General features: G+C 48.1%; 2 pseudogenes; both read right to left on the bottom strand.

Annotated features, from left to right (window-relative positions):
- Positions 1 to 35,283: 35,283 nt before the first annotated feature.
- LOC148222525 (uncharacterized) lies at positions 35,284 to 36,639 on the bottom strand (annotated as a pseudogene).
- A 6,334-nt stretch (positions 36,640 to 42,973) lies between these two features.
- Positions 42,974 to 60,741, bottom strand: LOC148222524 (endogenous retrovirus group K member 5 Gag polyprotein-like; annotated as a pseudogene).
- Between the last annotated feature and the right edge of the window lie 11,083 nt (positions 60,742 to 71,824).

Here is a 71,824-nt window from a genome sequence, read left to right as displayed (position 1 = left end):
ATATTACAAAAACAACTAGACTGTGTCCTTTTCCACTGTAGAGAGATTTTTACTTACAATGAAGAGAAAAATTCAGACAGGATTCCCTCACTAAGATGCCAGCAGTTGTAGAGTTGGAAGAGCTCAGCTTTGCACCTGTAAAGAAATAGTCATGGAAGGCTAGGACATTATATATGCTTCTTAAATTTAGCTTTTGACCTCGTTGCCAGCTATGGTGATGCCAACACTTCCCTCAACCTTGTTCAAACATGATTTTAGAAATTTATTCATCCTTTATATGTCAGATTTTTTTTTTTTTAAATTTGCATTATGGTAAAAGTAAAAACTTTTGAACTTTAAAGACATACATGAAATGCCAAAGGTTTGGCCCACAGAAAACAGCATCCCCTGCCCAGGGAGACTCTGGCCAATAAATTGCTGGAGCCTAACCCAGTCATCTGGAAAAAGTATTTCTGCCCTATTAATGCCCAGTAGTGGAAGAACTTTGGGCTAGGTCAGGTGTTGGTCTAAAACATTGTACCTGATTTTATATTGTGTTTCATGGTCAATATCTCAAAGTCTGTTGCTTTCATTTTGCTTTCCAAATAACTCTAATGACATATATTCCAAATCTCATTGCAGAAGATGAAATCAGGAACGTAAATCTGCTAGGAATGCCTTTAAAACCAGCTCTCCATTATTTGAGAGAAATAAATGTTAGACCTGTTGCACATTGTATAAATAGTTAGTGTCCTGATAAATAGGGAAGAATGGTTGCCTCAGTGGGTGTGGTACTCAGTTGAGGTGTTTGGTTACACTTGAGAAAAGAGAGTTTATGTGTTGGTTTGAAAGTAAAACCAGTGCGAGACTCCAAGTCAGTAATACAATTTAATAGGAGAAAAGAGAAAAAAAATACATGCAATAATATAAAAGAAACAACCACCAACACAGTCAGAAATACAACCTGACACCCTGTCAGTCAGGGTGTTGGTAGCAGTCCGTATAAATGGTGGCTGCAGTCCTCCTGGATGACAGATGTGGTTCTGTTGAAGCAGTGCTCCTGTAGAAGGTGCAGTTTTCCTCCGAAGATCCAGCAATGATGTGGAAATGGTCCGACTTTCCTCTGGGATCCAGTAGAAAGGTTTTCCCTCGGGTCCCAAACCCCAGTTTTTTTATCTAGGTAGGAAAGGCTTGGCTCCTGCCCCTGGTTGGGGCATCTCCCAATGGGGTGATGTAATCTTATCAGTCACACAATAGGACTTAATGGCCCATTAACGGAATATATCTTCTGGAGGAAGGATGGGTTGTGAAAAGATAACGATGATCATCCCCCGATCTTATGAGATGGCACATCAGCAGAGGATATCTCCCACAGAGATAAGGATTACCACCCCTCCCACATTTTAACAGATGGTGATAGAATACACATTTTTGCATTGTACCCCAGGACAGTTTAGTACCATTTTAGTCCTTACCAGATGGTTCCCTCAATCAGTGTCCTTTTTTCTGGTTTTGACAGACAATTTCATTCTCTAGAATTTTTCTGTCTGGCATCAGATTGGATTTCCTGGTGTAGGTGACAGTTGTTTCCCAACATAGGCAAGGTGCAGTTTTCAAAGGCTTAGAGGAAGACTGAAAATCACTTTGGATTTATTCTTATTTATTCATAAAAGAATCTTGCAAAGGATTAAGATTAGAAGTGTTAATTCTGGGGAAACATGTATGGGAAGCAGGAAACTTCTTGAATCTTCTGAAAATGTTGTGGGGTGTCACTGCACGTATGTTGTGGGAGGCATGATAGTACCCTCATGCCAAAAGGAGAGGTGGCAAAGAATTTGCAGTAGTCATGTATGCCATTTAGCTTCATTTCTGTAAAGATCATAAATACGTAAAGCAAACAGTACAACATTCTTCTATGTACTTATATTTAATATGAGTGGAATCTTATCTAGACAGAGCCTTTTTTTAAAATTATGATTACATTGTTCCCCTTGAGATTTAAATTTTAAAATAAATTCTGTGTGCCCAAGGTCATGTTTTTAAGTGTGTCCTCCATGCCATTGCCCCTAATGACCGATGCTGATGGATTCTGTATTGACTCACATGATGACACTTTACCACACTGCTGTCTTTCCTTGACCCGCCTTGGAAATTACATTAGCTCACTATCGATTTTGCACACAAGTTCAAATAGATTTAAATTTATTCATACACCTTATGATTCAGGGGAGGTTTTCCTCTTTTGTTTTGCAAACAGGACATTTGCTTTCAAGTGCCCCAGCTTGAATAGGTTTTGCAGTTCAAGAAAAGCAGTGAGGAAAACATGACTGTGCTCCTTACCAGTTCTTTCTGATTGTCTTTCTTCTGTTCATTCTCTTTGTTCTATGTTATAGAATCAAATCCTTCATCACCAAGATTAGAAATAACTAAAACATCCTCATTTTGACTGGACAGATACTGCCATGCCAGAGTTATTTGCCTTTTTAAATAGTTAACTGCATACACTTAGTATTCCTTGCCATATTTGCCTGAATTCATAAAATTGAGTGAAAAATGTTACTAGATAAAGACTTATTTTCAGCATTTTAGAAAGCTGTTCGTATAGTGCATTGATAACATCTCAATAGGTGAAGGTCCCAAGTGATTCCACCATTCCAGAGAACTTCTTTCATATCTGATTAATTCCAAGATCCATTTAATCCACCACATTATGGTGGTCAATTTGGGGCATCTCTGCTGATGAAAATGACTTTTGATTGTACTTAAATGGCTTTTCCATGCAGTACTCCATGCCACTTTACTCTGCAGTTCAAAGTGAGATAAAATAGAGGCCATTTTCTGGAATGGACTTCTTTTTTTTTTTTCCTTTTTTCCCCCCTTCTAATCAGAATTTGTATCTTATATCAAATTAGCTGGTTTGCAATGTGTGGTTTAGAAATATTCCTAGATACTTCTGAGTATTTTTCCTTTAAAAATTAAAGTATTGGCTATTTATCATACATTTTTCTAGGGTACATTTTAACGTTAATCTCTGCACCATTAAACAAATGATCCATCATTTACATGTTGGCTCAAATGAGCACGTACATGTGCAGAAAAACAGATGCACTGGCCAGAGAATTTAGTAGGTTCTCTTTTAGAAATGGACTGCATGAAGAGTCTTTTCTTTAAAGCCATTGTGTGTTAGAGGTTTTGCCTTGTTCCTCACTTCCTCTACTCTAGAATTCCCCTTTCAACTGATTTTTCGTGTTCTGGCCATCTGGGTGTGAACTGAATTGCTGTCTCAGCCAAGAGACAGGTTGTAAAATGACTCTGTAAGGATGAAGGCCTGGGTGACCACCTGATGGAATGATGCAGTCAGTCTTAACTGACAGATTCATCTGCTATCACTAAAAAATAAAAAAAAAAGAAGAGGGGGGAGAAGAGGTAGATTTAAATTTAGCTTCCAGCATTAGTTATCTGGTAGTAATTCACACACCTTTCCCCCAGGGGACTCTTAGAGTCTCTCAGGCTTCTAAACAAATCATAATTCTGGTTGTCATTCTGTCTAAGGATTGGAAAAAAGGAGAAGAAAGAAAGGAGAGTTTTATGATATCTTTTTGAAATTAGTAGAGGAATTGACATTGTTATGTTATTTTCTATTTGATATTTTAGACATTAAAAACCCAAGTGTGGCAAATTAATAACAGGGTACTCCTATGTTTAATTGTTCAGAAAGTCTAAGATAAATTTAAAGACTGACATTTCATTTTATATGGTAATGACATCTGGAAAGTGTGAAAAAAAATATGGAAATGTGAACATTAAGTCTACTAGGATTTTTTTTTCAGCTGCTATTCATGAATTGACAGTTTATGATGAAAAGTTAGAATTCTGTCTCAAGAATAGTCCACAATAGTGCATTGAGAACCTTCTATTTCTGCACTTTCATTGTCCTACATTATTTTGAAACATACAAGGAGTCACCAGTATCTTGATTGCAAGTGTTGATGGTTAATTAATATCTCTACATTTTATAATTATTTCCGTTTATACAAAAATACTTACTCTGCAATCCCTTTGTACTTCTGATTTTGTTTCTCAGACTCTGAAATAATTCCTTAAGGTTACCAAGACAGAAACTAAAACAGCTTTTACTAAGTCCTATGATCATAGCCTATGCAGTATCATTTATGTTTGCCATATTCGCTGATAGAGGTTAATACTGGGAGGAAATAGGATATAACTCTCAATTACTATTCATATTTCCACTGCTTTGAAAAGCAATATTGCTTTTAAAAAGTCCATGCAAAAACTCTTGCTGTAGAGATCACCAATTACTGATTACAAAAGTGAATGAGTTAGTGAGTTCTTAAAAAAAAAAAAATTACAAAATGCGTAAGTATAAAAATTCTTTAAATTTTTTTATCTAAGACATCACAAAAGATTGCATGCAACCTCCCGTTTGTGCTGTGAAATGTTGAAGCAGATGACATTATTTGCAGCAAGATGAAAAGCACTGAAAAGTATTTTAAAGCACTTTTATTTTCTTTTTTAAAGTCTAGAATTCACCACCACCTGCAGATTTATTTTACTAATGACACACATTTGTTTAATCCTCATAATTCAGGAACAAAAATTGTTTAGTGATCCAGTTGTTATGGTCAGTATTGTGATGAAATCAGGGTACTCCTTTACTTCCAAATAATCCCAGTTAATTTACTAAGTGGCTTGAAGGAGAAAAATAAAACCATATCTTTTTGGCATCGGGTATTTGACAGAAAAGTTAAATTTATCATTCTATAAAAGAATTTCCAGGAGAAACTAGGGCCTCCCTTTGAATTTCTTTGAAACTTTAAACTCCCTCTTTCTAGCTCAGACCCATTATACTTCTAGGAGAGGTATCCTGTCTGAAAGTGTACACATGCCCCTACGTTTTTCTTTCCACAAGCTGAAAAACCCTATATACTTGGTTTAGCTTATTAGTTTTCTTTTAAACCATGTACAGATGTGTAGCACCTTTCCAGTGAAATCCAGTAACCTTCTTAAAAACTGATATTAGAAGTATACCATGGAGGTTTGTTGGGTTTGGGTTTGGTTTTTTTTAAGATTAGAACAAAGTATTTTTCTATGTGTCTGAAAGCCAAAAGTAACACCTTTCTTGATCTCTTGAATATCTGAAGCCATCGTCTAGTTAGGCTTGTACTTAACCCTAGCATTTTTGTGGTAAACAAGTTTTGAAGGTACAGCCAGTATTTTTGTTACTGACACCATAACACATTATCCTGCTGTTCATTTTACTGCCTGGTTTACTGATACATCTTCTAAACTATCAATGACCATTCCATCTCATTTACATTAGTAGACACTGTCTTAAGAACCATGAAATATTCTATCTTTTAAGCCCTCTTTTAGCCTCTATGATGGCACCTGGGAATCAAGAAAATTCCAGGAAGTAGGATGTCCCAGTAACTGATTTAAAAAAGATATTTTTTTTACTTTAAACGTACAATGTGAAGCATAAATGAAGATTGAGATGATCCAGATTGAATATGGAAGATTCATGTTTTAGTATGCATTTTTTGATTAAGGGCATAATAATGAAAGCAAAATACAGAAGGTGGAATAGATGTTCATGTTTAAAACCGAATATTTACTGCCAAGATTGCTAACAGGAAATGAAGCTGTAAGGAAATATCTTGTTTAACTACGTTCAGAAATTTTCAAAGAACGTTAGTGGACATGTGCAGATCAAAAGTTTTCTTACGAAAAAGGGTTAAGTGCCAGATGAACACAGTGTCAGTTCCAAAACCTTATCACGAATACAAAATTATCCAAGCCATTGTTAAATTAAATTATCTCAAGGTAGCAAATAAATCCAAAAGATAATATAAAGTTGTTCAACCCAGAAATCAAATTCCTCTTTTGGCTAGTCTGCAATAGCAGGCTTTTTGTATATTTTCTTTTCATGTACAAGCTCTTCTCTGATAGTCTTCTAATCTCTAATATTCCGTGGTCATCTTATTTCCCGTACTGCAATTAGGGTAAACTGCATGATTCAGCCAAATGTTTAACCCTTGTAATTGCTAAGGTAATAACATGTGTTATCTAATTCCATCTCTTAATACAGTCCTCTATTGATTCCTGTGTTATCTGAAGGTAAGCAATGGATGCAGGCTTCCTGAAAGACTGAAGATTGAGAGGTCCCCAGACCTGGATCTTTCTGTTCCTATGCTCTAATGATAAATTCTTCACCAAGACTGATAATTTGACACCTTGATGAATGCGAACACCCTCTGGCTATCTCCTCCCTGCAATATCTCCCCTCAAATCACCATTTTGATTTCTTAACCCCTGCACTCAAAGACTTCAGGATTTTAGCCATACCTTTGTCTCAGAGCATCCACTAAAACTCCACAGTTCCAGCTCCTGGACACTGACTTGGGACATTTGGCCATATAGTATGATCTGCAGTAGAGATTTGGTCACATGGCCTGAGCTGTCTTATTCATCCAGAAAACACATTAAGTGTTCAGATGCTGAATGTATCTCACAGACAGGCCAGGTTTAAACAGTAGACCAAATAATGTTATTGTAGACAGTGACATTGACTTCAGCTTTACTAAAGACATTGTAGATGACTCAATGCAGGTTAATAGGTGGGCTAATCCGCTTCTCTGAGGATTTTTTAAAAATAGAATATGTAATTTATTATAAACTTCATTACAAGTATTTGCTTCAAATATTAAAACTGAGTCATCCATTTCACAAATACCAGCATGGCAGATGTGGAAACACATTGTTCTTTAATCTCTAACCATAAATTTGAATAAAACCAAACTGTTTTTATTCTTACAGATCTCCATCATCTAACCAACTTTGGCTGTTTTCCTGAATCATTTTATTTTATACAGACAGATGAATATTGTACAAAAATTAATTTTGTATGATCTTAAAACAGTGTCAAGTTAAAGAAACATACGATTCTCAATCTTCTTTTGCATGCTCAGAATTAATTTTATTTTCTTAGTATGGGCATTTATCACAGGTACAATCTGGAGTCAGGGAAATTCACTTGATTTATTGCCAATTAACATAAGCTTTTAATCACTGATTCCAGTTGTGAGAAAGAGAGAAGATGAACAAAATGTTAGAGCAAACTCTTCACCTTCACCCACACACCTCTCCTTCCCCCTTCCTCATCCCCAGTGTCTGATGTCACAGGTTGCATTTGGTCCCTTCAGTGGTGGGGCAGGTGGTTCTGGAGACTGCTCTGCAGCAGCTCTTTCCTTTTGCTCCTCTTTGTTTCTTACTCCTTTCACCTGCTGTGCCATTAATTGTCACATGACCTGCAGACCTTTGGTGCCCATTTGCCTGCTCCAGCATGGTTTCATCCATGGGACAGAACTCTCCTTAGAGGTGCACCTTTATTCTGTTATGGTCACAGTTTATGGAAGAGCACAGCAAAACTTGTGGTAAGGATGCAATTAGAAATGTGTTACTAAGGTTTTTGTTAACACATGTCTCACTTTTAAGACGTACATGATTTGTGCTTTCAAATCCAAATCAAATACGACTTTTTGTTTACATTAATCTTCCCCACATTGACTAGAATGGTATATCAAGAATATTAAACATTTGTAGGTTATGTACTCCTGCGTCTGGTGGGTTAACAAGTGTGGGCAATTATCTACTTATATGACTCCTGCAGTGTCCAGAAAGCAGATTTTATGGCAGGTCAGGGCTTAGTGATGTTTTCATTCATTCTTTAAATGAGTGGCACAAACTTGGTGCTTAAAAATCACATGCCACTCTCCCGTGATCCGAGACACTACCTGTGAAGCCATGCTATCAGGTTCTTGTTTTGTGTGTGAGGTGAAGTGGAAATCCTATCCAGCTACTGGGTTTGGAAGGGGTAGGGTTAGGGGAAACCCCAAAGGTTTTTTTAAGACTATTTTGTTTGACAAAAAACACATCCTTGTGGATGATTTCCTCTTGGGAAAGCTGTTCATAATATGTTTTTAACTTTGGTTGCCATCAGGCCTGCTGCAATTCTACCATTTCTGCATCCTCAAACTAATACATTCTCCAGCGGATTCTTGCAGGCTCTGCTAGAGCAATATAATAAATCCGTAGGATGGACAGTGAGATAGGTAGGAGAGGCAAACTTTAACCATTTTAAAATATGCAATTCAACATTTTCCCTGTGACATCAACAATGCAAACAGCTGTCACATCAGGAAAGCCCGGGTGATTTCCCAGATTAACAATGTGATTATGTTCTTCTAGGCCCTAGGGAGGATGTGTAGGAGCATCAATTTTCTGAGGGAAAGAGCTCTAGTCTGGCACTCGTGGCAGTGGCCTCAGTTCTCTGAAGGAGGTCAGTGGGACAGGCAGTGTATACAAACACAGGCTACTGCTTCATCTCTGCCTGTAAACAAGGTTGTTGCAAGGCCAGACAAGCCTCCTAAGACTTCTCCAAGTTGTGGCATCTTGTAGAAAGCAAATATGTACGTTGCACTTCTTTATATTAGTGTAACTTCAAAATACAGTTGATATGCCTTGCTAAAGTCATGAGAAAACACTCTTGTACAGAATTTACTCATTACAGATTTCATAGTACATCTTCATTTGTTCTTCTGTTTACACTGTAAAAGCACATACATCCTATATGGATAACACATAACACTGCTGTCTGCAAAGTCAGGCACTCATTTGAAAATGTTTATACTGTAGCTTTCACAAAGATGATGCTCTTTATAGGAATTCTTTCTTTGTGTTCATCATATGGCACAAAATCTGGATATCATTGTGTATAAAAGATTGAGAATACAAAGGGTCTGGGCTACCAGCAGTATCACACCCAAGTTAATAGTGCTGTTATTTTTGCCCTTAGCATGAATTCTTTTTTTTTTTTAAAGCCGCTTCAGCAAGGTGCTAGATCAAAAATTGCAGAATTAAATGTGGTCAGACCCTAGTGATGTCTGTGTCTTTCATTTTGTAATACATGCAATATATAGGAAGAAAACAAAACAAAGAAAAGGGTAATTTTTCTGTGTCTCTGTGAGTATTGAATGCTTAATAGAACTCATTTTCTTTTTTTGTTCAAATAGGCAAAAAAATGTCAATGCAATGTGTTAAATTTCCCAATATTTTACCAGGCTTGTAACACTTCTTATTAGTGTGAAATGCTGTAAGTTAAGATGGTGATCAACTACTTGTAACATCCAAATGATTTGAGCACATGTACTTCTTAATTCTGTGTTGCCATAAAACATTACCCTGGAAAAACTGGACTCCCTGAGGCTACTAAATCCATTGGTGCTTTTGATTTTTTTTTTTTTGATGAAAAGTAATAGATGAAATTTGTTACAACTTCATGTGTTAATCTTTCCTTTTTATTCTGTCCTTCAGATCCCAAATGAAATTCTAACTTGTGATAAGAGCGTGTTGATTTGTTTGGGGATTTTTTGTTATTTCTTATAAAGTATATTGGTTTGGGAAAGGATTATATTAAATTTATATTGAATTATGAGGTTTTTTCACTTATGCTTAACTTTTTACTTTCCTTGGAAATATTAACATTATTCTTTGGGAAATATTGGAAGAAAAAAGCCACTTAAGTTTGATCTACTGCATTTTTCTGCATGATGTACAGCAGTAAATTACACATATCATTAAAAAGGAAGCCAGTTTTCATTACTGTGGAGAAAACACAAAATGGAAAACAGGTCATTCTTTAGTGAAATTCTGTATGATTGTCCAAGATCTACCTAACTAATGTGAGCAGCAATATTGGCTTTTGGTCACTCCAAGGGAAATTATTCTAAGTGAAAATTAATTAATTCAAAGGTAAATAACAAGAGATGGCTTATTGTTGATGCGTCTCAGCTTCTTGCCATATATTTTAATTTATAAAAATTGATGACTAAAGTTTGATTCAAGTGGATTTTGAAATTCTGAGTTTACTTTGCATTTCCAATGATTTTTTGCAATTGTCTTCCAGTGTGGGAATCTTTGAGTCAAGTACAAGTATTTCACAATGACTTTGATAAGAAGGTTGGTATGAAGAGCAATTTCATTCATATTCTATGTGACAAAATTGAATTTTGCAGTCTTATAATGGCTATATATATATATATATATATTTGTCTTATTACACTGCTTTGGTTTTCTGGCTTAAATGAATTGTAAAAGCTATAAAAAAATGAGAAATTCAGAACTAGGTCTTTGCCCAGTACACCTCAGTATTTACAGGGTAAGGTAAGAATCATGGTCTCCAGGGAGAAATGATGGGAGAACACTTGGGGATAAAATTGGTGTCACAGTTCAGCAGAAAGGAGAGCTGTGACAGCCATGGAACAATTCAGACTACAGGCCAAACATCTGAGTTGAGGGTGACACAGCATCCCCAGGTAATTCTGGAGTCAGATGCTACACTTTCCTCTCCTCTCAGTTCTGGAGATATTGTTAGGCCGGGCTGAAGTATTATCCCACCACTGCTTGTTTTAAGCATCCGTTTTTCTGGAAGAAAGTTTGTTCTGTCTGTCTCTTACCTGATGCAGAAATTCTTGCTTTCCACTTTCTGTCTTCCACAAGGAGGGTATACCCTTCCCCTTTTAGAAGGAGAATTAATGAAGAAATCTGTGAATGACAGTAGAGGATGGTTTGCGTCTTTTATGTTTCTAGTGCACCCTCATATATATGCTGTCCTTTGGTTGTCCTCTTCAGCCCTACTGGACATCCTGAGGGGTACAGGCCCATTTCCAGGAAACCTGGAGTCTTTGAAGATGGCAAACTTAAAGGTGCAAAAAACCTAAATCAGGCAACACAGTCAGTGTAACTAGAAATGCTTGAGAGGCAGAAGTAAAATAATGAGAAAAAATGTCAGCTGCTAAAGAAAGCAACTTTTTTCCTGCCACCCTCCACAGATGAGGTAGTGAACCCTTTTGTGCTACCTGCAAAGATGAATTCTAAATATTTGGGATGTGAGGAAATGAACAGCTATGCCACTGACAGTAATACAAAAGAAACAAAATTTGTAATTTTTTAATATGTTTCTGCAATACTTACATTAAGGTCAAGAAAAGCCTGTGAAAAATGTAAATCAGTACCCCTAGAGGTGAGCAAGGCAATGCACTTCATTATAGAATACACAATTTTTAGGCATAAGGTGGGAAGCCTTTTCATTGACAAGATAAACAAGAGCCATTGAGGCACAGGAGAGAAGACACACGTGGGAGCCATTACTTTTTGCCTCTCCTCCTTTCTTCCCTAGAAGACTGAGGGCAGGCATATTTATTGTGATGATCAGACAAGATATGGTGGTGAAAGGACTGGGGCCTTGCAGTCATTAAGATGCTGATTGCTGATTGCCCAGTGTCACAAGCCCACTGAGAAATTGAACCACTGGTGGGCGAGTTAGAATCACGTTTTCCTGATGTGGTTATGTTCTGAATTAATTTTTAGAACAGCAAATCTAGTTAACTCTTTTCTCTGAGAAAACACTGTGAGCTTCTTCTTCATTCTCACATTATCATGATTAAGATTGTAATTATTATTATTATTATTGTTTTGTTTTCTCTGACTGACCAGTCCTGTCTGTAGCTTCTTTTAGAGCAACTAATTTGATTAGGTTATACTCCAGTTCTGAAGTAAGTGCTACTCCAGTGTGTTGGAGAACATTCACAGCTCCAGACACCTCAGTTAGGTTTAGGATTCCCCAGGAACCTCCAGGTCAGTTATCCAGTAAGGAGCAGGCAGCAAGGTGATAGCATGTGATTCCATCTGAGGAAAGCTAAGCGTGTCACTTACTCTGAACACATCGTTCCACTCTATGGAAAGGTGGTCACATGTTTTGCTCTATGGCTTGGTTGCAGAACTACATGTCTTAGTGTGGTCATTTAGAGACCAGTTTTGACTGCTTAAGCTTCCAAGAAAGTCACTGAGCAATGTAGAGTGACACCAGTGAAAATAACCTACTGTCTCAGCCTCTGCTACACTAGTGAGAGCTCTGACAGTAAGTGGACCATTTGAGATTTTTTTTTTTCATTCTGGTTGTGCTCACACCTTCCTCTTGGCAACTGCCCTTATTTAAGAATAATTACACTGAAACTGTGTCAGGAGTGGACACTGGAGAGCAGAAGTAATTTGAACTTCTTTCTAAATTCCTATTTTCCTCCTTTCCAAAGAACCATCTCAGGAGATTCAATTAGAATAAAAATTACGCCACCTTGTACAACTTTTGGAAAAAACAAAACATTTTTTAATCTGATAGATTTACACAATCAGACTGAACAAAGATGTAGAATATACTGTGACAGCTTTTCTTTCTGTGTCATTGACACTTTTGGCAATTTGAGACTATTTTTTAGCTGTGACTCTTCTGATGCCATAAAAAGCTGTATAGATAGAAATATCTCCACATCTGGAAGATGTATTTTCAGTTTTTACATCTTTAGGCTCTCAGAAGAGCATCAATTGCTTTAGCATTTGTGCTAAAGGTTGATTCTTTGTTCTGCATTGGGGAAATAGCACATTTCTAAATATGCACAGGAAAGCCTAGAGCTATAGTTTGCTGTATACTTGATAGCATCTTATGAAGGGAAATAAATGCTCTTAATTCCTCTTCTTTTTGTATATTTAACAGTAATATTGGGGAGAAATGTTTTGGAATAAGTAGAACAAATTGCTTAAAATGACATACCCACTTCTGAGTGGTCTTTGGTGCACTAATTTAATTATTTGTCTAACCACAGAACAGGTTTCCAAAATCAGCCATATTCTCACAATGTCTGGTCAGCAGGTCAACAGTAAGAGAGAACAGAGCAGGTTCCAAAGCAATTTAGTACATTTTGTGACTGCCAACTGCTTTATGTCTATATATTTTCAATCCAAGTCTGGTTGCAAGTGAGCTGATTATTGTGATCTCGACTTAGTCTTATAAACAATATGCATATTGCAGAATTGCTTCCGATTTTGGCACAGTTATGAGGAATTGTTATGTCTAAGTGAGGAAGGCTGATTGCTGATTGCTTGAGCTGTGAGGAAGATTCTCAAAATCTTTATTTTTTTCTTTAACAAGGAATACCAGCTTCAATTCTTCTATGTGAGTATTGTTCAGGGGCAGCTTTTATGAGAACCTGAGAACATCTGTTGATAACTTTTGGTTTATTGGACTTTTTTCCCACTGTTTTTTTTCCAATTTCTCTGGAATGAAGATGGTTCTGCAGAATACCACCTGTTGTTTCCAGTTCTGTGAAAAGTTTTCAAGCTTCTTGTTAGTTATAACACCTTTCCTGTGAATATCATTCCAACAGAGTAATTCAGCCAAAGGAGGATACAAAGGCCTTACCAGGAGAAAGTCATGACAGAGCTACCAAGCTGTAGCTATGTATATATAAGCAATTATCTGTAGCTGCTCACTATTTCAAAATAACTGGATCAACAGTGTGTTTTCTTTAAGAATAGAATTACTCTTATTGCTGGTTTTTGGACACACATTTTTTGCAGTTGTAAGCAAGGCACAGGTCTCATATCTAATGAAAGTTCATCACAAGTTTGAATGGGATGTATTTGTGTATCTAGTATGATAACTGTTCTTATTCTAGATTACTTCAAACACATCCTATTATGTTTTAGGTATGCTGGATCTTAAGAAATATAACCAAATATAAACCTTCTTCTTCAGCAGTGAAATAGGATTATACTGTTTAGCATTACTGATTTCTGGGCAAAAACCTGTGTGGTTCCATTTTGATGTAGAAAGGTTCTGAACTCTCCCTCCAAATTTAAAATTGATTTGCAAGTAGAGTAAAATTAAAAATTTAATACTGTTAAGAAATTTCTGATGATACGCTGCATGCTTTTGATTATGGAGGTAGAAAGAGCACTGAGTTACATTTAAAACATGGCTTTTTAGTATTTGGATTATCTAGCATATTGTAAGTGTTTTAGAGACATATACACCTGTTAAGAGAGAGAGAATAATTTGTTCTCATTCAATAAGAAGAACTAAATGTATGTTTATTAGGATTATTGTCAGCTGTATTTATGACATCATTAATAATCATTAAAAATAGTAAGCATTCATGTGTGTAAAGAATAGTGCAGTAACAACCATATGCTATAATGTTCCCTTTGCTACTGCCTTAGTTTGTCATCAGGAGAGGAGAGAGAGGATCTTGGATCTAAAAACACGGAATTATTTTTTTCCATTGTCTTTGTATAATACTAATCATTTTAGAAAGGCTTACATACTTATTTGATTTCCTTTTTCCTTTGCCTTCATGTTAATATGTTCTAACAGGACATAATGCAACCTGTTCCATCTACATGCAGTGAAAACTACAGAGATGATGTTTAAAAAAACTGTTTTCTTCCAAGTTTCTCTATTTTTGGGATAATTTTCTACCTATGTCTAGTGATACGTTAGAATAATGCTTTCTTAACAACATCTGAAGTTAGAGAATTCATATTTCTATCACAGTTTGTTGGGGTTTTTTTTATAATCAAGAATCAAAGTTAATGCTTTTGTTAGGAATTTCAATAGTTGGTTTTATTCCTGCAATGTACATTACCTATTTTGGTAGCTCTAAGTAGTGTTATTACTGGTTGGTCTCCATGATGTTTTGCCAGGAACTGGCACAATCCCAAAGAATTTTTCTCCACATTTCAGAGGGATTTAGAGTAAGAACTTGTTTTTGCAACATAGCCATGAAGTTTATGCCAAAGTGAGTCTAGCTGTAGTGTGTGGGTGTACATTACTTCATATTGCTTTCTCTTTTATCTTAATAGAAGAATTATCTATTCCAAAACACATTCAAAGTGCAGAGCCGAGCCCACACAAAGTACCACTGCTGATCTTGAACGGTGCAGTGCTGACATTTTGCCAAGCATATCTTATCTGTCGTTCAGATGTCAGTCCTCTAATTCCAGGCAGCTTCCTGTTGCACAGGCCAGAGGAAGAATGCTGTGTGTGAGGCAATAAAATGCTGAAAATCCAAATACTTCAGGGGGGACCTGAATAAAGTTATCTGAATATCCTTTTTATGCTTTTGTGATTATTATTTTTGATGAAGAGTTAACTTATAATCAGCCAACTTTCTGCTTATTTTTCCAAACCTCCTTCTGATGGACTCTGTAGCCAACAGAAACTGTTGATCACAGTATGCTTACGATGTGTTAATCTTATTTGAATTAGGTATTTTTTGAAACTAATGTTTCTAGTTGCAGCATTGTTTTGTGTAAAGGAAATTATGGCAGAAAAGGGACATAACATCTTCCCTGAGGCTCTTCTGCACAACCCTGTATATGGCTGGGAAAATGATGAAACTGAGCTATCCCTGAATAGGCTGTATGAGAAAGTACAGGAAAGTCACAACAGTGAGCGGATGAGAAAGCACTCTAGAGTAACAATAAGCAGATGGGAAGGTACCTTAAAGTAGCCAATAATTAAGTAGACGTGCAGGGAAAGTATAGCAAAGTAGCAAATAGGTAGAGAGGACGTGACTAGACTAGGCTGCTAGGCCGCTTGTGCCAAGGGGTGGGGAAAATGCCGTAAAAGCGCGTGAAACCAATCAATAATTAACAAGTAACATGTGGACAGTGCCTAATAACCAATTGTATGCTTGCTAGATTGCTGTGATCACTGTAACAAACTCTATAAAATATGTATGCTTGCTTACAGTAAATGTTCTTAGTACTAAGTTCCATGTTGGGATTCACTCATACCTCTGTGAGGATCATGTGAATACTCAGATCGGATCTCTTGCTATCAGCACAAGATTTCTCCCAACAGGAAGCCATCAGGAGCATCTCCAGGGACACAGCCTGACCAGCAGTGTCAGCAGGCAAAACCAAGGTTTTGCTAAGCAATGGCCTTTGATGAAACAAACCATTTACAGTCAGGGCAGCCCATTCGTACAGATGGGGGTACGCTCTGGGGCTACAGCTAAGGCCATGAGGTCACAGCAGGCTCTGGGGTCGCAGCAGGCTGAGGTCACAGCAGGCTCTGAGGTCACAGAGGTCCCAGAGACCCGTGGTTGCACAGCACCACAGCCACCGAGCAGTCAGTCCTTGAGCACAACCGTTGCGGCAGCAGCGGCGGCGGCGGCGGCGGCGGCGGCGGCAGTGGTGCTGACATTGGGACAGCGGCGTCGGGACAGCGGTGGCAGCAAGAGCTACGGGACTGGCACAGGGCAAGGCACCATGGCCCTTGCTCTGCGCCTCTTCCTCCTGCTCCTCCTGGCAGTGGCCCTCCCTCCCAGGGCTGCCCAGGCAGCTCCGTGGCGAGGGAAGGGAGCAGGTGAGCCGGCGGCATGGCTCCCCTTTCCCAGGACAGGGCTCCCTTCTTCCCACGAAGCCTTGGGGATGGTTTTGCATAGGGCTTTAGGGAGCCTTTCCTCTGTGGGAGGGAGAGAACACCCAGTGTTGGCCATGTCCATTCACATCTGGCTCCCACACCCTTACCCGACCCCCTTGCAGTGCCCAGTTCCCTAAGGCAGAAGGGCATCCCAGCACACCATGGAAATGCTTCTGATCTGTGTTCCCTTCTACATTGGGATAAGGACATGGATTATTCACAATTGTCACTGAAAGGTGGTTTGAAGGACATCCCAGTGGTTGGAGCCAAGTTCTCAAGGTCCCTTTCCTGATAGAATACTCAGTGTCAAGGTGGCAAAAGCTCACTCATGTGCCACTTTCCTTAAGTTCCTCCTAAATCTGATGGATTCTGTAACTCTTGCTCTGTTCCCTTCTGGAGACTGGGAGATCCCACAGGATCGTTGTCAGTGGCAGAAAGGAGCATTTAGCCGTACATCCTCTTCCCATGTGCAATGCCACTGTCTCATTTTGTGTGTTCTATGCAGCCACACAAAAAAGCAGAGAGTGAAGGGAAGGGCCCAGGGCTGTTCCCCAGGGCTGTGTCTTGTGTGCCTCCTTTTCCAGCCCCAGGCAGCCTGAGGATCTCCTGCAGTGATGAGAGCTGCTCTGTCCTGCATTTCTTTCCAGATGAACCTGTTAGTGAAGGTGATCTGGCTTTCCAAACCACGTTCCTGGATGAGCTTCGGGGAGATGGCGAGGGTAGGTGAAGGCCTTTCCCCCTGGGGAAGCTGCCAGCTCAGAGCCCAAAGCTCGACTGGGGGGGCATGGCTGCAGGTGCCAGGACAGAGCCGTGCACGTTTGTGCCCTCGCCCTGTGCAATCCCTACTCACTGCTCCTGCAGTTCAGGGCTGCCCGTGCAGAGCAGCAGAGATGACAGAAGCTTCTGTGGCTGTTGAGTTACAGGTGTGTCTGCAGGGAGCATTTCTCCAACTCCTGGCCTGGCTGCTGCAGGCAAGCCCGGCTCCCATCGCAGGGGTGAGTAGTGTGTCCCTGCTGACCCCACAGGCTGAGCACTGCTTTTGTGGGATCCACTGCTGGGAAATGGAACTGCTTTCTGTTAAGGTCCTCCAAAAGGAAAGATGCAAGATACTGGAGGCAAAATATCTCTTGACACAGACGAATTCCTGAGACAAACACAGAAGGAAGTGCAGGGAGGACAAGGTGAGTGCATTTCCCTCAGCCTTGTCCTGAGACTCAGCAGCCGGGGGCTTTCTCTGCACATCTGGACATGCCATGCCCGGCACAGCAGGAAGGGATCCATGGCAGCCTCGCTGCCCCACTACTGCTCTCACACCCTACAGGGCTGTTTCCCAGCCTGGCCTGGCTGCAGCTTCTCCCCAGCCTCTGCAGGAAGGCCTTTGGCAACAGCTGACAGGGAGCCCAAACTGCCCCACGGGCCATGCACACCCTGAAACCCCCTGCAATTTCCCGATCTCCTGGTAGTTCAGGAGTGCTTGCAGATTAGAGGAAGGAGTGCTTTGGCCAGCCTCAAGAGCCTGCTCATTTTCCTGCTCTTTACCTGCAACTTTGCCAAGCATTGCCTCCTGAAGATGACACCTCTCCAATGGGGAATGTTTCCATCTGATCCAACGTCCCTTTTCTTTTCAAATGACAGAACAAAAGTCTGTCCAGAAGGACTCACTTCATGGAGGAAGCAGTGGCTCAATTCCAGCCTCTACTCCAGGAGGGAAAGCGATGCCAGGCACGGGCAGAGGCACAGGAGGTAATTGCTGTGCCAGGCTCAGCCCTGGGCAGGGCTGTGTGGCAGCAGCTCTTCCCCCAGAGCCTGCCCTTGCACGGCCCGGCAGCAGCCAAAGCTGGAGGCGCCTCGGCTTCGAGGCCTCTGGAGCTCGTTCCTTCCCAGCCCCTGGGAAATGGGACTCGTGCACCAAGGTCCCTCCTGCTGCAGCTGCTCCCGGAGCTGCCCTGAGTGCCCAGAGGCCCAAGGCACAGGAGCAGCCCTGAGCAGGAGCCCTGCTGTGAGCTCAGGGCCACAGCTAGGCCTGGTGCACAATGGAAACTCTTCTCATCTTTGTTTGCTTCTAGATGGGGTTTCTGGGAAGGCTCCTCCATTGACCTGGAGGTATGAAGTTCTGAAGCCTTCTGGACCTCCTGCCGGTAAGTTCTCACTGTCCCACCAAGGAATACTCATTGATGACCTGGCAGGAAACAGGTGAGAGATGCTTCTGTGTCTGTTGATTTACAGGTGTGTCTGCAGAGAGGCCTTCTCCAGTTCCTGGCCTGGATGCTGCACATAAGCCCCGCTCCCATCATAGGGGTGAGTAGTGTGTCACTGCTGACCCCACAGGCTGATCACTGCTTTTGTAGGATCCACTCCTGGGAAATGGAACTACTTTCTCTTAAGGTCCTCCAAAAGGAATGACCAAACACATGGCAGACAAGAAAACCTTGGCAATATTTGAGGTCATGAAGCAAATGCTGAAGGATATGCTGAAGGGAACAAAAGGTGGGTGCAATTCCCTCAGCCTTGTCTTGAGACTCAGCAGCCGGGGGTTTCTCTGCACATCTGGACACGCCATGCCCGGCACAGCAGGAAGGGATCCATGGCAGCCTCGCTGCCCCACTGCTGCTGTCACACCCTGCAGGGCTGTTTTCCAGCCTGGCCTGGCTGCAGCTTCTCCCCAGCCTCTGCAGGAAAGCCTTTGGCTCAGCTGACAGTGAGCCCAAATAGCCCCATGGGCCATGCACACTCTGAAATCCCTGAAAATTGCCTGTCTCGGGGTAGATCAGAAAGGGAAGATGTTTGGAAAAGGAACGGCCCTGGCCCAGCTCTATGACCCTGGGCATTTTCCTGATCCTTATCAATGTGTTTCACAAGCATTGTGTCCTGAATGTGCCACCCCCGTAGTGTGGAACAGCTCCATCTCATCCAGCTGTCCCTTTTCCTTCCTCCAGAAGTGGATGCAGAGGCTGTGCTGAAGGCAGCATTCCCCGGAGGAAGCAGTGGCTCTGCTGTAAGACGGGAGATGTTGCCAGGCACAGTCACAGGAGGTAATTGCTGTGCCTCTGGGCCTGAGCCCTGCTGAGCCTTCAGCCGCCATCTCTGTTGCTTGGCAGTGCGGGTGCAGCCCGGACAAGACAGGCACAGCCCAGAGGAATTATCCTGAGCAGGCTCAGGGCACTCGGGTACTGAGCACTCCTGCTGGGGTCCCTCCCTGGGAGACACTGCCCGAAAGCTGGGAGGGGCTGCAAGCGGTGACCACGGTGGGGAAAGGGCAGAGGGGGAGAGCAGGGCTCCAGTGTGTCCTGACAGGGCCTGACTCTGTCCCCTTGGGCTGGGGGAGCTGGCACTGGCAAAAGAGGAAAGGAGAGAGGAAGGGAGGGAGGGAGAGAGGAAGGACAGAGGCATGGTTGTGGCACTGCCTGCTATAGTTTTTCCCCAGGGCTTTAGGGAGTGCTTCCTCTGTACAAGATAGAAAGCACCTGGTGGGCCTTGGGCTGCCTCAGTTTCCTCTGCAGAGATGTTGCACAGGGCCTGCAAAGAGGGTGCAGAGGGACCAGGAGCCAGCCCAGAGCTCCCCAGACCCCTCTGCAGCTTTGGCCATGTCCATTCACATCTGGCCCCCACAGCCTTACCCAACCCCCTTACACTGCCCAGTTCGCTAAGGGAGAAGGGGATCCCAGCACACCATGGAAATGCTTCTGATCTCTGCTCCCTTCCAGACTGGGATCGTGACATGGATTACCTGGAAGGCCTGGTGGAATATGGCTTGAAATTCTTGGAGAATGCTGGAGGCAAGTTCTCAATGGCCTTTTCCGGATAGAATAAGCAGTGTCAGTGTGGCAAGAGCTCACACATGTGCCATTTCTCTTAAGATCACCTCATGGTTGATGGTTTCTGTAAATCTTGCCCTCCTCCCTTCTGGAGCCTGGGAGATGCCACAGGATCGTTTGTCAGTGAGATGAAGGAGCATTTAGCCGTACATCCTCTTCCCATGTGCAATGCCACTGTCTCATTCTGTGTGTTCTATGCAGCCACACAAAAACGCAGAGAGTGAAGGGAAGGGCCCAGGGCTGTTCCCCAGGGCTGTGTCTTGTGTGCCTCCTTTTCCAGCCCCAGGCAGCCTGAGGATCTCCTGCAGTGATGAGAGCTGCTCTATCCTGCTTCCTTTGCAGATGAACCTGTTGGTGAAGGTGATCTGGCTTCCCAACCCACATTCCTGGATGAGCCTGGGGGAGATGGCGAGGGTAGGTGAAGGCCTTTCCCCCTGGGGGTGCTGCCAGCTCAGAGCCCAATGCTTGGCCAGTGGGGCATGGCTGCAGGTGCCAGGACAGAGCCGTGCACGTTTGTGCCCTCGCCCTGTGCAATCCCTACTCACTGCTCCTGCAGTTCAGGGCTGCCCGTGCAGAGCAGCAGAGATGACAGAAGCTTCTGTGGCTGTTGAGTTACAGGTGTGTCTGCAGGAAGCATTTCTCCAACTCCTGTGCTGATAGCTGCACAAAAGCCAAGGTCCAATCACAGAGGTGAGTTGTGTCTCACTGCTGACCCCACAGGCTGAGCACTGCTTTTGTGGGATCCACTGCTGGGAAATGGAACTGCTTTCTGTTAAGGTCCTCCAAAAGGAAAGATGCAAGATACTGGAGGCAAAATATCTCTTGACACAGACGAATTCCTGAGACAAACACAGAAGGAAGTGCAGGGAGGACAAGGTGAGTGCATTTCCCTCAGCCTTGTCCTGAGACTCAGCAGCCGGGGGCTTTCTCTGCACATCTGGACACGCCGTGCCTGGCACAGCAGGAAGGGATCCATGGCAGCCTCGCTGCCCCACTACTGCTCTCACACCCTACAGGGCTGTTTCCCAGCCTGGCCTGGCTGCAGCTTCTCCCCAGCCTCTGCAGGAAGGCCTTTGGCAACAGCTGACAGGGAGCCCAAACTGCCCCACGGGCCATGCACACCCTGAAACCCCCTGCAATTTCCCGATCTCCTGGTAGTTCAGGAGTGCTTGCAGTTTAGAGGAAGGAGTGCTTTGGCCAGCCTCAAGAGCCTGCTCATTTTCCTGCTCTTTACCTGCAACTTTGCCAAGCATTGCCTCCTGAAGATGACACCTCTCCAATGGGGAATGTTTCCATCTGATCCAACGTCCCTTTTCTTTTCAAATGACAGAACAAAAGTCTATGCAGAAGGACTCACTTCATGGAGGAAGCAGTGGCTCAATTCCAACCTCTACTCCAGGAGGGCAAGCAATGCCAGGCACGGGCAGAGGCACAGGAGGTAATTGCTCTGCCAGGCTCAGCCCTGGGCAGGGCTGTGTGGCAGCAGCTCTTCCCCCAGAGCCTGCCCTTGCACGGCCCGGCAGCAGCCAAAGCTGGAGGCACCTCGGCTTCGAGGCCTCCGGAGCTCGTTCCTTCCCAGCCCCTGGGAAATGGGACTCGTGCACCAAGGTCCCTCCTGCTGCAGCTGCTCCCGGAGCTGCCCTGAGTGCCCAGAGGCCCAAGGCACAGGAGCAGCCCTGAGCAGGAGCCCTGCCGTGAGCTCAGGGCCACAGCCAGCCCTGGCTCCCGGCTGGGCAGGGGCTGCCCAGGGTCCTGACAGGCCCTGACTCTGTCCCCTTGGGCTGGGGGAGCTGTCACGGGGCAGGCAGGGTCGGGGCTGGCACTGGCTGCTCAGGGAGGGGTGGGCCCGGCTCCCTGGAAGGAGCGACTGCCCAAGCAGCTGCGCTGGCCCCAGGCTCTCCTCCCGGCCCTCTGGGCTTCGTTGGGTGGCACAGCCTGTGCCAAGGGGTGCCAAGGTGCATGCAGGCCCCAGCTCTGGGGAAAGCAGAGAAGGCCAGGGCCATATTCAGCGAGCTGCCAGCTGAGCAGTGGAGCACAGCACGGGCTCACGCTCCCCATTGCTCCTACAGATGCAGCCGGGACCTCAACACGTGTTCCCGATTCCCAGGAGGGTATGGGCAAGGCTTTCTGTCACGGAACACGCTGCTGGCTTGAGTTAATGGCAGCCCTCCTTTTTTTGGACCTTATCGTTATCTTGTGCTGTGGAATCTGGTTTTGCTGGAAGAGAAAATGGTGAGTGTTTTGTTGCTCTTCCCCTCAGACAGCTTCATTTGATGGCTGCTTGCAGACAGGAACCATTGCCATTGAGCTGCTGTGGACTTGTGGATGGTCAGTGGTTGTCCACATAGCTCTGCTGAGGCTTCTGCTGCTGCCCGGTGCTTTCATTGGCCTCTTCATTGCTGGGCCTTGTCCTGGGGAGCCCACTGGGGCTGCAGCCAGTGCTGGCTCCCACTGAGGCTGCGGGGCCAAGAGCAGCCCCAGGAGCAGCGGGCAGAGGCAAAGCAAGGCGGGGAGGAGAAAGAGCAGGGACCAGATTGCCCTTGGAAGGCAGACGCGCTCTGGGGCCCGCTCCTGGCCAGGGACCCTGCCCAGAGCCATCCCCTGCTGGCCGGGGCCTTGAGGGGCAGCTGTCCAGCTGGGCCAAGGTGTGCCAGCAGCTGCAGCCGTGCTGGGAAGCCTTGCCAGCTCTGGGCCCTGCTGTGCAGGAGGGTCCCTGTGTGCCAGCGGCAGCTGGGGCCTCAGACACTCCTCTCTCCACAGGCAGCTTCTTGAAGAAAAGCTGAAAGCTGGCGGCTGGTCCCGAGACGTCTACAGCCAGAGGAGCCACAGCAGCAGCTCTGAGTCTGAGCAGTTTGTATTTGCACCACCAAGCTCTGTGCTGCTTTGAGACCACAGGCTCAGCCCTCTATCTAGGGCTGAAGGTGAAACCCTCAGGAATGGATTTGGAAGCACTCAACTGAACCTTGAATGAGAGCTTCCAAAATCAACTCTTCTTTTTCAATAAAGAGATGGAGATGTCATCCCAGTGTCCGAGTGATAGCACCAGGAAATCCCACAAGGCAGCAGCACTGGCTGAGCTCCGTGTCCAGGAGCAGCCATGGATGCCCACGGTGCGGGCAGGCAGGAGCCAGGCAGGGGCTGCTGTGACCAGCGGCGGGGCCCCGAGGGGCTGGGGGAGCCCATGCTGAGCATCCCTGGGCTGCGGGCACATCTCCTTCAGTGGCATCACCTGCGCCTGGACCTCATGAAGCACACAGGGCTATTTTGAGATCTCTGCTAAGGTGTGCACCGTTCTCTCATGAGGTGCAGTGGAGATAAACCTGAGGGGTTTTTTTACCCTTCCCAGCACAGTAAAGGGACACTCGTGATGGAGGTTTTGCAAAGTTGGCAGAAAACCTCTTGCAAACCCTCGGGCCCGGCCTGTGTGCACAGGGGCCGGGTGGAGCCCATTCCTTGAGGCCAGGCCGGGCTGGGCCAGGTGAGGGCCTCGGCAGGGAATGGCTGTGGCCATGGTGGGGTCTGATGAGGCTGTGCTGCAGCCAAACACACATTTACAGCCAGAGCTGCTCCCTGAGGCACAGGAGGCACCCGTGGGTATAACTGAGGCCGTGGTTTCTCACACTGAAGGGAGGCTGGCTCTGTTCATTCAGGGGGCACAGCTTAAATCCCAGTTACCTTTGTGAACCTGCTGGGGAAGGGTTGAGGGACAGAGAATTCCAACCCTTCTCACTGGGAAGCGTGGCTGATGATGTGGGGATTTCTAATTTTTTGCCCTCTAAATTTGTGTGCTGGCAGAGGGTTAAGTTTGCTTGCTTTCAGTAGGGCCCTTTCCTTCTTGCTGCTCAGTTGGGCTGCAATGCAGACAGAGCTGAAGGAGAGTCTCTGGCTGCTTGGGCCATGGTTGTAGGACACCTTGGCTTCATCCTTCTTTTGGCTGTGATTTGTAGTGCTGCTTGTGCAGGCATTTTACAGTAACTGCCTTCATTTCGTTCATCTTGCTACCAAAAACTGGGAATAAACCTCTTTAACAACACTGTAGTATTAAGAGGCAGGCATGACTTTCTTGAAATGATGGATGCACATGCCACTGGGGCCACAGGGTCTTGGTGGGGTCTTCAGGCACCTTGGTGATCATTGAAGAAGGAAGCTGATTCTTCTGGCAAAAAGATTGTTTTCCATGTGTGGAAAACCATCACCTCTCACTTCCCCATCCAATTTCTATACAAAGTTATACAGGCAAGTGCATTCATATGTCTCTATCTGTCTTGTTAATGTACTTTTCTATCTATCTTAGTTATCTATGAAGTATTTCTATGCATTGTCTTTTGTTTCTTTGTAAATTATGACACATCTCTGGAGAGCTGGAAAATAATACCACCTATCTTTGATATAGGAAAGTTCGGGTTTAGGAGCAGACACGAACTGTGATTTCTTTCTTGCTAGACATATGCTGGCTTGTTGAGATTGACTTTGAACTGAAAACCTGCAAAGCTGAAAAATGACTGGTGGGCATGGTTGTGATATCCTTAAAAGTCCTTTTTTAATTTTAATTTGTGTCTTCCATGATTGTCATGTTGAATTGGATCCCCATTTATCTGTTTAGCCCAGAAATAAGTTTTGTACCTTTAAGGCTGGAGTTGAGAGTGAAGGAGGGGGCAGAAGAAGCAGTGGAACGTCTGAGGCAGTTGCTTTCAAAACACAGAGACAGGAGTTCCATCGTCTCATCCTCCTGGACTGTGCCACCGTGGTGGACAGCGGAGAGAGGTCTCCTTTGCTTTTTGTTAGTTTCTGACTAACTGAAGCAGAGAAGTTCCCCGGGAAAGTTTTTTCCTTTTTTTTCTGGAATTATTTGAACCTGCTCTGGACTGGGGGCCCAGGGAAGCACCAGTAGCTCGCACTGGCAGCCACCAGGGCCTGGCCTGGGCAGCGGCATTTTCCAGCACCGGAGGGACTGAGAACAGACTGAGCCGAGCTACCACCACAGGAGAGAGACTTTGTGAATTTGTCATCTCTTCAGAGCACTGAGAGCTTTTGTTGTTCGGTATTGGTTTTTGGTTTTTTTTTGTACTGGGCAGTGCTGTGCCTGTTAAATAAACAGGTTTTTTCCACTTCTCTCTGAGGAAATTTCTTCTCGAACCAGCTGGGGGAGGGATTGCTCAGGTTTGCTTCCTGTGGGGGGGCCCTTTGGAAGTTATCTCCCAAATTTGCTCTAAACCAGGACAATGATCGCTAGTAAATACTGTCTTCCTTAAGCCATGTGCTGGCAATATTGGAGGTAGAAAATAACATAATACTGCATATTTTAGAGACTTTATACTTTTCTTATGAAATTTTATTGTAGTATCTCCTGTCTAAAAGACCCTCAAAACCAAATCTGCAGGTCAGCTACTGAGCACAAGTTACTGCATAGCTGCAGCTCATGTTTCTACCGTGGAAGTGGCTTTTTATTTCCTCTGCATGTGCATCAAACACAACAAATTGAAAGGCTGCTTACAGAGGAAAGAGCCTTGTTTAGTGTAGCCTGGACTTTGGGAAGGTGGTAACTGTTAGATCAATACCCAGCAAACTGCCAATATTTTTTCTTTTTGTGACTGCTCTCTGGTGATTTTGGCCTGGCTTCTTTAGGAGGTTCCATTTTCATTTAGAAATGGCACAAGAACACTCACTGTGCTCCCGTGGAGCCAGTGCTGTCACAGGACTGATGGAGCTGGGACAAATGGCACATTGATTTTGATCTCAACAAGAAGCCACCTGAGCTCCTCATGACAGCAACCCCACAGATTGGCAATGGATCCATTAAAACGAACTCATCACAAAGATTTTAACTTGAAACTCTGACATATGGAGCTTGTTCAGTTCTGACACGGAGGAAGAGTTTGAAGACAAAGAGGTTTAGCAAGGAGATCTATGCACAGCAGAACTGCTTGTACTCTAGCAAATGAAGTCTTAGGATGTAAACCCTCATCCATACTCTGGTTTTACCCCTCCATTTACCCAAATTCTTGGTCTTAATTCCTGTGTCAGTAGGAAAATGTGACAGGGAAGTGTAGATCCTCCTTTCCTTCTTGAGCTGGCCAGCTTGTATCTTCATCTTCTCCCACAAACAGGAACAGACAAACTGGAATTTTCTTATGAAACCGTACTTTGGAAAGTTGGCCCTGTGCTTATTTTCACCCAGAAGTATCTGAGATTCATTGGAATATTTACACGCCATAAATAATTGATTTATTGTCATTGCTAGAATCTTTCCTATTTTACAACTTTTCTGCTGCACAAGAACCTGGCTCTTGCAGAACTCTTGTCCCATGCATTTCTCCACTGCTTGTTGCAGAGAAGTGCTTTGGGAAGCAGTCAGGATGGATGCCATGTTCACGTCTGGCTCATGGAGCCCACAGGACAGGGAATTGTCTTTGCAGTTGACACTGGTGTGGACACACACATTTAGAGAGCTAGGAAATTACAGCTTGGCAATTCCTTTCCGGCCTGGATTTCTCCTGTCCCTCAGGTCCATTCCCAGGCTGATAAGCTGACTACAGCTTCACGTAAGGGAGGCAGTCTCCCAGAGGGATAACTTGGTGAAAAACAGAAGGGAATTCATAACAAAGATTAACACCTGGTGTCTTTCCCACGGGACATCCAGACATGCTGTCCCAGGGGATGTTTGTCCCAGTCGTCCAATGAACTACTGTCCTGTCCTAGCTGCACGTAACACACTTTAAATACGGGATGTCCATACAATAAAGTTGGCCTTTTTTCTTTTCCCCCAAAAGAGGTCCGTGTGTGTTGCTGTCTTTTCTCTCTCTTTGCAGCGCAGTAATCACACACTGGCTGTTATTCCAACACCTGCGTCATTTATTCAACTGGAATCATTGTCAGAAAGGTTGTTCTTTGCCATAGAGATTTTTAGTAGACATTTTTTATCTCAAATAGACTAAAGTTTTCCATCTCACAGGTTTAGGTGTGCTCCCAGTGCTTCTGGTCTGCTTTGGCAGGGAAACCTGTCCATCCTGCACCCTGTGTCTGTTTCTTGTCATTCCAATGCACAGCCCTTTCCTGCTCCTTGGCATATCAGCACTCTGAGTATTTTATTGCATAACTTACATCTTACACTTGATGACACTAAATTGTGTTAATCAGACTCTGTCATATCACAAGTCTCTGGAACACATTTTCAAGCCTTCCAGCTGTAGCCCAAGGGAAGCTGTTTCTCTCTTGCATCACAAAATGGGCAGGTTTTTTGCAAAGACAGCCCTTTAAAAAGGACTTGTTACATGCATTAACATCCAAGGGGTTGCTTTCAAAGACAGACAAAAAACCCCACAAACAAACAGCAACCAACCAAACAAGATATTAAAAACAAGTACTTTAGTTTTAGCTCTTGCTTTTGACATTTTCCAAGCTGGCCTCCTCTTCCATTGCAGTGTTTTCTTTGGGCAGAAAAACATCCTTGCCAGATGATGTGACTTAACAAGGCAAACAGAACTTACACACAATGGATATATTAAAGCTAAACATGCAGAGACCGTTTCACAGTCATCATCATTTATTTTCTGTTTATTTTGTTTTCAGAAGGGTGATGTTGTGCTACATGTTTATTTGATGCCGTCTATTGTTATAATAGTTTGTTCCTATGCACCCCTGCGTTTTCCCCAGTTGGTTTGTCCCCAAGTTGTATCCGCCCCTGAAACTCCCCCGTTTGCATTGGCTGCCCCTTGTTCCAGTTCCTTCCTGTCCATCATTGTAACCCCGCCCCTTGTTCCAGTTCCTTCCTGTCCATCATTGTAACCCCGCCCCTTGTTCCAGCACCTTCCTTGTCAGTCCCACCCTGGGCCAATCCCTGGTAGCTCCGCCCCCTTGGAAATCCCCTGTTACTCGACGTCCCATTGGCCCACGTGACCCTTTCTCCTCTCCCTGCTGCCCTCATTGGTTTCAGCTCTGTCAGACCCTGCCCTCCCCTCCTCCCCTGAGGATCCCTCACTGCTTAACTGTTTGTACACACGCCCAGGTTTGTGCCTGTATTTCATCGCGGGCACAGAAGTGCTTGGGGCTCTTTGCCCCTGAATTCTCCAGCCTTAATAGACTTGTAGGAACCTGCCGAGAGCCTCCCTCTCCTGCTTTACCTGACCCCAGACACTGAGCACACCGGGGAGCAATTAGCTCAAAGGGTTCTGCCTCCAGGAAATCCTGCCCTGGGGCAGTTCCCCACAGCTGGCGTGGTGCCCGTGTGTCTCCAGTGAGCTAGCCCGGGCTCCTGTGAGCCGCCTCAGGGTGAGAACTGTATCTCGGATCCCCTGGCTACTTTGGTGCCACAGCCACTGATGACCTGTCTTCCTTTCTGTAGATTCCCTGCCAATTTGTTGCTCTTTGTACTCTGCTTCCTTCACCTGATTTTTATAATTTTTTGAGTTTGTGGGAGATTTTCTATTGGTTTTGAATTTTCCTTGGTGGTTGTTTTGTTTTCCTGTTTTGTTTGGTCACTCTTTTGGTTTTGTTATTTGGTTGGGGTTTTTTTCCAGTGTACAGTAGGAATCAGCTTGTGATTTGGATTGTAAAGTTTTGAAGACAGGAGTTGCACATAAAGGTTGTTTATGTTTTTAAAGTCATCTCAGACACAGCCCTGCAAGCCCCTGTGACTTTGAGGGCTGTGTGCTCTCAGACAGCAAATAGTTCATGAATAGGAAACTTGTAGTTCCTATCTCCATGACACACAGCAAAATGTAAAGTGTTTGGAATGGAGCCAAGTCTAACTTTTCTTTTGCCTCTTTTTTGCTGCCATGCCATAAAATTGTGTCAGATTCATCAATGAACTCGGTTCTTCCAGGATGGAGTGTGCAAGAATAATCCCTTAGCTCATGTTGGAGCTGGTGTGCACCAGGCCAGACACAGGACTGTCACCCATAGCCAGCCTGTGTCTGCACAGAGAACAGGGAGCTGCAGCTCTGAGGAACTCAGGGGTTAGTGAGCAAACACACCAAATCCCTCATTTATATCAGTCACTTTACAGGAGTAGTTGCTGCTGATATGTTTTTATATTCCTGCCCAGAGCTGGAAAAAAAGTACCCTGGCAGTTTGCTTTGTCTATGAAGCGAAGAGACTTTTCAACAGGTTTCAGCTCTGCTCCTTGGTTGAATTAAAAGCAAAGCAAAACTCTTCTGTTGGTCACATCAAACCAACCTAAGTTTGAAGAGTCAGTGAGAGACAGAAAAGTGTAGAAATTGTTTCATTTTATAGTACTTACAGTCTTCCAATTCAGCCATGGGATAATTATGCCAGAAATCACTGTATCAAATAACTGGAAGAAACGCTGGAAAAGAAGTATGTTTAAAATGATGTTTTAAAAAAGTGAATGAATTTTCTAAACAAAAGCATGTAGTAAAAATATAGTAATTGAAACTGCTTAAAGCACTTAGCTAATAGAACCCTGCACCCCAGTCACATGCAGTGCAGCCTCCAGTGTCCCTTTGAGCCCAGAGGTCAAGGCTGGGATGAGGCTTCACACAAAAGTGGCTCCAGGACTGATTGGGAATTAATCCAGAAGAGGGATCACACACAGAGCAAAGTCTCCTGGCCAGGGACAGCATCTTGTCCCTGTGTTTGGATGCTTTCAGGGACTTATGGTCTCCTTTATTTTTGTTCCTTCCTATCGGCGAACCTTAATAAAAAGTATTTCCATTTCGCCCTGCCCAGGCATCGTTCACCATTGTTCGTGTCCCAGCACGGACGCTCACCTCCACCTCTGCAGGCCCCGCCAGGCGGCGGCGGGTGAGACGGGCCGGTGGTGCGCCCGGGGCTGCCAGACGCGACACGCGCCCCGGGATCCCAGCTCAGCCGGCCGCGCCGGCCCTCACCGTCACTGCGCCGCGGGCTTTGGACAACGGCCCCAGACTCGCGCACGTGCTGGACTCCTTGGTCCGTGTTCCAAGGCGGGCCTGGTGGGTAGGCGACATGGCCGCAGACCCCGGGCACCCGAGCGAAGTCCGCTCCGGTTGACAGCGGCGCCGGAGGTCAGCGGGCCCGGCCCCCACACCCCCGTGCAAAACGCCGCGCTGCGAGGACGCGGCTCCCGGAGGAGCGACGACCCCCGCCACGGCGCCGCCGATGGGGAGGAGGGGGGCGCGGCGACGGTCCTCTCCCTCGGCCCCGGGGTTCGGCGAGACCTGCTGCCCGGAGGCTGTAACACCCACCCCCGCTCGCACGGCACCGGGCCACCTGCCCGCCGGAGGCTTTGCCAGCCAACCCAGAGCCGGGCGCGGTGCAGCGCCGTGGAGGAAATGCGCCCGGCCCGGGCCGGCACAGCACCCCCGGCCCGATCCCGCAGGCGGGAGCTCAGAGGACAGAAGGGAGAAGGAGAGGAGGATCCGCCGAATCTGCGCTGGCTGACCAAAATTCGCCGGGTTAAATCCTCCAGCTCAGACTGCTCAGGCCCCTACCGTTTACCTGTTAACGGTTTCATGCCCTCTTGAAAGTTATTTTCTCTTCAAAGTTCTTTTCAAATTTCCCATATGGTACTTGCTGGCTGTCTCGTGCCAGTATTTAGCTTTAGATGGAATTTACCACCCGCATTGGGCAACAGTGAACTGACTCTGAGAAGCCCCGGGCCCAGCACGGCGGGGAGCCGTTACTGGCATCACAGCGTCCGTGGGCTGTGACCACCATAACAAGGACTTCGACTTTGCCCCCCATGGGCATCCAATGCAGCCCCTCCCAGGTTTGGGCGGTGTCTCCCACGGAGGGCCCCCAGCGGGACTGCTCAGTACTGCTCTGAGCCTGCTCAGATAATTCCTCTGGGCTGTGCTTGTCTTGTCCGGGCTGTGCCCGCACTGCCAAGCAGCAGAGGGGGCAGCTCAAAGCTCAGCAGGGCTCAGGCCCAAAGGCACAGCAATTACCTCCTGTGACTGTGCCTGGCATCGCCTCCCTTCTTGCAGAAGAGGCTGGAACAGAACCACTGCTTCCTCTGGGAAAAGCTTCCTTGTGCACAGCCTCTACTTTCATTTCTGGAGAATGGAAAGGGGACCACTGGATCCGATGGAACCATTCCCCATTGGGGGGTGGCATCTTCAGGAGATGGTGAAAGACATGGTTAAGGATCAGGAAAATGCCCGGGGTCTTGGAGTTGGGCCAAAGCACTCCCTCACTGAAACAACCGCCCTGCTAATGTACTCCAAGACCGGGAAATTGAGAGGAATTTCAAAGTGTGCATGGCCCATGGTGCAGTTTGGACTCCCTGTCAGCTGATGCCAAAGGCCTTCGTGCAGAGGCTGGGGAGAAGCTGCAGCCAGGCCAGGCTGGGAAACAGCCCTGCAGGGTGTGAACACAGTAGTGGGGCAGCAAGGCTGCCATGGATCCCTTCCTGGTGTGCCGGGCATGGCATGTCCAGATGTGCAGAGGAAGCCTCGAGCTGCTGAGTCTCAGGAGAAGGCTGAGGGAAATGCACCCACCTTGTTTTCTCTGCAGCATCTCTTTCAGCATTTGCTTCATGACTTATAATGGCTCCAGGGTTTTCCTGTCTGCCGTGTGTTTGCTCTTTTCTGTTGGAGGACCTTAAGAGAAAATAGTTCCATTTCCCAGGAGTGCATCCCACAAAAGCAGTGATCGGTCTGTGGGGTCAGCAGGGACACACTACTCACCCCTGCGATGGGAGCGGAACTTGTATGCAGCATGCTGCCAGGAGCTGAAGAAGTCCTCCCTGCAGACACACCTGTAACAGAAAAGCCAAAGAAACTTCAGTCACCTGGTTCTTGCCAGCTTGTCAATGACTATTCCTTGGTTGGACAGTGAGAACTTACGTGTAGGAGGTCCAGAGGGCTTCAGAACAACTTCATACCGCCAGGTCAATGAAGGAGCCTTGCCAGCAACCCCATCTAGAATCAAACCAAGTTGAGAAGAGTTTCCATTGTGTGCCAGGGCTGGCTGTGGTCCTGGGCTCGTGGCAGAGATCCCGCTCGGGGCTGCCACAGAAGCTTCTGTCACCAGGCTCCTGCCAGGTTGTCAATGACCCAAGTCGGGCGACCGATTTCCACGTCAGGATGGCTACGGACCTGCACCGGATTTTCCTCTTGCTTCGCCCTGCACAGACACTGTTCACCATTGTTTGTGTCCCAGCACAGACGCTCACCTCCACCTCTGCAGGCCCCGCCAGGCGGCGGCGGGTGAGACGGGCCGATGGTGCGCCCGGGGCTGCCAGACTCGACACGCGCCCCGGGATCCCAGCTCAGCCGGCCGCACCGGCCCTCACCGTCACTGCGCCGCGGGCTTTGGACAACGGCCCCAGACTCACGCACGTGCTGGACTCCTTGGTCCGTGTTTCAAGGCGGGCCTGGTGGGTAGGCGACATGGCCGCAGACCCCGGGCACCCGAGCGCAGCCCGTGAGCCCGGTTCGGTGACGCTGCATGGTCTGGGCGCCCTGAGGACAGTCCACCCAGGTTGACAGCGGCGCTGGAGGTCAGCGGGCCTGGCCCCTGCACCCCTGGGCAAAACTCCGCGCTGCGAGGACACGGCTCCCGGAGGAGCGACGACCCCCGCCACGGCGCCGCCGATGGGGAGGAGGGGGGCGCGGCGACGGTCCTCTCCCTCGGCCCCGGGGTTCGGCGAGACCTGCTGCCCGGAGGCTGTAACACCCACCCCCGCTCGCACGGCACCGGGCCACCTGCCCGCCGGAGGCTTTGCCAGCCAACCCAGAGCCGGGCGCGGTGCAGCGCCGTGGAGGAAATGCGCCCGGCCCGGGCCGGCACAGCACCCCCCGCCTGATCCCGCAGGCGGGAGCTCAGGGGACAGAAGGGAGAAGGAGAGGAGGATCCGCCGAATCTGCGCTGGCTGACCACAATTCGCCGGGTTGAATCCTCCGAGTCAGACTGCGCGGGACCCACCTGTTTACATCTTAACTGTTTCACGCCCCCTTGAACTCTCTCTTCAAAGTTCTTTTCAAATTTCCCATATGGTACTTGTTGGCTATCGGCCTTGTGCCAGTATTTAGCATTAGATGGAGTTTACCTCCCGCATTGGGCTGCATTCGTAAGCAACCCGACTCTGAGAAGCCCCGGGTGCAGTACGGCGGGGAGCCGCTACTGGCATCACAGTGTCCGTGGGCTGTGGCCACCATAACAAGGACTTCAACTTTGTCCCCCATGGTCATCTAGTGCTGCCCCTCCCAGGTTTTGGGCAATGTCTCCCAGGGAGGGACCCCAGCAGGAGTGCTCAGTACCTGAGTGCCCTGAGCCTGCTCAGGATAATTCCTCTGGGCTGTGCCCGTCTTGTCCGGGCTGTGCCTGCACTGCCAAGCAGCGGAGATGGCAGCTCAAGGCTCAGCAGGGCTCAGGCCCAGAGGCACAGCAATTACCTCCTGTGACTGTGCCTGGCATGGCCTCCCTTCCTGCAGCAGAGGCTGCCAATGAGCCACTGCTTCCTCCGGGAAATGCTTCCTTCTGCACAGCCTCTCTGTCCACTTCTGCAGGAAGGGACAGGTCGATGAGATGTAACCGTTCCCCATTGGGGAGGTAACGTCTTCAGGAGGCAACACTTGTGAAAGGCATGGATAAGGATCACAAAACACCCAGGATTTGGGGACAGTCCCAGGTTGCTCCCTTCTCCAAATAGCCCCTACATCTTAAGTATCCTGAGACTGGGAAATTCCAGGGGATCTCAGGGTGTGCATGGTCCGTGGGGCAGTTTGTGTTCTCTGTCAGCTGATGCCAAAGGCCTTCCTGCAGAGGCTGGGGAGAAGCTGCAGCCAGGCCAGGCAGGGAAACAGCCCTGCAGGGCGTGATAACAGCAGCAGGGCAGCGAGGCTGCCATGGATCCCTTCCTGCTGTGCTGGGCATGGCATGTCCAGATGTGCAGAGGAAGCCTCGAGCTGCTGAGTCTCAGGAGAAGGCTGAGGGAAATACACCCATCTTGTCTTCCCTGCAGCATTTCCTTCAGCATTTGTCTCCTTTGTTCGGATGTTTCATGCGGTTTCTTGTGTCCTCTAGTTTTGTATTTTCACATCCGAGGTCCTTAGAGAAACACAAGGATTTGGGTCCCCCGAGAGCGCCACTGGGCAGGGGGGCTTCTGTATGCCACATGTCCCGCGCCCCACCGCGGGGCAGGGATTCACTGCTGGGCTTTTCCCTCTTCACTCACTGTTGCTGAGGGAATCCTCATTAGTTCCTTTTCCTCTGTGGACTAATATGCTGAAATTCAGCGGGTCACCACATCTGATCTGAGGTGGGTCACTAAGAACATACCTGCAGGTGGCTCTGGAGCTTGCAAATCTTCATGAAGGCAAGCTGCTGGAGGAGTCTTCCTAGCATATTCACCTAGAAAGGAGCAGAGACCAGAAGCATTTCCATGGCGTGCTGGGATCCCTGTTCTGCCTTAGGGAATTGGGCACTGCAAGGGGATCAGGTAAGGCTGTGTGGGCCAGATGTGAATGGACATGGCCACAGCAGCAGATTGGCCTGGGGAACTCTATGGTGGCTGTGGTCACGCTCCACACTCTTTCCATGCCCTGTGCAGCATCCTTGGATGGGGGGCTGGAGCAGCCCAGAGTCCATGAGGCTCTCTCACTGCCACAGAGGAATTCTCCCTAAATCCCTGGGGAAAAACTATGGCAGGCAGTGCCACAACCATTCGTCCCAACCTCCCTCCCTCCTTCTGCTGGGCCAGCTCCCCCAGCCCAAGGGAATAGACTCAGGCCCTGTCAGGACACATTGGAGCCCTGCCCTCCCCCTCTGTCCTTTCCCCACCATGGTCCCCGCTTGTAGCCCCTCCCAGGTTTCGGTCAGTGTCTCCCAGGGAGGGACCCCAGCAGGAGTGCTCAGTACCCTGACGCAGTACTGAAGGTGGAGAAAGGGATACATCTAACCAATAGGGAAGCATGTGGGTGTCAACTGGGGTACAACAACCAATCGTCTAACAAAGTAGGGAGAACTTTCTAGAACCTGGGGCAGGGTCTGCGGAGGATTGACAGAGCTAGGGGCAGGGATTAGTGTGAGGGAAAGGGAAGGATCTGGAAGCTGGGAGTGGTTTAGGGTTGAAGGACAAGGGGATAGGCGGGTAAGGGCTAAACCATTTTATACAAAACTTATGGGGACGAACATGGGACAAAACATTAACATATGAAAAAGATTAACATTAAACAACACAACACAACATCTCCCCCTTTCTTTCTAAACAGTGGTGACATTCTCAGAGTCCTCGCCAGAGGTTGGCCTGTCCTCTTCCTCTTCCACTGCTTCTGTCTCTTCACCAGTCGGGGGATCTTCAAGATTCCACTCCGGGACGGGCCCCACCTCTGCGCAGCTTACTTGGGGTGTTGGGGAGATGCTGCGAATAACCAATGTCTTGATAATGGGGATCGCAATACAAACAAGAAGAACAACAAGGACAACTGAAATAATGGTTTTGACAATGGAAGCCAGCCAACCCAAAAGTCCCCAGCTCTTAAAGATGTTTTTCAGCCAGTTTTTGGATTCCTCTTTGATGTTAGTGACGAGGCCTTATATCTGTTGGATCTTGGAGTGGACACTGCTGCTCCGGGATGACAAGTTGAGGCAGCAGAGGCCCTCAAAGTCCTTGCAGCCGTGGCCATGAGCAAGCAACAGGAAATCTATTGCTGCCCGATTTTGTAGGGTCGCCTGCCTGGTGATTTCCTCGTCTGCTAGGAGGTTGCTTAGGGCTGCTGACGTAAGATTTGCCTGCTTCGCCACCCAGCACTCTAGGTGGCCCAATTCACCTAGGGCTTCAGCTGCTGCCACCCCTGGCAAAAAGATGGACACAGCAACTCTTTTTGATTTCGACCAGTGAAAAACATCCGCGTTGTAATTTTCATCCAAATTATGTGCTTCTCTCTTTTGGATAGCCGATTTTGTGTTTTTAGATTTCCAATTCGAAGTTTGGGTTCGGTTAGGTGAAAACAGGGTCAGTCGCCCAAGAGTGCACGGCCCTCCTATCAGGTGAGAGGGGATGCCTGCCCACGCCCGGTCGCCACAGATCAAGAAGACCCCCTTACCGAGCTGACACGGTTGGTCCACAGGGGTCCCCTCAATCTGGGCGGTGGTGTTGCACCACGTGGCAGCTCTGTACTCAAGGTTAGGTTGGATGACGTTTAGGTAAGATTCGGGGTTGGACCATCTATAGTGATTTTGAATACAAAAAGGGGATGGGGCTGAACCAAGTAACTCCAATTCTTGAGGCTACTTGGGTGCTTTGGGAAGGTCTCTCGACCACTCCCACCACACACAGAGGGGGTTGATCATAGGGTAGGAGGCATAGGGGGGTGCCACCACCGGGCATTGAAATCATCTCTCATATTAGTGATGGTTTTGGGATATTCGTTGGGCTGAAATGGGATCCCCCACCAGGGAGGTTGAAAGTGGATTCCCTGTTGCCACAGTTGACAGGCAGAGATGGTCCTGTTGCATAGCCTGGGCCAAGGTGACCCACACGTTCTTCCTCGGCTGGGGGACTATCCACTCCATCGAAGACTGGCAGAGGCATGCCCAGATGACAAGGGCGTACCACATCCTGGGGCTCTGGGCGGCTGACTAAAACAAAACAAGAAAAGGGAACGGGTCACTCAAATAATTAATGAATTTCACGGGGAGGAAACAGATTGGAAGAGGGGCTGTCCTGCCCGCTGGGGGGACCCTTGGTGTTCTAGGGAGGGGCGCCGGTGAAGACGAAGCGCTGCATATTTTACATCTCCCGAGGTTGGCCCTGACAGATGTCCCTGACTGGCAGTATAGGGCCGGACCCACCTTTGAGGGACCCACCTCAAACCGAAAGGCGTTGATACACAAGCATACCCACGACCCCAGGTGACTAACTCATGTGGGCCCTCCGTTTTTCCGGTCTCTGGGTTCTTCACCATTACGGGAGGGTGTTTTCTCAACCGTAATGGTGAAGAGTTCGTGAAGTGCCTCACAATGGGAGGACTCAACACTTCGAAGGAGCAGTTAAGAAAGATGATTGTAAAAAGGGCTCTATGCAATTTAGTATGGGGTGAGTCAAACTGGGTATTGCCCTGTTGCTGCTCCAGGACCCATTTGAGCATTTGATGGGCACGCTCAACCATGCCCTGACCTGCAGGGGAATACAGAATGCCAGTCTTATGCTTAATTCCCCACCTCTGCAGGAACTCCCGGAAGGCCGTGGAAGCATATGCCAGGCCATTTGTAGAGAGCCTGGTGCAGGAATGGCTAGAAGAGAGAGGCCATAGTCAGATCAATTTAGTCAGGCTAACAAAGCAGGCCTCAGCCTCAAGGGCACAGTAAAAGGGAAGGCACGTAGAATTGTGATAAGATGAACAAAGACAGACTGTAAAAGAAGAACTAGAAGAACTCTGTTAGCCATGAAATTGCAAAAGTGTAGCCACAAAGTTAGCCGATCAGCATAGTGACGCATATGGCAAGGCAACCAATGATGAGCTTAGCTTTTGCAATATGCATGAGCTAATTAAGCACTGTATTTAATCGCCACTCTAATTATCAATAAACGAGACTTTGCAGATGACCGAATTGGTGTCCGTGTCTCCCTTCGCCGACAAATGGTGACCCCGACGCTGTCCCTCCGTGCCTAAAAAGAAAAACGGGGGAGAACGCGCCACGGTCGGTGAAGTTGAGTTTGGGGCCTGCTGCAACCGGGTCGGTGTCAAACGACGTAGGAAAGACACCCTCAGGAGCTACAGAGGTGGTCCTGGGCCATACGTGCTGCCGAAGCCGGAGAGTTGCAACGGCGCCGACGGTAAAAAATGGACAGGCAAGCAGCATATGATTTATTTATAGCACATATAGATAAGATAGGGCTAAAAGAGCTTAATCCCAGGAAGGACATACCGGGGTTGTTAGCCTGGGGTTATGCTAAAGGCTTATTCACTAACCCTCATAGTGTGCATGAGTTAAATGAGTGGCGTAAGTTAGGGGATGTACTGTGGGAGGCAGTATTAGAAGATGATAAGGCGGCAAAGAAGTTGGGAAAAATTTGGCAGGTAGTTCATAACGCACTCCTGAAGCAACAGGCAGAGAAAAGGGCGGCACAGCAGGCAGTAGAGGCATATAAAAGAAATGCTCAGTATGGCGATAATGAGCCCCTTGCACCAAGCACAAGAAGGGTTGAAATACCTATTCTTAGAGACACGGCAGGAATGGCCGATGGGGCTAGTTGCACTTGGCCCTCTGCACCCCCCTCAGAAGAACTGGGGAATAACGCTGCCAAAGCAGCGGAGGCAATTGCAGAGGGCGAAATATCTCAACCTTGCGGCGTAGAATCCCCTTGTCGGCCTGAACCTAGCATCCCTAAACCTGCCAGTGAGCCAAATCCTGTCCCTAGGGCGGAAAGCGACCTGCGGGGGGAAGTGGCAAGGCAGAGGAGGGAGGCATGGAATATGCTAGCTAGACACGGCCTGGAAACTGGGGATGACGCCGCTGTAAGCGCAGTTAAAGTCTGGACCTTTCCTGTAACGTACACACAGGGAGTAAACCAACAAGGACAAGCTGTACAAGTGGGAGAGTATGAACCACTTGATTGGAAGTTGCTAGCGCAGTTACGACAAACAGTGAGTCAGTTCGGTTTTCGCAGCGAGCCAGCCAAGCAAATGCTAGACTATCTATTTGACACATATTTATTACTGCCAAATGATCTAAAAAGCATAGCAAAATTAATTTTCACACCACATCAGCAAATGCTATTTAATGCTCACTGGCAAGCTCTTGTTGCCGAGGCAGTTGCGGTACAAAGGGGTCAGGGTGATCCCTTAGCTGGGATTACAGCAGATGAGTTAATGGGAGTGGGTGCATTTCGCAGATCAGAAACTCAGTTACTCCCGGGGGCCGACAGGGTTAGAGAAGCCATGCGTATTGTAAGAACTGCTATTGATCAGGTGAAAGATAGCTCAGGTATACCCATGTATATGGGAATAAAGCAAGGAAGGGAAGAATCCTTTGGGGACTTTGTAGATAAGGCTACCGCTGCTATCGACAGGGCAGGAGTTCCAGAGTATATGAGAGGGGCGATGTTAAAGCAATGTGCGTTACAAAATAGCAATGAGGCAACAAAGAGGGTATTGTCAACTCTAGGAGCTAATTGGACGATAGAAGAGGCATTAGAAAGAATGGCGCTGCAGCCATCAGGGTCGCAAGTTTTCTTAATTAATGCACTAAAGGAAATAGGCTTAGGGCTGCAGAAACAAGCTGAGTCCACACAATCGCAGGTGCTAGCTGCTCTTGCCCCGCTCCGTGCTTCCACAGCAGCACCGGCCGCAGCGAACAACCACCGACCTCCTTCGACGCGATGCTTTAGATGCGGAAACGGGGGCCATTTTCGACGAGACTGCCGAGCCTCGGGAGTGTGGTGCCAGAACTGCCAGAACAACACCCACAACACGTCAGCTTGTCGCCGCAAATCGGGAAACTCCAGGCGGAGCGCGCCCGGCAGCCGCGCCCAGACACAAGTAGCCGCCGTAGCATCAGCGCCATCTCCTGTTTACAACCAGCCACAACAGGGAGCCTGGGACTCGATTTGGCAGCCGCAGTAAAAACATCATTAATAACAACACGCCCCGCTAAAGTCCCAACTGGAGTACAAAGCCCGGTAACTATTAAAGGACAAGCTTTTGGAGGACTAATAGTGGGACGTTCATCGAGCTCCATTTTAGGACTGTTTGTACTACCAGGTGTTATCGATGCAGACTACACTGGGGAAATACAAATAATAGTCTATACTCCTTTTCCTCCTCTAACGATTGAGGCAAATCAACGTATTGCTCAATTTATTCCACTTCCACAGTTAAGCCGGGGTGTTCAACCACAAACACAAACTCCGCGCAAGGACCAAGGTTTTGGGTCCTCTGGTGTTGCTCTGCTCACAATGGATCTCAATACTAGACCTAAAAAGGAGGTGAGGTTCACCTATGCAGGACGTACAATAAAAATGATGGGACTTTTAGACACTGGAGCAGATACCAGCATTGTTTCTCCAGAAAAATGGCCCTGTGATTGGCCATCATTACAAACCACGGATACCGTGACGGGCGTCGGAGGGTTCACCCTCGCAAAGAAAACGCCCCCAATAAGGGTCACTATAGATGGGCAGGACTTGGTAACTGTGTTATCAGTAGTTGCATTACCGCCCATGGTACACTGCCTAATTGGAAGGGACATTCTAGCTCAGCTTGGGGTTGTTTTATCCAACGAGCACCCTTTGGGGTAATTGCCATTGCTTGGACTTTCCCAATCCCAATCACCTGGACTACCAATGAACCGGTAATGGTTAAGCAATGGCCTCTAAAAAGGGAAAGTCTAATACAAGCACATCAACTCGTAAAGGAACAATTTCAACAAGGACATTTAAAACTTTCCACAAGCCCATGGAACACGCCAATTTTTGTGATTAAAAAGAAATCAGGGAAATATCGTCTTCTGCATGATTTAAGAGCAGTAAATGATCAAATGGAAGCAATGGGAGCGTTACAACCGGGACTTCCCAATCCAGCCATGCTCCCACAACATTGGCCTCTTTTAATTATTGATTTAAAGGACTGCTTTTTTACTATAGCCTTACACCCTCAGGATACAAAAAGATTTGCATTTACCCTACCGGCAATTAACAGGGGGGAACCTGACAAAAGATATGAATGGACTGTTCTCCCACAAGGTATGAAAAACTCACCTACTTTGTGCCAATTATATGTTGATGCGGCCTTGCAACCCCTAAGACTAAAATGGCCTGATACAATCATTTATCACTACATGGATGACATCCTATTCGCTCAGGAAACAGCATTTACAAATGTTCAAATGCAGGAAATTCAAAACACCTTAGCAAAAGCATCTCTCATAATAGCCCCTGAAAAAATACAGCAATCTACACCATGGAAGTACCTAGGTTGGACTATTACAAATCAAATAGTACGGCCGCAAAAACTTCAAATTGCTACAAAAATCACCAATCTAAATGAAGCACAACGCTTACTAGGAGATCTACAGTGGCTCAAACCAATTGTTGGAATACCCAACTCTCTGCTAGAATCCCTCAGGCCACTACTTAAAGGGACTGATCCAACCACACCTGTAACCATGACACCACAACAAAAAGACGCTCTCAATGGCATTATTCGCTGCGTCAATGAAGGATTTGTCTCCCGTCGAGATGCATCATTACCTATAAACCTCACCATTTGGAATACTCCTGATCATCTACTTGGAGCACTTACACAGACACAAAAGAAAACGGGGGAGATACAGGTACTAGAGTGGATAACCCCACCTTTACAAGCAAAAAGGACAATCAGTACAAAAATCGAACAAGTAGCTACCTTGATTCGTAAGGGTCGGGTAAGGATTCTGGAAATCACCGGAACAGGCCCGACCGCAATCCACCTACTCATGAAAAAGGAGGACTTAGATTGGTACCTCCTCAACTCTGAGGACTTACAAACGGCTTTGCTGGAAGCTGGAGCAGCAGTCAACACAGGACCGCTGACACCACGTCATCTTCAGTGGTTAGGAAATTGGGACTGGGTATTAAAGCCAACACGATCGGAACAGCCGATAGCGGGTGCCATCACAGCATTCACGGATGCCGGAAAGAAATCGAGGAGGGCAGCCATCACCTGGAAAGAAGGCCCTCGATGGAAAAAGCAGATAATAGACGCTGCTCCAGAGGACAGTTTACAAACATTGGAATTGCTTGCTGTTGTGTGGGCACTCAGTGAACTGCAAGGGCCTTTGAATGTGGTCACTGACTCGTTTTATGTTGCAGGAGTAGCACAGAGAATTGAGGACGCCTCTGTGAAAGAGGTGCAGAACAAAAGACTCTATGAACTCTTACTGCAGCTAAAGCGAGCAGTAGGAGCAAGGTTTAAGCCTTATTGTATCATACACATCAGAAGCCACAAGTGGGATGTAGGCTTGGGTGAGGGCAATGCCAGGGCAGATAGATTGGTTATGAATGTAGCAGATGATAGGGGGATTGAGGCAAGAGAGTCACACACACGATTTCACCAGAATGCTAAGGGATTGGTGCGCGAGTTCAAAATAGGTATACAAGAAGCTAAAGCAATAGTGAGAGCCTGTCCCACCTGCAGTCATCACAACAGTGGGGTGGGTCTTGGGTGTGGGGTAAATCCTTGGGGTCTAGAAAGTAATGAAATTTGGCAAATGGACGTTACACACGTAGCAGAATTTGGTAGGCTCAAATATGTGCACGTCACAATAGACACCTGCAGCAAGTACATTTGGGCTACAGCACAAACAGGAGAGAAGGCAATCCATGTAATAAGGCACCTAACAAGTTGCTTTGCAGTCATGGGAATGCCTAGGGAAATAAAGACCGACAATGGACCAGCCTATGTCGGCAAGAAAGTAAGCCAGTTCATGAGACTCTGGGGAATTAAACACATCACAGGAGTACCACACTCACCTACAGGACAAGCCATAGTAGAAAGAGCCAATGGGACACTTAAACAGTACCTACTCAAGCACAAATCCATAGAAGATCCACAAGAAAGGTTAGCTAAGGTTCTTTATGTCATGAATTTTTTGTGTGTGTTTGGGGAAGAATCGGAGCCGCCTGCAATTAGGCATAGAGGGAAAAGGGAAGGTAACAAGGCAGAAAGCGCAAAAGCGTGGGTAAAGTACCGGGATCCAAAGACAGGGATATGGAATGGCCCCGCTGAAGTAATATACTGGGGCAGAGGTTATGTTTGTGTTTCTACTCCCACAGGAACAGTTTGGGTCCCTGCTAAATGGGTGAAGCCCATTCTAAATGACCGAGTGGGCGGAAGGATTCCTGGGGATACGATTGACACCAAACAACCGGGAACGGATTCATCAGAAACTAGCAGTGACCTTGCAACCCTATTTACAAGAGCTGGGACAGTATAGCCGCGTAGCCCGCGAAGCACTGCAGCGACCGCCATTGGACTGGGCCGATTGGCTTGAGATCCACGCCTACAGGGAAGAACAGCCCCTCAATGACCGTCCATGTTGCGCATGTGGGGGGTCATGGTGTGAGGCTTGGGTGGCTTTAAAGTGTGGGCGCTGTGGGGACTGCTCATGGGTAAGGCAACAAGGAGTATATAATTTATGGTGTGCAAAGTGTCAGGGTGAAGACATAAGGCGTTCAGACTGGGGTACAGCCCTAGCGGAAGAAGCAGGGGTACCATATCCACAGCTCCAAAGTGTGTATGAGGCACCAGAACAGCTTATGTTAGCTTGGGCCCGATGGGCGACTGCTAAGTGGCTCTGGAGGCAACGCATTAACGCCAGATCTCGCATTGTTGCTGCCAGGTGTATGCATAAAGTGCCACATCTGCCTTTCCCTCGGGTAGGGCCAGTTAAGCCAGGTACTGACCCAGAAGAAGTGTTAGACCAGTGCATAGAAGAAGTAAAGCAGTGGCACATAGCAGCAGAAAATCCAAAGTATAGAAGGAAGAAGCTACGTAAGCAACGAAAATGATATTCATCACACTGCTTATGCTTACTAACTTTGCTTGCACAAATGCTTTTCCAATGGAGCACACACCTAGAGAAAATGTATGGGTAACATTTGCTAACATAACAAAGCAAGAATCAATCTGCTTGAGCTTGGGGGGAGCGCAGAATCCTTTCAAAACTTGTCTTGTAGGATTGCCAGTTTGGAAACCAAGAGAGTTTGCAGGGTATCTTAATGATAGCAACCTACCTAAAAAAGGGGATGACGATTTGTTGCAGGGTTGTACTTTCCCTAGTAGTAATCCCTCACAACACGATGGATGCTGGCAATGTGAATTTGTCCTAGCTTTAGGCAAAACCTTAGCCTCCCCTCCAGAAGAGATTGACCTCTTCGGAAGCACTAATGCATCAATGGGAAGAAACGCAGGAGGATGGTTTAGTTTTATGCCCTTAGAAGACAAAAACTTTGCAACCCTTGATTCAGCCCTTACTAGTCTATCAACAATTCACACTCAACTCTACCCCAAATGTAACGGTAGGTACATCACAAAGGCAAGGGCACTACCCCCAGGAATATTTTTAATTTGTGGGGATCGTGCCTGGAATGGTATTCCAGTGAGGCCACAAGGGGGACCCTGTTATCTAGGGAAACTAACCATGTTTCACCCCAATGTAACTACTCTCATGCAACTTGCAAGCAAGGCAAATAGAACAAAACGCAGTTTACATGATCTTGACTGCACCGGCATAGGGCAACCACACTTTTGGAGTGACTTTAGACAGGTAGCAACTGCTGTACTCCTCCCTCACGCAGCAGCCAGGAAAGCTATGGCCCTAGCCGAACAGTTAGGGTGCTGGGCAAAAGATGAATTTAACACCACCTCTCAGGTGTTAGACATGATGGCCAGGGATGTCTCAAGTGTTAATCATGCAGTACTGCAAAACAGAGCAGCCATCGATTTCCTACTTCTAGCGCAAGGACACGGTTGTGAGGAATTTGAAGGAATGTGCTGCATGAATTTGTCTGACCACTCTAAATCCATTCACAAAAAGATACGAGACATACAAAACAGACTACATGACCTAAAGGAGAAAAATGGTTGGGACATTGATGAATGGCTAAAGAGCCTGGGCCTTGGAGGATGGATTCGGACCATCATTAAGTATGCTATCATGATCTTAGGCGTATTCTTATGCTTAGCTTTGTTGCTTCCTTGCTTGATAACTTGCTTACAGAATTTCATCCAAAAAACTGTTAGCAAGGCTTGGCATACTAATCTTCTCGCTCAAAAAGAAAACGGGGGAAGTGTAGAGAGCCTGGTGCAGGAATGGCTAGAAGAGAGAGGCCATAGTCAGATCAATTTAGTCAGGCTAACAAAGCAGGCCTCAGCCTCAAGGGCACAGTAAAAGGGAAGGCACGTAGAATTGTGATAAGATGAACAAAGACAGACTGTAAAAGAAGAACTAGAAGAACTCTGTTAGCCATGAAATTGCAAAAGTGTAGCCACAAAGTTAGCCGATCAGCATAGTGACGCATATGGCAAGGCAACCAATGATGAGCTTAGCTTTTGCAATATGCATGAGCTAATTAAGCACTGTATTTAATCGCCACTCTAATTATCAATAAACGAGACTTTGCAGATGACCGAATTGGTGTCCGTGTCTCCCTTCGCCGACAGCCATTGTCCGATTTGAGTTCCTTGGGGATCCCCAACACCGAGAAGGCTTGTACAAGGTGTTTCTGTACATCCTTGGCCTTCTCCCCTGTGTGGGCAGAAGCGAAGACTGCCCCGGAAAAGGTGTCCACACTCACGTGTACATACTTTAACCTGCTGAACTGCGGAACATGGGTGACATCAATCTGCCATAACTCGCAGCTCTCCAGGCCTCTAGGATTGACGCCAGAGCTCAGGGTTGGCACCTCAAGCTTCTGGCATTGGGGACATGTGGCCACAATGTCCCTTGCCTGGTCATGGCTTAGTTGGAATTGCCGTACCAAGCCAGGTGCATTCTGATGGAATTTCTGATGGCTCAGCTTTGCTTGTTGGTAAATATCAGGGAGCCTAGCCATATCAGCTGGCACAGCCAGGTTGTCCGCTCTCTGATTACCCTCAGTGATAAAGCCTGGCAGGTCTGTGTGCGATCTTACGTGCATCACAAAGTACGGATGCTCTCGGTGGGAGACAGCATATATCAGCTTCGAGAGCAGACTGTGGAGGTTTGGATTGGAGACTTCTTTCAAAACAGTGTTCTCTGCTCTTGACACCACACCCGCCACGTAGGCCGAATCTGTGACCAAATTGAGTGGCTCTGAGAACCTGTCAAAAGCTCTAATGACTGCATCTAACTCGGCAATCTGAGGGGAACCCTCAACAACCTTCACATCTACCTCCCACCGCTGAGTCTGGGGGTTCTTCCAAGTCATGACTGACTTGTGCGAAGCCCCGGATGCATCCGTAAAAACGGTTAGAGCTTTGAGTGGCACCCAGCTCAATTTCTCTTTAGGGACCAGATTAAAATTTGAATAATTTGTGACTTTGGTGGTGGACAGATGTTTGTCCTTTGTAGCTGTCAAGGGCAAAGAGAAGAGTCTCATTCTCCCGGAGCAAATGCTCCAAAACCTCCTTAGTCAGCTTGCCTGATGACAAGGCAAGTGGTACTCGAATGAACGCAAAATCACAACCCGCCACCTCTAGCAAATGGGCCCTGGCCTTCCTGACCAGCTGCACCATCAGCTCTTGTGGCTTGGTGATACTTTTGGACCTCTGATGACTGAGGAACACCCACTCTATGATCAAGACGGGGTCCCTCTGGTCCTGGTTCCATTGGTAAATAAGGCCGTGGAGGTGCGGCAGCCGTCCCAAGATAATAAACTCAAATTGCAGGTTTGGCAGGTAGCGATGGGCCTGTCTTGTTCCCATCGCCTTCTCTACCTTTTCCAGAGCTGTCTTCGCCTCTGGGGACAGCACCCTAGGAGAAAGTAACTCATCTCCCCCTTTCAATAAATTGAAAAGAGGGGCTAGGTCCTCGGTGGTCAATCCTAGCCAGGGTCTGACCCGATTCAATGACCCACACAGCTGGTGGAAATCTGCAAGGGTTTTTGGCTTGGTGTTAATTGCCAATTTCTGTGGGACAATAGTCCTGTTGGTAATTTGGAGCCCGAGATACTTCCACGGGGGCATCCTTTGAACTTTCTCCTTCTGGAGCTCAAACCCTGCAGAGATCAAAACCTCGATGACAAGGTCAAGGACATGCTGCAGCATGTCGTCCATGGGGGCACAAATCAGCACGTCATCCATATAGTGCAGGATGACGGCCTCCCGTGCCTTGGCACGGACAGGAGACAGCAATGAGGCCACGTACCATTGACAGATACTGGGGCTGTTCTTCATGCCCTGAGGCAGTACCCGCCAATGGAAGTGCCTCATTGGGGCTTCCCAGTTGATGGAGGGAACCGAGAAGGCAAACCGTGGCACGTCTTCGGGGTTGAGGGGAATTTGAAAGAAACAATCCTTTATATCCAAAACTGCCAGATTCCAATTTTGCGGCAGCATTGAGGGTGAGGGCATGCCTGGTTGCAGAGACTCCATGTCTTCTGTCTTTTTGTTAATTTCACGAAGGTCGTGAAGGAGCCGCCACTTGTCCTTCCCCGACTTTTTGATGACAAAGACCGGAGAATTCCAGGGGCTCCAGGTTGGCTCGATGTTACCTTTGGCCAACTGCTCCTCCACGAGTTTGTTGAGCACCTGCAATTTCTGTTTGTTAAGCGGCCACTGATCTATCCATACTGGTTCATCAGATAGCCAGTTCAGTTTCTGGACAGGGCACTCCACAGTGGCTGCTAGGAAAAATCCCGCAGGGTTTTTGGGATTTCAATACGAACACCCCATTGCAACATGGCATCTCTGCCCCACAGGGGAGCTTTATACTCCATAACAAAGGGGCAGACATTAGCCACCTGCCCTTCAGGTCCCTCAATTTTAATTACACTTTTTGACTGCCGAGCCAGTTGGGCCCCCCCAACTCCTTGTATTCTGCCAGCCACGGGTTGCAATTCCCAATGTGATGGCCAGATGTTTTCTGGAATAATGGTCACATCCGCTCCTGTGTCAAAGAGTCTGCTGAGGTGAATGTAGTCTTCACCCCGACAGAGTCCACATCCAATTATAGGTTTATTCTCGCCAATGACTTCTGCCCAATAGACGCAGGGATCAGCTGGCTTCGCCATGATGATATTGGGCACCGAGATCACCTGCGCTATTGGCTCTTCTTTTGGCAGGAGGTATGGCGGTTGGATGCACCGCGCCAGGAGAAAGAAACCGTCCAGACACAAAAGTTGCATCTGTGGCATGATCTCAATCTCCGGAGGGGTACACTTTGTATCCCCAAGCACGACATACGTACCGTCGAGTCCGGCAAACAAACCCAGTGATGTGGGTTTCACCGACACCGACTGCCAGTCCTGTGTCTCGAAATAAGTGTTATCTGTCAAGGCCAAGCCCAGGGGAGGACGAGGAGTCCACCCTGGCGCTTTTCGTCACATCTGAAAAATGTCATGTCCGGTAGAGGTGTCACATCCAGTGTTAGTTTTGCCCCCACCAAGGTCCCCCTCGCGGCCCACCTCATTTTTATTTTCACGCGAGGCGGGCTTGCGCTCCCCAGTTAGTTTTTTTTTGTTTGTGTGTTTCCTCCCACCTCCCCCTGCCCCTGCCCATTATTGATTTTATTTTTAAGAGGGCACACACGCACAGTATGACCAGGTTGGTTACAGAGGAAGCAGTGCACAGGGAAGGTTTTTGCAGCTGCTGTCATTCCTGCTATCTTCGCTCCTCCTCTAGTTGGAATCGGTGGTGCTGGCACAACCGCGCGCTTCACACAGGCCTCCACTATAAGTTGGAGAGACGGCTCGGGATAAAGAGGTAGAGATGTTATGACTTGTTTACACACATCATTGGCATTTAACTTTATCATTTCGATTATCAGTTCTTCTAAGGTGTCTTGACTCTTTACTTGTTTTTCAAGTTCTATCTTTAGCCTTTCTACAAACTCAATAATAGGTTCTGCCGGCCCCTGTCTAATGGTGGCATAATGGACACGGGGCTCGGTGGTCGGCATCATGATGAATGCCTTCTCGGCAGCAGCTTGAATTTTCAAAATCACAGGCTTTGGTATTTTTTCTGCCTGTGCTTCCGCCTGTGACCACTCCCCCTCGCTGCACAAATGATCCAATAACAAAAATGATTGTTATTGGCTTTTGATCTGCGTCAACGGCGCACTCGGGGATTTGTCAGAGTTCAGGCAGGAGTTCCCCTAGCATCCTTTTCCATGTGTCCTCCCACAGCCTGTATTCAATTGATAGGAGGAGACATCTGAACAATCCTTTCAGGTCGCTAGGGACCAAAATATTGGAGGAGAAAGTTGTTTCCAATAAGCCTTTAAAATATTCACTCTTTCTCCCAAACTCCTTCTGTGCCTTACAGATCTCCTTTTTATGGGAGTATTCGAATGGCCGCCAATTAGGAATATCCCTTTGACGAGAATAAAAAACCGGTGCGGCAATGAGTGTGGTCTCCGCTTCCGGGTTCCGATCCCCTGGCCTGTCACTTCTGGTTTCCAGAGCGTGGGAACCGGAAGGAGGTGCATGGGAATCGGAAGTTGGAAGACGAGGGGCGGGACTGCTTGCCAAGGAGGAGCCAGAACACTGGCAACATTCATGATGATGGGCGGAACCCACTGAGCTTGGGGGCCGCCTCTCTGGGGTGGAGTAGGAGGAGGAGTCTTAGTCGGAGGAAGAGGAGCAGGTGCCTGGGGAGGAGGAACGTCCTTCCAGTGGGAGGAGATAGGGGCAGGACTTGGGGAAGGAGGTGGGAACAGAAAGGGGTTGGGACACGGGGTAGGGGGCGAAGCCACAGGCGGAGGAGGAGGGTAAGGATCAGTGAGGAAGGGATTCTGGGAAAAAGAAGGAGCCGGAGCACAAGGGGCCGGCCATGCCACGTGGCCGGCGCCATCTTGTGTGCCGGAGTCCGGGAGGCCATTTTGTGACTCCGGGGGGAACGACTGGAACTGTACTGACTTTGGGGTTTTTGGGGTAGAGCTTGGGGTAGGAGCGGGAGAGGGTTTTGGGGTACATTTACAAACTTTGCAACTTTTCAAAGCAGGTTTCAGGGTAGAACTTGGGGTACAACTGGGAGAGAAGGAACTGTGGAAAGAGGGATTAGGGGAAGGCTCCCTGACAGCTGGCGCCTTGCTGTCTGGACCGAGAGGGGCCAGGTGAGCAGCAGCTGGTCTCCCTGGCTGGGCTCGCCTGCGATCGTTGTCAAACTGCCCGTCTTGGGTCCACCGATGCAGGGGAAGAGGGATGGGAATGAGGGTTAGGAGAGGGGAAACAACTGGAGGAACCCAGCATGGCTTGCTTCCCTTCCCTGCCTTTTCTTTTACAACAGTACGAATTTGGACATACAAACTGAAAAACCGATCTACAGAGGTGTCGCCCTGATTACTCAACGTCATGAGCCTCTGTCCCACGCTCTCCCAAAATTGAATTGTCTCCATCTGCTGGGGCGACACCCCGGGGAATTGGGAAGCAAGCCATTTCACAAACTTTTTTAACGAACCCCTTGAAAACTTTCTTTTCCCTCCCTTCAGGGTACCCACAACTTGGAGAAACATCTCCTGCTGCTGTGTTGACAGCCTTGCGCCCATTGTGGTGTGCCTAACGCCCACACAGCAAACTCACTCTCCCGCTGCTGCACAGGAGAACTCAAAAAACTAAGAATAAGGGTCCCAGGGCCAGTGAGTCCCCAGCCTCAGTGACTAAAGGCAAGGGTGCTTTCCCGCAGCTGACAAGCGGCCTTTTGGCTTAAGGGCCCCCACACCTAGGGCAGTGTACCGCGCCCTGCCTTTTGGTAAGCCCCCCTCACCCCTTTGGGGGATACTTGCCGGCTCCGTCGGCTTCTGGGACAGGAGCTGCAACGGAAGGTCTCTCCCTTGAAAGCGGACCTCCAGGCGCAGAGGATTGCCGCCTTCTCCCCGGGAGCACTGCTGACCTGGTCTGCTCCGACCGGGGTAGTCGATGCCCAACACCTCTGATCCTCAGATCCTAGAGGCTCTTCGTGGGGTCACTGGAGAAGTGGCCCCACGTTGGGCGCCAATCTGACGTGTCTTCCCCAAAACGCCCACTCCACCTGGGCTACTGGCTGGCTCCAAGAAGCCCGCGTCAAGCAGTGGCCTCTCCCCGGCACCGCTCTGGGAGCCGCAGAAGAGGTATAGCATCTGCTATAACTGGGCAATCAGTCTGGGAGAGATAAAGAGGAGCGGAAGAGACCTTTCACGGTTCCAAGGAGAGGAGTTTATTGGAGGGACAAAATGAAGGTCTGAGGTCTGGGAGAGGGAACCGCAAAAGGCGGTTTGACAGGGTCTGCACAAACTTAAATACGGGGGAGGCGCAAGCGGAGGGTACATAACTTTGACCAATTGTGGCAAACAAGGGGAGGTACCGAAGGCGGAGAAAGGGATACATCTAACCAATAGGGAAGCATGTGGGTGTCAACTGGGGTACAACAACCAATCGTCTAACAAAGTAGGGAGAACTTTCTAGAACCTGGGGCAGGGTCCGCGGAGGATTGACAGAGCTAGGGGCAGGGATTAGTGTGAGGGAAAGGGAAGGATCTGGAAGCTGGGAGTGGTTTAGGGTTGAAGGACAAGGGGATAGGCGGGTAAGGGCTAAACCATTATATACATAACTTAGGGGGACGAACATGGGACAAACCATTAACATATGAAAAAGATTAACATTAAACAACACAACACAACAGTACCTGAGTGCCCTGAGCCTGCTCAGGATAATTCCTCTGGGCTGTGCTCGTCTTGTCCGGGCTGTGCCCGCACTGCCAAGCAGCGGACATGGCAGCTCAAGGCTCAGCAGGGCTCAGGCCCAGAGGCACAGCATTTACCTCCTGTGATTGTGCCTGGCATCGCCTCCCTTCCTGCAGCAGAGGCTGCCAATGAGCCACTGCTTCCTCCAAAAAATGCTGCCAGCTGATGCCAAAGGCTTTCCTGCAGAGGCTGGGGAGAAGCTGCAGCCAGGCCAGGCTGGGAAACAGCCCTGTGACAGCAGCAGTGGGGCAGCGAGGCTGCCATGGATCCCTTCCTGCTGTGTCGGACACTGCGTGTCCAGATGTGCAGAGAAAGCCTCTGGTTGCTGAGTCTCAGGACAAGGCTGAGGGAAATGCACCCACCACGGCGTCTCTCCAGTTCACTCAGCATCTGGTCCCAATATTTGGCTTTCTTCAGCCATTTCTTGTCTCCTCTTCCTTGAGCCGTGCCTGTTGGAGGACCGTAGAGCAAAGCAGTTCCACTTCATCTGGGTGGATCCCACAAAAGCAGTGCTCAGCTGTGGGGTCAGCAGGGACACACTACTCACCTCTGCCATGGGAACTGGGTTTGTACACAGCATCCAGCCCTGCAGCTGGCAAAGGGCTCCTTGCAGACACACCTGTAACTCAACAGCCACAGAAGCTTCTGTCACCTGCTTCCTGCCAGATTGTCAATGATTATGCTGTGAGGGGAACTTGAGAACTTTCCTGCAGAAGCTCCCAGGAGTTCCAAACCATGTTCCACCCAACCTCCTCGAGAAGCCTTCCCAGGGAGCTCACCTAGAAAGGAGCACAGATCAGAACCATTTTCATGGTGTGCTGGGATCCCCTTCTGCAAACAAAACATGTTTCCAGACTACCAGTTGTGGTTGAAATTAGGATAAAGCCAAAGTTAGATATCCTTCTCCCCCTCAGTGGATATTCTGATCTGAGTCCAAGCTTTGTGATTCAAATGCACTTTCAGTGGAGGCATGAATCAAATTACTGAGCAGGAACTTCACTGCTTTGAGTTGCCAGGATTGGATCAGACTCCTCTGAGCGATGGTCTCTTCTGCAGGGTTTAATGAGAGAGAAACAATCTGATATATCCTGGGGTTTACCATCAGACAGGGTGCAGCTCTTTAAGCACAAATTAATCTTCTAAAATATAAAATCTAGAATGCATTTGCAATGCACTTCAACCACTAAGTACCTTACCAGTTGTCTTGGTTTGAAAGACAGGTATTTGCTAAGGAAAGGCAAGACCCCCCTTCCTGAGATGCAGAATGCAACCTCCTCCCTTCTAATTATTTTAGTTTTAAATCAGAGGCCTTCAGGCAGGAGATGTGGGAATAACAGTTCTTTACTGATATCTAACGAGGCAGAAAACAACAACAGGTATAAAAATTGACAACAGAACAGAACAGTCTAGCTCCGCTCCAGTCCCTTTTGGCCGCAGGCCGTCTCCCTGCGCTCAGTTACCGGTGCTGGGGGCAGGGCAGGTCCCGCGCAGTTGAAGAGGGCTGGAGTGATGGCAGCAGCCCAGGGGTGAGAGGGATGGGAAAGTGACTCCCCCTCCTCACGGTGTCGGTCGTGGTGCTCAGCAGAGTGTCCGGAGATAGTAGGGTGAGATGGGAGAGCAGCAGAGCGATGTCCAAGGCAGGGAGCGTGGATCTCAGTGCTGGGATGGCAGGGGAGATGCCAGACCGGAGCCCGGGCTGTCCTTCCACTCCAAGAGCCAAGCGAGAGAGAGAGCCCCGCTCCAGACCCCCCATCCCACCTTTCCTTTTTCGGTTCCCCCCCTCCTCCTCCACCCACCCCCCTACGAGGGAACATTATCTGTTGTTTTAAGGTGTAGCCACAATTACTTAGCATAACAATGGGAGAAAGTTCCACAGAAAGAAAAGGGAACCATTCAACCCCCAACACCAATGTGTGCAGATGAATTTGTTTAATCAAGGAAGGAGGGGAAGCCCTTTACATTTAAGGATACACAATCTAAGCCACATAAGCTTTTTTGCACCTGTTTTATAGCACTTACCTCTGACCTGGCACTTTATGTATTATATTCTGGACCAGATCACGGGTTTAGGGTTTCACTTATAATGTTGAGAGGAATGTTGAATTTGTCTTTACAAATGAGTTGTGGATCAGCCTGTAGATAAAGCTAGCACTGAGAGATAAAAGAAACAATGGGATGGATTCCACTGATTGATGAATGGAAAGAGATATTTGCCTTTACAAACAAACTGTAGGGCTGCTGATAAATGAAATTGGATATTGAAAGATGAAAGAAGCAACGGGGGGAAAACTATGAATTCTGTAAGAATTAAAAATTAAAAGGGAAGGCTATACATTAGAGGGGAATTTCAGGTATCAGACGTTCCGGGAAGTCTGTGCCTCTCAAGTACCTCAGCCAATGGGGAAAGAGAGAGGGAAATGCGGCCGGGAAAATAGGATAAAAAGGAGGCTGAGTCCTCCAAAAATTTGAGAGATCCCAGGGGAATGTCCCATGGCCTCTCCCTTTATTCGAATAAAGCAAAAAGGACTCCTCTGTCTCCTTTTTGGACATAAACCTCTGGTGGTTTTGGATTAATTTTCCTGACAATGTAATGCAAAAAATGAAGCATTTTTTGTAAAACTTGGCACGGCAGCATATGTTCCCAGAGTCCTGGGAGGACTTTTGTCACTGAAAAGTTGCTTCATTCTAAGCTTGGTTAAAATGCAAAAAAAAAAAAAAATCCTAGACCATAATTTTGCTTAATTTCACCAAAAGTAATAAACCCCTGAAAGCAAACTCGGGTCTCTGCACGTTGAGCTGATGGATGGCTCATAAACATTCCTTTAAAAACAATGCAGTGCCTGCTTTTCTTTACGTGCTTCAGCAGCTCTCCCAGCTGACATTCATCTTGCCCATTGTGAGCAGTTACAACACAGAAATCAATTAAAGTTGGCAACTGAAATTTCATGTAGAGCCTGTCTGCAGGCTGCCCGAGGAGATTTAGGTGCCCATGGCAAGGACACCCCTGGAGCACAGGTGACATCCACACCTGGCTGCTGCTGTTCTCCAGGCAGGAGCCTCCCCGGCAGGATTAGGGCTGGAGAAGGGAGGGTTTTCTCTGCCCACCGTGGCCGGGCAGGCAGCAGCCTCTGCCCCATGAGCTGGGGGAAGCCAGAGCTGAGCTGTGCCTGCCTGGCCCCGTCCATCCCCACTGCCCACGAGTGTTCCCTGCAGCTCCATCCCTGCCCAGCAGGCTTTGATTGGGGCTCCCCGGGTCAGAAAAAGGCTGGTGAGGGAGGAAGGAAGGATGAAAGAAGGTGATGCTTTGACAGCTCCTTTCTCATGGTAAGGAGCAGAGCTGCTCCTTCTCCCCCCTCTGCCCTTTCTTTCTTTAGAGAAGGGAAGAATTCAGCTCTGCCTCCCAGGCACTGACCAGACAGACTGGAGGCCTCAGGCTGTTTGGTGGGCTCTGCCCGTGGAGTCATTGCTCTGTTTAGGGGTTATTTGCTGTTTCTTCCCTGGATATAATGACAGGTAAATGTGGAGTAATAGAATTAAAGCTTTGGCTTGAGGACATGAGGTAGCAAAGCAGCCATTACTTCCTGGTGATTTCTGCTCTGGGAGTCATGTTCCCTCAGGAAACAGAGATCCATTAATTTAGCTGGTCCATGGGAACCTGCCACAGGAAAGCTGCCTCTGCTTGGAAGGAGAAGGAATAAATGCTGCCTTTCAGCATTAATAATTTTCTGTTCTGAAAACAACATCATTTGATACAGAGGTCATTTGGATTATAAGCCAGGTGCACCCTAACTAGGAGAAAATACTTGTTTGATGCAAGATATTGCTGCTTGCAGAAGCAGGGCCCTAAGTGGTAAGGCTGGAGTACTGCAATTGAAGCATAAATGACTTTTAATACTTCAAAACAAGTGCCAAGCCTTAGAGATTGACAGTTCCTCAATTTTGTAAACAGTACAGGTCTAAATTCTAAGGATCTTAGATCCTTAGTGATGGGGTTTTGATGTGAAATCAAAGCTTAGATCATTCATATCCCACATAGTATTTACCTCAAAAGCGTCTTTAATTTTCAAGCTTCCTATTTTTAAATGCATTTCAAGCATCCTTTGGAAACTGTAAGCCATGATGAACAAGAACCCCCAAACCAAAGAGAGCAAAGCAGGCAGGGAACAAGGGCAGGGGGAGTCAAGCAGCAAAGTCTAACATTGACAGCACAGGAATAAACCTGGTGCAGAATTCTGCTGTAGAGAAATTAATCCCATCTTTTCTGAGGGATCTCAACCCCTGGCTACACTGAAAGGTCTTTTGTTCAAAGTCAGTGCATTTACCCAGGAATATCCTGCCAGTGCTGGGAATATTTCACAGCTGGAAGACTTCTGAAAAGCCTGTCACATCCCAGCCAGCCAGGGCTCCAGCAGCACAGACACAATTTTACTGACAGAATAAATTGAGAACATCCTTATTCTTGGTTTTCTTATTATTTTTTCCCTGCTGAAGGAATTGTCCCCGGGGAATGTGGACAGCATTGGAAATTAAGCAGAGCCATGTACATTTGTGAATGGAAACACAGACCTTTCAGACTAAGGACCAGCTTCTCTCCCAAATTTTGCTTAGAACAGTTTCAATAATTTCTTTTTTATTTTTTTGTTTGGTTGAATTAGAAATCTGAGGAAAAATATTTTGCAACTAAGGAAATTGCCTCTTCAACATGAATCCAAAGTGAAGTATTTAATTTTATTTCTTCTTTGTATGCTAAAGTGGTACTTAGAAATTTGATTTATTACTGTCATTCAGATAGTGATGGGGGGCTCATGGGTGACAACAGAGTGATGCCCCACAAAACACAGGTGTGCCCTTGCTGGAAATGCCACCCTTGCCTGTTTGTTGGCACAGAAATGGGAAGCAAAACCTCCTCTTTGCAATTTTCACAAGCTATGGCTTTGCTCTGGTTGCTCCTAGCTCTGCCTCGTGCCATTTTGTGCCAAGCAGTGCCCCTAAGACCCACCAGCTCCAGGAGAGTGCAAATGCTGTACTCAGAGCTTGGCTTAAACCTGCCAAAGCTGTGCTTTAAACTTGGCTGACCTCCCCCTGTGCAGCCCCAGATACTTTGATGCTGTGTGAGCTCACGCCAAGGACGTGTGCTGGGGTCAAGTACAGAGAGTCAAAGCAGGGCAGATGTGCAGGGAGTACCAGATTGTTCAGTGTTATGATCCATGGCACACCATGAACCCTCCCTGAAACATCCTGCTCTGAGCAGAGGCTCTGCACAAAACAAAGCACAGGGCCTGATTTTGATTCTGGAGATTTGTTGAAAGCTTTGGGGTCTTTCCACTGAAATCTGACTCCCAGCACCTCTGTTCCTGAAAGGGAGGATGGGTGCTGTGATGGCAATTAGCACTCCAAGCTCAGGCAGCCTTCAGGGAATACTTTTCTCCTCAAACAAGGAGAGACTGCAACCCACAGTCAGTCACAGCCTCTAGACCTTGTTTTCCAAGTGGTTTAGGTACGATTCTGTAAAGGCTGAAGTTGTTTGCTCCACAGGAGTAACTTCCTCATGATGCCTTGTGCTCAAAGCTTACATTTGGCATTTATTGGCCCACCATTTCTTTTTTTATAAAGTACATTCCTCTGTGGAATGGTTCACAGAACACAGGCAGATCCTGGGATACAGATACCTGCAATCATGGTCAAGCTTCAGTCCTTGCTTTATGTTTTCAGTCTCTGAAGTTGAGCATTAACTTTGTGATGCTTTAAGGCCACACACACCAATTCACTTTTATTAGAATTTGCCACATTTTCAGATTATGAAAAGCTATAAAAATGATAAAAACTCTTTTTTCAGAGACCAGGTCTCTGAGCTAAAGCCAGTCTCTTGATGCATTTTACAACTCCCAGCTCGCTTGACTTGAGTGCACAGATTAGGTTTCACATCTGGAATTGTGAAAATATCATAGAATTTGAGAGTGGTTTGGGTTGGAAGGCACCTTAAAGTTGATCTTTAGGTGGTCTTAAAGTTCCCCTGCCATAGGGGAGGTGGAACTTGGTATACCTGGATATCTCTTTTCTGTAATAAAGGACTGAAGCAGATACATTGACCAGCTCTCCTCCTGCCCTCCTTCTCCCCCCACACAGTCTCAATCAGTCTTTGAATTTCCAGTCTGGGATTATCTCAGGACACGAATCTGTAAGACCAGATCCACTTAATCCAAGTTTGGTTATAGTGCAGGAGATAATTTTCTAGAGTTTTTTTCTGTTTTTTTTTCCACTTTCCTTTGGTTGTGACTGCAGTTTTCCTTAGGTTTTTTCAGGGGCTGCAGTTCTGAATTGCTGAGGATCAGAGTCCCAGGCAAATCCAGGGAAACGTGTTGAATACCACAAAGAAGATACCCCCAGGCAGGCATGAGAGAGGCAAATATCAGTCTGGATTTTAATCATGCTGCTAAGCAGGCAGCTGAGACACTGACAAAGTTGAAAGGATAGCCAGGAGAAAGAAGGGAAGAGCACAGCAAACATGGGCAGCGATTCAGCAGGAGTCCCAAACAGAACAAATATTTGCAGGGCTGCTGAGTACCTGCCCTGTGTCCCTGGAAGTGCAGGAGTTGCCTGTACTCTATTTCCTCCCATTAGTGACATTGATCAGCTCAGCTCAGCCTCCTCAGAGTCCAAGCAGGTTTCAATGCTGCCTGACAGGCTCCCCCTGGGTGCCTCTGCTCCTGGCAGAGTCCTGAGGAACACGAGGGCATTTACAGTGTGGCTGAGGGCTGGTTATGATCCAGGACCATGTCTGCTGCTGGTTCTTGCTGTAAACCCAAATCAGTGGCTCTGGACTGGGAGCTCTGCTTTCTGAGGGTCACAGCCTCTCCTGTGTTTGAGTTTGAAAGGGGTAAGGGAGGAAGTTTTTTCTTTAAAGTGATGTTTGTGTGTGAAATCCATCCTTTTTGGGATGGACTTAAGACAAGATAGGGAATCTGCTGAGCACCTAGGAAGCACCTGTAAGAGAGTCTGGTACCGGGAGCACTGTCCAAAGGCAGGGCAGGCAGATGAAGGAGGGGCATGCACAGCTGTCACCAAGCTGCTGCCTGAATTTGCAGGCACTAATTCAGGGAAGAAGAGCTGCAGAAACACTGACTGCACCTCCCCTTGGCAAACACGAATCCCTCTGGTGTAGGAGGGCTTAGCATGATCCAAATCATGCACACAAGGGCGGAGGAGGCAGCTGTGAGAGGCAGGGCTCGCTGGGTAGGGGTGACAGCACCAGCTGTGCCTTGGGCTGGGGGTTTGTCACTGTGCTGCAGCAGGGCTGGCAGGGCACTGCCACCCCTCCATGCCCAGGAAGGGATGAGCTGGGGGACAGCTCCAGCAGGGCCAGCAAACGGAGCAAGGAGGGACAGACACATGGGTGTCCCTGGGTGTGCCACTGCCACCGATTCACTCCCACACAGCAAACACGGCCAGGCACATAAAGGAGGAGTTAGCGAGAAGCCAGGGAAAGCCTGCCAGGAATAAACACTGTCCATAAGAGCCCAGCATGGGAAAAGGCAGGGAAATGGCTACACTTCCAGTGTCACAGCACACCGGGGATAAATGTTGCAGCTCCTTGGGGATAAATGAATTATGTGCAATTATGTGACTGGATTTGAAGTCAAGCCTTTGCTATTTTTATTCTGAGAAGCTTTGAAAGACTCTTGCATTTGAAATAGAATTAGCCCTTCCACTTTAAATTAGCATGCAACTTTAAAAGAAGTATTCCAAATGAAGATTATCTTAAAAGGAACATATAATTTACATTTCAAACCTCACACTCTTTGTTTTGATGTAACCCATAAAATTCCTGCTCTGCAAGGCCAGTGGACATTGCTTATTGCCTTTAACCTGTTTCAAGGTGATCTTTTTATCCTTCACTTTAATTTGGAAAAGCCATTCCATGGGACAAGAACTCATCTTCAATCTTTGGTGCTCATGCCGAGGAGAACGGGACAGACCTGACAAGTTTTGTGGTCCCTTTTAGCACCAGGAGTTGTATCATTCATCCAGAGACCCTGACAGTCATCTTCAACATTCTGTGCCCTCACAGTGTTTTTTAAATGCTATAGATGTTTAAAGAAATGCTTTTATTTTCTTTGATCTTCTGCAAGCATGCAAGGATTAACATACACAATGCTCACAGAAAGACACTGGATCAAATGGTTATTTTTGGAATTTCCTCACTTCACCAAACAGTACAGTAGCTATGATGCCACAAAACTCACTATGAATTCTTCTTAGAAGCAAAGAGAGGAAGTGTGAGTTTAGGAAGAGGCAAGGTCTCCAGAAGATGCAATTTATTAAAATACTACATTTAGTAGGATAAGTAAAAAATATATAAAAATACTGGTTTTGCTTTGGGTCAGTGAAAATATAAACTAGATTTTATTCCACAGGTCAATCTGAATCTTGGGCAGAAATGCCCAACACTTAATAACCATCAGTGAGTCCGAGTTTTGTCTGAGACAAAAAGCAACAAAAGCAGTGGACTATTAAAGTCATGACCAACTTTCTGACTTCTGCAAAGCTTTGTTTATGCTATTACAAAAGTGGGCTTTAGTTGTGTAATGTTTTTTTGTTTGAGATTCCCACTACATTGTTTTGTGGGTTTAGGAATATTTCAGCTTCTCTCTTCTATTTCTCTCTTACTATTCTGTCAGTGAAGAAGCAATGAAGTCACAGCAAGTTTGAAACCACAGGCCAAAAATTGTCCTTGTGTGTTTTTCCCCAATTCCTAGGACATGCTGAAGAGCTTTTCTATGAAATGGAGTGTCAGCCAGCTGATTACAGCTGGCTTGGGATGGGACCTAACCACCAGGAAATGCAGTGAAAGAAACAAGTGTGCTGGAAATGCTTTCTGAAGGACTGCCAGCAATTTGTTTTGGGGCTTTCTTGAAGCATTACCATGTTGAGTTCTGTTGTTGTGTGTCTGAGGAGGAACTTCAGCTCTCTGCAGATCTGCAGCCTTACATTGGCCTGGAAGGCTCCCAGATCTCCTACAGACCCCAGCCAAAAAAATGGACAAGCAGCTTCTAATTTCCCTCTGGCTAGATTTTACAAGGTGTTCTGGAGACATTTAAGAAGCCACAAGCAGAGATTCTCAAACTCCCTTGTGTCCCAACACTGTGATTTTACAGGCACTTTTTGACAGACTCCAACCTACCTGTAGTGCTGCAGTTGTGATTCCAGCTGCTGAAGGTATCCTTGCACATGTGGCACCTCGTTAGCTCTCACTTCCAGCTCTTTCACTTTGCCAAGACTGTTCAGGACAGCGTGTCTGGCCTCTTCCACCTTCCTCCTCATCTCTGCCTGCTCCCTCTTCAGGCTAGGCTGCAATCCTCCAGGCTGACCAGAGCTTCCTGACAGCTCTTCAGCTCCTTCTCCAGCTCCTGATTGAACCTGATGCCTTCTTCAATCTGCCCATCCCTGGAGCTGGGGATGAGCTCCATTTCCTTCAGGACACTTTGGAGGCACTTGGTCTGGGAGTGTTGAAGTTCTGTTCAGAGCACCTGGGGGTGTACTGGAGCTCTCCTCTTTGCTGTTTTGATTCTTCCTGGGACCTCTGACTGGTGACTTCAGGTTTGCTGCTGATTTCCTCTCCCTTTTGAAGAGGAAAATGGTAAAAGTGTCTTTGACCTGCCTTGCTGGATATTTTGAAGAGGAACAGTCATCTACTGCATGTGCAAGTGCCACAGGTGGAGCAGAGTTCTGTGAGTGCTGTGTTAGGATCAAATCAGACCTCGCCAGACCTGCCAGAACAACTGGTCCATGCTGCCCTTCACTGCTCTGCCTGTTCCACACTCTTTCATGCCAGAGTAATTGAACTGCTGTTAAGTGTGTATGTGTTTCACTCGAGCCAGTACAGCAGAACCAGCAGAAAGCAGCCCCAGAATGAACTGGGCTCTGCAGAGGAGCCCCAGACTATTCATCAGCCTGCCTGCAGAACTGGCTCCAACTCTGAAGCCTTGTGACCACACTCTGAAGAAGACATGCTTCTAATATTGCTGAGACACTTATGACTCAGGCACTGCATGTGCTTGTGCAGGTAAGAATCCAAAAGCTACTTCTTACTTCAGGAAAAACCCTGCAGTGGTGCATATCCAGCATCTGGTATCAGCACATCCTGGCTGCACGTGCAGGAGAAGCAGCAGCAGCATTGTACACGTGGCTTTGTTAAGCTGAACTCCCTACACTTTGAACAGCGCTCATCACAAATATATTTAATGGCACACCGGTGCCATACAATTTTCCCAAAAGCCTCCCTTTTAAGTAAACTTTGCTAAAAAGTTCATGCCGAGGATGAACGAGCAACTTCGGTCTAAGTCCGGAGGTGGAGTGGTTCTAAACACTGACTTTCCGAGAGCAGCATCTCTGCTGAAGCTCTCGGGGCCACCCGAGCCGCCCCCGGGAGCGCGGTGCAGAAGCCGGCCCGGACTCAGCCGCAGCGCCGGGCACCGCGCATCGCTGCTCTGCCAGGCGGCCCGCACGTCCTCCAGCAGCTGCCGCAGGCTGCCCTTCTCCTCCTGCAGCTCGGCCGTGCGCTCCTCGGCCCGCTCCAGCGCCACCATCTCCTGGCAGCGCTCTCGGGAGCAGGGCCCCGGCGGCCGCCGCTCGGGCTCGGCGGGGGCTGCGCGGGCGAATGTGGCTCTCGATGTGCTCGCCCTCCCGGCCCAGCGGCAGCCGCGGCCCCGCGCGGGTGCTGAAGTGGCCGCAGAGCCGCGCGTGGAGCTGGCGGAAGGTGAGCTCGGCCCAGAGCCCGTCCCACAGCCCCGCGCACTCCTCGGGCTCCGCCGCCTCCTCCGGCCCCAGCGCCCGGCACAGCGTGCGGGACTCCTCGCCGGGGATGCGGCCCGGCCCGGCCCGGCGCAGTCCCGCTGCTGGAAGAGCTCCTGCAGGGATCGGGCCGGGCCGGTGGCCAGCACGACCATCTCGTTCTCCACGCCGCGCTCCAGCCCGTAGCGGTGGGCGAGGGCGCTGAGCAGCCACTGCGTGCGCCGGGCCGGCCGCCCGGAGGGGTCCCAGCCCTCAGGCGGCTCCATGGCGCCCGTCCGGCCCGCGGCGCTGCCCGAGCATCCCGAGCCCCGGCACGGAGCGCTCGGCTCGCCCCGCACGGACCCGCGTCCGCCTTTGTCCGGCAGGAGCAGGGACTCGGGCACAGCGGGCAGGTGCCACCCTGCTCTCTTTGTCTGCCAAGCCTGAGCCCCAAGTGTGGTTCTTAGTTCTTTGCTAATTTCTCCTTGGTTGCTCTCTAACACAAGCACGACTAGCATCGCACAATCCAGTTTGACAAGTAGAGCTTGTGAAAGAGTGAGTGCTTCCACTGAATTAAAAACCCCATGTGCTTGAATGCCGACCTTGTGTTCGCTCAAGCTTCCTCACCTCTGTAGATGAGGTGACTTCCTGGTGTTGGTATGTGGGTGTTAACAGAGGTCTGGGTTAGAGATGAGTAAGTGTTCAACTCGTTCAAACGAGCTGCCCAAAGCAGTGATTTTGGTCTCTCTTTGGCTGGGCAGTAGGACCGGCGTTGTTGAACGCAGGCAGTGGCACAAGCCGGGCTCCTCCAGCAGCAGGGACACGCCAGGAGCCAGAGGGGACCGTGGCACCAGAGGGGACCGTGGCACCAGAGGGGACAGTGGCACCAGCCGTGCCCGAGGTCTGAACAGGCTGCGTTAACAGCCCAGGCAAGGCGTGGTGAGGAGCCAGGGCTGGAGGCCATCCAAGGAGTCCTGTCAAGAGCAAATGGTTCTAATATTCTCTCTAGGACAGAAAAGAAGCAAACCAGTCCAGCTGATACGTGAGGAAAAAGAATTCAAATTCATTGAAAACGCTGCTTAATACAGGGTTGGGTTTATTTTGAGTGAACTGATTCTAATAAATATTTGCGCACATATGGTGGGGTTTCTCTGCAAATAGGCTTTGATGGGAAATTTCTGACCACCTTTGGTATTGCTCTTTAAGATAAATCGAGCACCTGAGTAGCTTTGTTGAGGAATGGAGAATTGATTGTAGCTCAGTATTTTCTCAGGAGGAGCCTTAAATTCGAGCAGAGGAGGAAGGAAAGGCAAAGGTTGAAAAGCCTTCCCCTCCTGAAGTGACACACTTTCAGAGGAGGCTGTGAGAAGTCCCCTCAGCCACTGCCAGGGCTGTTTGCCTCCTCTGCAGGCTCAGTATTCTGGGAGTTCCACAAGCCTCAGCTGCCACTCTATTTTCCTCTGAATATTTCTTGTTGTGCAGTACACAGGGAGAATATTTTGTGCTAGATTCTCCTCTGGGCTTTGAGGTGAATCTCAGTAATAGTTGTGATTTTCATGTCCAGATGTACTTTTTATAGATAGTAAGGAAAAGGGAAGAGGTACCACGGAAAATTAATTGATCAAAATGTGAGTGGCCAACCACATTAAAAATGAAGTCTGAACTGAAGAACTTTTTAAACTTTTTTTCCCCTGCTAGGTGGGGTAAAACATACAGTGCTAAGAAAGTTCTTTGAAGAGATTCAGCCAGCACCCTGATGTATGAAAATCAAAGCAGCCAAGGATGAGACAGGGCATGGGAAAATCTTCAGACTTTCCTGCTGAAGGTGTAACAGTATGAAAATTGCCTCTAAGGGCCTAAGGGGAAGCTGTGTGAAGAGCAGCAGAGAACTCTTTGTCTCTTCTGCCTGGAGGAGACTGATGGGAGAGCTCATAGGCATCTCCGACTTCCTCATGATGGGAAGAGGTGAGGCAGGAACTGATCCCTTTCTCTTGTCCCCAGTGATAGGGAATGGCCTGAGGTTGTGTCAGGGGAGATTGAGGTTGGATATTAGAAAAAGGGTTTTATGCAGAGGACAGCTGGGCACTGAAAGAGGCAACCCAAGGCAGCACCAAGTTCAAGAGAGGTCAAGATGCATTTGGACAATACTCTCAAGCACATGAGAGTATCCTGAGGATGCTCTGGTGCAGAGCCAGGAGCTGGACTTGATGACCACTGTGGGTCCATTCGTACTCAGTACAATCTCTGATTCAGTTTGTTACCGTAGAATAAGATATAAATATATATAAAGATATCCTGGAAAAGAGCGGAGCCATCAGGAGCATCTCCAGGGACACAGCCTTACCAGCAGTGTCAGCAGGCAAAACAAAAGGTTTTGCTAAGCAATGGCCTTTGATGAAACAAACCATTTACAGTCAGGGCAGCCCATTCGTACAGATGGGGGTATGCTCTGGGGCTACAGCTAAGGCCATGAGGTCACAGCGGGCTCTGGGGTCGCAGCAGGCTGAGGTCACAGCAGGCTCTGAGGTCACAGAGGTCCCAGAGCCCCGTGGTTGCCCAGCACCACAGCCACCGAGCAGTCAGTCCTTGAGCACAACCGTTGCGGCAGCAGCGGCGGCAGCGGCGGTGGCGGCGGCAGTGGTGCTGACATTGGGACAGCGGCGTCAGGACAGCGGTGGCAGCAAGAGCTGCGGGACTGGCACAGGGCAAGGCACCATGGCCCTTGCTCTGCGCCTCTTTCTCCTGCTCCTCCTGGCAGTGGCCCTCCCTCCCAGGGCTGCCCAGGCAGCTCCGTGGCGAGGGAAGGGAGCAGGTGAGCCGGCGGCCTGGCTCCCCTTTCCCAGGACAGGGCTCCCTTCTTCCCACGAAGCCTTGGGGATGGTTTTGCATAGGGCTTTAGGGAGGCTTTCCTCTGTGGGAGGGAGAGAACACCCAGTGTTGGCCACGTCCATTCACATCTGGCTCCCACACCCTTACCCGACCCCCTTGCAGTGCCCAGTTCCCTAAGGCAGAAGGGCATCCCAGCACACCATGGAAATGCTTCTGATCTGTGCTCCCTTCTGGATTCAGATCAGGACATGGTTTTTCTGGAAGCCTACTTGAATGATGATTTAAAGTTCTTGGAGGATGTTAGAGGGAAGTTCTCAATTCCCTGTTACTGACAGAATAATCAGTGTCACTTTGACAATTGTTAACTCATGTGCCACTTTTCCCTAAGATCATCACAGTGTTAAAGGATTCTGGAAACCTTGCCCTGCTCCCTTCTGGGGCCCTGAGTTATCCCATAGGATCACTGTCACTGGGAGGAAGGAGCATTTAGCTGTACATCCTCTTGCCATGTACAATGCCACTGTCTCCTTCCGTGTGCTCCCTGCACCCATGGAGAAGAGCAGGGAGGGAAGGGAAGAGCCCAGGGCTGTGCCTTGTGCAGCTCCTTTTCCAGCCCCAGGCAACCTGAGGATCTCCTGCAGTGATGAGAGCTGCTCTGTCCTGCCTCTCTTTGCAGATGAACCTGTTGGTGAAGGTGATCTGGCTTCCCAACCCACATTCCTGGATGAGCCTCGGAGAGATGGCGAGGGTAGGTGAAGACCTTTCCCCCTGGGGGAGCTGCCAGCTCAGAGCCCAAAGCTCGGCCAGGGGGGCATGGCTGCAGGTGCCAGGACAGAACCGTGCACGTGTGTGCCCTCGCCCTGTGCAATCCCCTCACTGCTCCTGCAGCTCAGGGCTGCCCATGCAGAGCAGCAGAGATGACAGAAGCTTCTGTGGCTGTTGAGTTACAGGTGTGTCTGCAGGGAGCATTTTCCCAGCTCCTGTGCTAATACCTGCAGAAAAGTCCAGGTCGCATCACAGAGGTGAGTTGTGTGTCACTGCTGACCCCACATGCAGAGCACTGCTTTTGTGGGATAGATTAATCTGAAATGGAAATACTTTCTGTTAAGGTTCTCTAAGAGGGAAGAACAAAAGTGGAGGAGAGAAGAAATTTCTAGAGTTAAATGACATCCTGGAACCAATCCTGAAGGAACTGCAGAAAGGATGTGGTGGGTGCAATTCCCTCAGCCTTTTTGTTAAATTCAGCAGCCAGGGGCTTTCTCTGCACATCTGGACGTGTCGAGCCTGGCACAGCAGGAAGGGATCCATGACAGCCTCGCTGCCCTGCTGCTGCTGTCACACCCTGCAGGGCTGTTTTCCAGCCTGGCCTGGCTGCAGCTTCTCCCCAGCCTCTGCAGGAATGCCTTTGGCATCAGCTGGCAGGGAGCCCAAACTGCCCCATGGGCCTTGCACACCCTGAGATCCCCTGCAATTTCTTGGTCAGGAGAGGTGGTGGTTTGGACAAGAGAGAGCCTTGTCACAGTCCCAAAAGCCTAGGCCTTTTCCTGATCCTTCTCCATGTCTTTGACAAGTATTGACTCCTGATGATGCCACCATCCAAATGGAGAATAGTTCCATCTGATCCAGCAGTCTCCCTTCCTTTCTCCTTAAGAGATGGACATAGAGATTCTGTGGAAGGCAGCATTCCCCAGTGTAAGCAGTCACTCTTCGGCAGCCTCTGTGTCAAGAAGAAAGGCGATGCCATGTACGGGCACAGGCACAGGAGGTAATTGCTGTGCCAGGCTCAGCCCTGGGCAGGGCTGTGTGGCAGCAGCTCTTCCCCCAGAGCCTGACCTTGCACGGCCCGGCAGCAGCCAAAGCTGGAGGCACCTCGGCTTCGAGGCCTCCGGAGCTCGTTCCCAGCCCCTGGGAAATGGGACTCGTGCACCAAGGTCCCTCCCACTGCAGCTGCTCCCGGAGCTGCCCTGAGTGCCCAGAGGCCCAAGGCACAGGAGCAGCCCCGAGCAGGAGCCCTGCCGTGAGCCCAGGGCCACAGCCAGGCCTGGCTCCCGGCTGGGCAGGGGCTGCCCAGGGTCCTGACAGTCCCTGACTCTGTCCCCTTGGGCTGGGGGAGCTGTCACGGGGCAGGCAGGGTCGGGGCTGGCACTGGCTGCTCAGGGAGGGGTGGGCCCGGCTCCCTGGAAGGAGCGACTGCCCAAGCAGCTGCGCTGGCCCCGGGCTCTCCTCCCGGCCCTCTGGGCTTTGTTGGGTGGCACAACCTGTGCCAAGGGGTGCCAAGGTGCCTGCAGGCCCCAGCTCTGGGGGAAGCAGAGAAGGCCAGGGCCATATTCAGCGAGCTGCCAGCTCAGCAGTGGAGCACAGCATGGGTTCACACTCCCCATTGCTCCTACAGATGCAGCCGACACCTCAGGACATGTCCCCGATAGCCAGATGGGCTTTGGAAATAACTTCTCTCCAGGACGATCCTTCTTGCTAGGGGTATTGAGCACCCTGCTTTTTGCGACAATTTTCCTCCTGTGTTGCCTTATCAGACGCTGATACTGCTTGAAGAGAAAACGGTGAGTGTTTTGTTGCTCTTCGCCTCAAACAGCTTCACTTGATGGCTGCTTGCAGACAGGAACCATTGCCATTGAGCTGCTGTGGACTTGTGGATGGTCAGTGGTTGTCCACATAGCTCTGCTGAGGCTTCTGCTGCTGCCCAGTGCTTTCATTGGCCTCTTCATTGCTGGGCCTTGTCCTGGGGAGCCCGCTGGGGCTGCAGCCAGTGCTGGCTCCCACTGAGGCTGCGGGGCCAAGAGCAGCCCCAGGAGCAGCGGGCAGAGGCAAAGCAAGGCGGGGAGGAGAAAGAGCCGGGGCCAGATTGCCCTTGGAAGGCAGACGCGCTCTGGGGCCTGCTCCTGGCCAGGGACCCTGCCCAGAGCCATCCCCTGCTGGCCGGGGCCTTGAGGGGCAGCTGTCCAGCTGGGCCAAGGTGTGCCAGCAGCTGCAGCCGTGCTGGGGAGCCTTGCCAGCTCTGGGCCCTGCTGTGCAGGAGGGTCCCTGTGTGCCAGCGGCAGCTGGGGCCTCAGACACTCCTCTCTCCACAGGAGTGCCTCTGCAGCTTCACAACGTTAAAGGTATACATTATATTACTCTGGCGTTTTGCAAATATTCGAAGGAATGCTATATGTATAATGTTGGAAAACTTTGCTACATGAATATAGTTTCTTTTATTTCGGCTATTAAGAAAACTTAGAAATAGTAGTGTGATAAATATATTTTTTCCTTGGACTAATAACATGGTGAAGTAAAAAGCTATTGTTCATGTAACTAACTCAGAGAACGGTAAAAAATAATCAGAACATTCTTCCCATTTTTGTATTATCCTAGCGGCATAAAGACAAGGATGACCGCCACAAACACGACAAGTTTGTAGAGCCGACTTATGCATCTACACCATCAGGAATTGCACTATCAAGAGGGAATAATAAAGAAAACAACTTCAAAAGTAAAAATGTTAATTTACAGGTTGGGGTGGTGATTTTGAATAATGCATGGAAGGTCTATGAATATGTAACAAGCTGATGCATTTAACGAAGTGTTTTCTAAGTTAATGCGTGCTCTTGGCGGAACTCCAAGCACCTGGCCATTGTGACTTTTTCCTTTATTGTCTCTTACTGTCTTTTACTAAACATTTTTTAAAATCTACCTAAAAACAAATACTCGCTTTCCACAATGAGACCAAAAGCCATCAGTTGGGGACACCTGTACCTGCCACCGGCCATCCCCAAACCAGAGACCATTGTCCCTGTCACAGCTGCCTTACCAGCTTGTTTCTCTGCTGCCAACACCCAGAACAGCAGCCTCTGTCCCCAGAGGTACTGGCCCTGGTGTTGGGGCAGGACTGAAGGTGGCCCCCTCCTGTCAGTGACAGGCTTGAGTCCACTAGCACCTTTGGGCTTCTTCTCTGGAGTCAGCACAAACTTGAGCGACAGTGTCCTTTGCTGCGCTGAGAAGCCAAAAAAACCCACGTCTAGTTGAACCCCACTGCACACATCATGAGGGATCCCTGCACAGCTTGGCACAGACCATAACTATGCCTTTGTGCCTCATGAGGGATCCCGTCACACCTTAGCAGAGAGCCCAAAATATCTGTGTGTGCCACGCAAATGAATCCAGCCCCTGACCATCTTTGGAAGGACTCAGCTGCTTTCTGGGCCTTGCCGGCAGCCACTAAACCTCCACGTAAATCATGAGGAACTCAATCCCCCTGCCAGCCTTACAGAGCTCTCCAGTCACCTGTATGCCATACAAGGGACCCCAAATCCCCTAAGAACCTCATGAGGAGCCCCAGCCACATGCACCACTGACAAAGAACCCAAACCCTGCATGTCTTACTGGAAAACTCCACCCGCCTCCCGTGTGCCTCATGACGGACCCCAGTCATCTGCTGGCCTTACAGGGGTCCGTATCACCTGCGTGCCATAGAATAGCCAGGCCTGCCATTAACTCTAGCCAGCAGCGTGTTCCCTGAGTGAAACCCTTTCCAATGCCCTCCTGGGAACTGGGAACATGTGCTGAGGTGCCAGCTGCATCTGTGGGAGCGATGTGGAGCGTGAGCCCATGCTGTGCTCCACTGCTGAGCTGGCAGCTGTGCTGGACACAGCCAGAACGTTCTCTGCTTCCCCCAGAGCTGGGGCCTGGGGCTCCTTGGCACCCCTTGGCACAGGCTGTGCCACCCAACAAAGCCCAGAAGGCCGGGAGCAGAGTGCGGGGGCGGTAGGAAGCTGAGAGAACCTCCTGCTCTAGAAGTGAGGCAGTTCTTTCTGAAACAAAGACAGTGACTTCAAGAGATTCCCACTGTGCTCAAAGTTTGCCTCTAGCGACAAAGAGATGAGCTTGGAAATCCAAGAAAATGGCTGGAAAAAGGTTTTATGTAATTTGGTTGAGACTAGGTACATCTCTCCAGTGGGAAAAGAGCCTCTGCAGTAGGCTTGGTGTCTTGGGGTGTCTTAGTTATCATAGAGTAAAGAGTACCAATTAAATGCCAATTTCTATTTTATTCTACAATTGTAAAAATCTTCTAAGCTTTTCAGAATTCTAAGACTACTTGAAAAATCCTAAAGTACTACAGAAAAAGAAAGAAATATTTGGGGATGCTTTCTACAAAAATTTCTAAAAAAGAAAAAACTAAAAGGGGGTTCCTTTTCTTCAGGAACCCCATACCCAACTGCTGTCGGCCCAGCCCTGGCTGTGTCAGACAAGGAGCTCCGCCAGTGCTAGTGGCACCACCCAGACACCAGACCTGAAGCCCAAAGGTGTTGCTGGACTCAAGCACTGCCTTGGCCGGAGGGTCCCACCTCCTGTCCTGGCTGGAGAGAGGGGCCAGTTCCTTTGTGTTGCAGTCAGTAAGTCAGGAGTCTCTCTGATTTCTTCAGAGAGAAATCAGAGTACAGGGATTGAATTAAAGTCTTTGAATGAAACGAGTAAGTGAATAGATGGATTGAATAAGTAAGTAAGTAAATGGAGTAAGTTTTAAGTGCTTTTAGTGAGTAACAGGTCTTAGATGCCTGAGAAGTAGTACATGTTCTAGTGAAGGTTGAAAAACACACTAGTGTTTTCTTAGAGGCTCCAAGAACCTAGCTTCAGACATAATAGAGTTAGAGTTAAGAATATTGCTTACATTTTTCAGTTAGAACAAGATAGGCCACGTATGTAGTCTATACATAGCCTGGCATGCAAAGACACCAGAATTCTAATAGGTTAAGAAGTAGTGGATCAAATTTGTGTCTTAGCAAGTTGGAAAGTTTCTATAAAATAACCTGCATCAGGGAGACCTGGGGCTCTATGCCATGGCTTTATGCCATGTGCATTTTGCCATAGCATTTTGCCACTGCAGTTTTGCCATTGCTTTGCCATTGATTTGGCCATCGCTTTTATGCCATTGCTTTGCTTTGTTATTGCCTTTGAGACTGATGTGCTTCTGCAATAAATAACTTTATAGCAACTATTAACTTGCTTGGCTTTTTAAAGAAGAATAAGCCCGACAGTGTGGGTGCCCAAGAGGCGCCCGGAGGTTTGCCTAAACTTCACATTTGGTGCCCCGTGTTTAGTGCCGTGCTTTAGCTTGCTTTGCAAAGGATTTTAGCTACTGTCAGGCCTCCTCAAGGGCCTCATTTAAGTGTGGTAAGGAGAAGGCTGGACACCCCACCGATTGCTGAAGGAACAAGCACCCATAAGAGGTAGACGACTGGGGCTGAGGCCAGAATTTCTCATCACCTATCTTATATTGAGGTGAGCTTTGAGGTGAGTTTTTGGGGCAAGCTAAGAGCTTGGGAAATAATATGCCAAAAGAGCAGGAATATATTTTATATTGAGATGAGTTAAGCTTTGAGGAAATCTGTAGAAATGGGAAAAAAAATCTATGAAGAGCAGAAATATATCTTTGATTACTTAAAATCTTTATTGAGGAAAAATTAATATTTCAGATGATGAGTTAAGAGACCTTTTAATATATGTTCAGAAGAATTTTCCAAATATAGATCCTGATTCTGCTTTAAGCTCTTTTCTATGGGATCAGATAGGACTTAAGCTTTTAGATGATACTACCTGGGGAGATGAAGCCCCTTTGTTATTATCCTCCTGGAGGTTGGTCGCAGAATCTTTAAGTGAGCCATTTACTGATTCTGAAAAGACAGAGTTCTCGCTGCTTTCTCGATTGATGTCGCAATTTATTGCAAATTACATGCGCCGCGGCTTTTTTCAAGCACGAACCACGGGGACCCCACCACCGCCGTCCCCTGTAGGCAGGGAGAACGGCACCGGG

Source organism: Sturnus vulgaris, chromosome 11, assembly GCF_052056855.1.
Source record: "Sturnus vulgaris isolate bStuVul1 chromosome 11, bStuVul1.hap1, whole genome shotgun sequence".
In the NCBI taxonomy this organism is placed as follows: Eukaryota; Metazoa; Chordata; class Aves; order Passeriformes; family Sturnidae; genus Sturnus; species Sturnus vulgaris.
This window is presented reverse-complemented; position numbering and strand designations above follow the sequence as displayed.